The 70,882-nt window shown below is 45.1% G+C and overlaps 2 protein-coding genes, 1 non-coding gene and 1 pseudogene across 5 annotated transcripts; 3 read left to right on the top strand and 1 right to left on the bottom strand.

Moving 5' to 3' along the window:
- On the bottom strand, positions 4,032-4,736 carry Haus2-ps1 (HAUS augmin like complex subunit 2, pseudogene 1; annotated as a pseudogene).
- Rbm34 (RNA binding motif protein 34) lies at positions 22,929-44,778 on the top strand. Of its 3 annotated transcripts, NM_001014015.1 has the most exons (11): positions 23,021-23,087; positions 23,172-23,343; positions 23,957-24,090; positions 27,711-27,945; positions 29,413-29,472; positions 31,940-31,983; positions 37,628-37,711; positions 37,850-37,913; positions 39,593-39,632; positions 40,117-40,235; positions 41,359-43,213. In NM_001014015.1, exons 1-11 carry the CDS (start codon positions 23,038-23,040, stop codon positions 41,641-41,643), a joined length of 1,287 nt encoding a protein of 428 aa, NP_001014037.1. In that variant the 5' UTR covers positions 23,021-23,037; the 3' UTR covers positions 41,644-43,213. The 3 variants fall into 3 exon arrangements, 2 of the variants coding, with proteins under 2 accessions (XP_017456794.1, NP_001014037.1); XM_017601305.3 differs by lacking the exon at positions 40,117-40,235 and having other exon boundaries at positions 22,929-23,087; positions 41,359-44,778; XR_005496660.2 differs by lacking the exons at positions 31,940-31,983; positions 39,593-39,632; positions 40,117-40,235; positions 41,359-43,213 and having other exon boundaries at positions 22,930-23,087; positions 37,850-37,868.
- Positions 44,547-54,538, top strand: Tomm20 (translocase of outer mitochondrial membrane 20). Its single transcript, NM_152935.2, has 5 exons — positions 44,547-44,777; positions 48,580-48,626; positions 49,940-50,021; positions 52,664-52,806; positions 54,062-54,538. The coding sequence occupies exons 1-5, from the start codon at positions 44,657-44,659 to the stop codon at positions 54,104-54,106; spliced, it is 438 nt and encodes a 145-aa protein (NP_690918.2). The 5' UTR covers positions 44,547-44,656; the 3' UTR covers positions 54,107-54,538.
- LOC120098679 (small nucleolar RNA SNORA14) lies at positions 45,377-45,510 on the top strand. The gene has a single exon (XR_005497103.1). It is a non-coding gene; the product is annotated as a small nucleolar RNA SNORA14 (small nucleolar RNA).
- Positions 54,539-70,882: the final 16,344 nt, after the last annotated feature.

Raw genomic sequence — 70,882 nt, 5'->3', positions numbered from 1 at the left:
CACGGGAATAAATTCAGCATGAAATAAATGCAGATAAAGTAAAAAAAAATAAATAAACAAAAGATAATAACACCCGTTCGTTACTGAAGTAAAATGGAGCCATGGATCTGGGCGAGAGGGGAGGAGGCAAGGAGGGGACTGGAAGGAGTGGACCGAGGGGAGGCTGCAGTCGGAATGCACTGCAGGAGAGAAGAATAAATAAAAGGGGGGAAATAGGGCTGGAAAGATGGCTCAGCGGTTAAGAGCACTGACTGCTCTTCCAGAGGTCCTGAGTTCAATTCCCAGCAACCGCATGGTGGCTCACAACCAACTGTAATGAGATCTGACGCCCTCTTCTGGCGTACTTATATAGACAGTGTACTTATATAGAATAAATCAATAAACCTTTTTTTTAAAATGGAAAAAATAGAAAAATAATAATGACAACACTCATTTGGGTGGCATGACTCATCAGAGACAGTCACGACACTTAGAATGCCGTTGTCCTTTGGTTTCTCATCTATAGCTTTCATGTATAGAGAAACATTTCCTCATGTATAGAGAAACGTTTCCTCTCGTCCTGTTCCCTCTAGGACTTCCATCACAAAGGCATGTTGGATTTCATTAAAGACTTTTTATTTCTTCATCCATTAATTTCAGCTTTCATTTCTATTCCTTCTTGCTGTCAAGTGGGTTTGTGTTTGGTTTGTCCTTGTTTTTCAAAATCTTTTTTTAAAAGATTTATTTATTTATTATATATAAGTACACTGTGACTGTCTTCAGACACACCAGAAGAGGGCATCAGATCCCATTACAGATGGTTGTGAGCCACCATGTGGTTGCTGGGATCTGAACTCAGGACCTCTGGGAGAGGAGCCAGTGCTCTTAACCACTGAGCCATCTATCCAGACCTATTTTCCAAATCTTTGAGCTCTGTTGCTCAGTCATTTCTTAGTACTCTTTCTGAAATGTCTTAATGTATTTGGGACTGAGTGGCTCCCAGAGGCTGTATTGTGCTGTGTCTTCATTTTCATTTGGTTCCAGGAAATTTTTAAATTTTTTTTCTTGGTTTCTTTTTTGACATATTTATCATTCAGTAATGAATGGTTTAATCTCCAGACCCAGGAGACCTGATGTCCTCCTCTGTCCTCTGAGGGTACTAGGTACAAACGTGGGGCACGGATCCAAATGCAGGTAGAACACCCATGCACATAAAAAAATAAAAATAAAAAGGAGTGAGCCTCTAGACCTCATGATCATTCTAAATGTATTATTATTATCGATAGCTAATAACTATTAATCTTCCCTGCCTGGGCCTGTTCTTCCTGAGTTGGATTTCTTTAGGCTGAAAGGTCTTTCCTTCTCCTGTGACTGGGGTCTGGAGTCTCCACTCTTATTGCAGTGAGTAGAATGTTGGATGTGCTAACAGTTAACTCCTCTCAGGCCCATGTCTCTACTACATGTTCCCAAGGTAAAGAAGGGAACATAGCAAAAAAAAAAAATTATGAATTGGGATCACACTTTTTTTTAATTTTTCTCTTTTTTTGAATATTTATTATGTATACATCATACAGACATCTGTCTGCATGCACACCTGCAGACCAGAAGAGAGCATCGGACCGCATTACAGAGGGTTGTGAGCCACCATGCGGTTTCTGGGAATTGAACTCAGGACCTCTGGAAGAGCAGACAGTGCTCTTAACCTCTGAGCCGTCTTTCCAGCCCGGATCACACTTTTTAACACCATGAGAAGTAGCTAGCTGCAAGGGAGGAAATTTAAAGTCCTTTTAAGGTATATTTGTCTATTCCTGCAAAATGTACTGGGTCTTCAATAATAGGGTGTCACCATTTAGCTCATGGTGGCTAAAGAACCATGACAGTAACCTGTGGGGCTTTGCTTGTTTGTTTGTGTTTTAGAGCTTGTTTTGTTACGGGAAAATCTCCTGAAAGGAAGCTGTGTCTGCAGAGAGTGGTTGGCTGACTGGAACCGCAGTACTGTCAGAGCTGGAATGTTGCAGGTCCAGAGCCCAGTGACCTTTTCTTGGGATAGTTCTTGTCCACCTCTGTGTCTGAACTATTAGCCTGAACATAGGCACCAGACTCCAGTCTGGTGACTAAAAGATTAAAGCCTCCTGGTGAAAGACCCCCGGAGAGGACCTTTCCCTCAGGAGGAGTCCCAAGCGCCCAATGACCGAGCCGAGTCCACTCAGATGCAATCAGCAAGAGGGTTTATTGGAAAACACAGGTACCTGCGGGCACACAGTCTCTTCGGAGGACTTGCGCGCCCAGCAGCTCCAGCATGGGGCTTTTATAGGGATTGGGGAAGCAGAAGCGGGCGTACAGAAGCAGATGCATAGTTACGGGGATTGGTGGATTCAAACGAGGCACATAGACATGTTCACATATGATTGGCTATTTCACATGATGAGGTAATAAGGTATAGCTACACACATTGGCAGGTTTGGGGCATCCTGGATGTCGGGGGCTGGGGGCTTATCTCTTCCTGCCAGGTGGCCTGTGAGTCAGGTCCGGTACTCCTGGTCTATTCTGCATTCCTTTCCTTTTATGGTCTGTTAGTTCTAGCGGCAGGACTGGGGGGCCTGGACTTGCTTTTCACAGTGTTTAGTCCTGAGTCTGTGAACCCTGAAACATACTCTTCCAACTCCATATTTTTAAACCCCAAATCTGTATAATTTTCCCTTCATTCCCCTCTTCTTCTATTAAGTAATTCTTTTTTTTTTAACTGTTACAATCTCTATTTATTATACTAGTCTCCATCTTAAGAAAATCCTAAGTGAGTAAAATATCAGTGTTTTCCTTACAGACCTCTAACCTTTAGCCACATGTCTGTGATTCCAGCACTCGGGAGGCTAAGGCAAGGAAAATCATGTGTTTGAGACCAGCCTGGGCTACATAGTGAGTCCAAGTTCTGCCTTGGCTACATATAGCACCAAAAAATTCTAAATTTTTACAAGACTCTGTTTCTTCTTTGTTGATCCTAAGTCCACCAGCACACATCCTCCACCAGCGTTTATTTCCAAGCAGTCCTAAGAATACAACCAGGTTCAGTGAGTGAACCGCCTAGAGGAGTTACAAGACTTAGTGTCATCACATTCACAGCTGTGACTTAGTACAACTCAACTGCTACACTTAAATGCTCTCTATCACCAAAACGGTTAGGGATGAGGTGCTCTGCAATTCTGCCAGGGACCAGAAGCAAAGGTACTTTCTACTCGGTGTGTACCAACATCCTAGACTCTCAGAAGAAAAGAAAGCATCCCCCACAAACTACACTGTACAGCCTGATCACACTGAGCCCTGCTCCTCCTCCTATTACCTATGGTTCTAGGTGGGCCAGCCAAGGAACCACTACGTCATGAAGTCTTCAAAGGGAACAGGCCTGGTGAGTAGCTATTCAGTTACAGATTCTGGAATATTCCAATCCAGAAATTTTTTTTTTTTTTGGTTCTTTTTTTCGGAGTTGGGGACCGAACCCAGGGCCTTGTGCTTCCTAGGTAAGCGCTCTACCACTGAGCTAAATCCCCAGCCCCCAGAAATGTTTTTAAAAGATCCAATGCAGAATCATAATACAAAACCTTCTGCCTGAAGAATGTTCAATTCACTTATAATCATATGTATAGTTGATCACTTTTAAGCTTCACTGAAGAGAGTGAAAACATAGATAAAGGTCAGTTTGATCCTAGTGAACCTAAAATTCTGGTGCTCCAATGTGCTCACTCGCTCTCTATTACTTTCATTTGTCTATTTTTGTGTGTATAGCACATACATAGGATGACACATGTGTGGACATCATAGGCTTGAGAATCTGTGGGAATCAGTGATCCCCTTCTGATATGTGGATCCCAGGGATTGAATCAGGCTGTGAGGCTTGAAGCAGGAGCTTTTCCCCACTGAGATATCTTTCTGGCTCTGCTATTCCAATACTAAGAAGGCTTCAGTGCTGCTAGCAACAAAGCCTATCAATATGCCTGTCATAACAATCTAGACAGGGACTTCTGATTACATGTAATTGACTGAACGTAAAGATGGCATCACTTGGCATCAGAGGTCTCAGTGTGAGCCTTAGAAAGAAAAGGTAAAGGAGGCACTATGTCAAGTTCATGAAGATGATTTTTTTCAGTCAGCATTCTGGGGATGTACAAGGAAATTTCCTTTTGTAGATCTCGCCACTTGAGTATATTCTCTGCCAGTTCTTCTGTCTTGTTCACCAAAATATCCATCTTGGCTAAAGCTTTGCTCATTTTCTTTAGGTTTGCATCTAAATGAGGGATATTTCTAATTATTTCAAGATTCGTTTCCATTTTCTCAATGAAAGTCACAGCCAATTCCAGCATATGTACCATATATCTGTGATAAACAGCTTCCATTGGCAAGTTCTCCTGGCACATGGGTCTCAGCACTCTTTGCCTGATGGTGTGCTTCTCTTTTAGCACTGCTTCCAGATGATTATTCATGCTTTGCAGAACATCATATTTCTCAACCAAATAGGTAGGATGAATAAGATCTGCTGTATCCTTTTCTAGCTTCAGAAGTTCAATTTCCAGATTGTTCTGGTAGATTTCAGCTTGAAGATCTGAGATCTGCTGTAATCTGGAAAAGTTCACAAAGCAAGGAGCCGTGTTCCTAGATATATCTAACATCTCCTCAGTGACTATCCCTGAAGCCACCAAGTGGTTCAGCAGTAACCCAGCTGCACTCGGCGCGGACGCTGGGTCCCATGGGTTGGTGGCAGCCATGGCTCCAACGCACCTCTGGAACTGGCTCGAGGAGTGTATTAAGTAATTCTAATCTTAGAATTTTGATATCAAGTCTCGTATTTGGTCTCACCAGTTGTCCTAACTGACTGGTACTGTTGTCTCAGAACCATCAACTGCACAGCACTCACTCGATTTTTAACAAAAGCAATTAACCTGTTTGTCACGCAGGGTCCAAAAACTAAAACCAAGAAAATTATTAGTAATGGCCCAGCCATATAGCAGAGAGTAGGGTAGTCATCCAGGGAGACCGAGTGAACCAAGACTCAAACCAACCTTGTTGAGCGTCTCTATCTTTTTGTAGGAGTCAAACCTATTAACTAGTTTCTCTAACACACGTGGACCTATAATCAGAAGCAGAAGCAAAACTAAGAAGGGTCCCATAAGGATAGATACCAGAGTAGTCATCCAAGGAGATCTACTAAACCAGCTCTCGAACCATCCCTGATGCGCTTCTCTGTCTGCCTTTTGTCTAACCTTTCTCTAAGTTCATTCATGGAGTCTTTAATTACTCCTGAATGGTCTGCATAGAAGCAACATTCTTCTTTCAGTGTAGCACACAGACTCCTTCTTTAAGGAATATCAGGTCTAATATTTTCCTATTTTGAAGGACTACCTCTGAGAGGGAGGTTAGGTATTCTTGGAGGTCAGCTAAAAAGTCTTTCACTCTTTTTATATCTGAGTCAATGGCAGTTCTGATATCTCTATAAGCCTTGCATTGCAACAGCAGATGTCCTTGTGCTGCCCTTGCAGCACCTAGATAGCCTTAGCCCTAAGTAATTCTCAACTCCTTTTTTGTGTCTTACTAAGTCTTCAGCATCAGGATTCCAATCTGGACACTATCTGAACCTATACACCAAGGTCATGACTGTTTTTTAGAACTTCTAAACTTATACAGGTTGTGATCCCTGAGGCACAGTCCCAAGAAGTGTTAGGAGTACTAACATATGCAATGTTACATCATTTGCAATAGAAATCAAGCCTATTCCCACACCTATCTCGATGGAACCCAGAGCAAACATGAAATTCTTGTTTCTAAAGCACACTTCTCAAGTGAGCATTATAGCAACCTCCCAGTCAGTCTCTGATGTATCCACTTATCTGATGTGCAAGTCTAGGGAGCTTTTTGAAGATCTGAGTGTCCCTCTAGGTCCCAGCTCTCAGCCCCAACAGCTAGTACGCGGCTGGTGAGGACTGAGACTTGATGGCTGTCAGGGTGGTCAGCAGCACCAGGTACGGTCCTTTCCAGCGAGGCCCGAGTGTCTGGGCTCCATGTCATTGTATGTATCTGCAGTCTCTGACCTGGAACTGATGAGATGTCTCGGAGGTCCCTGGGGCATAGGCTGCTGCCAGCTGTGAGCAGATTTCTTTCTGTATCACCTGTAGGTCTTTTAGCCTGGCATACAAATCATTATTACTATGACATGTTGGTTCAGTAACATCATCTAATACAGTCAGGGGAGCTGAGGCCCCATATAAGATCTCAAAGGGGGTAAGGCTGAATCTGGAAGGGGTATTTCTTGCTCTGAAGAGAGCAAGAGGGAAGGAGTGTCACCCAGTCTGCGCCAGTCTCCATGGTCAATTTAATTTGGTCAGGGTCTCTTTTAGAGTTTTATTTATTTACTCTACCTGTCCTGAACTTTGAGGTCTGTAGATACAATGTAATTTCCAATCAACCTCTAAATACTTGGCCACATCCTGGCTTACCTTGGCAACGAAAGTAGGGCTGTTGTCTAACCAGATTACCTTGGGCACTCCAGACTGGGGGAAGATTTCTTCCAGTATCTTCTTGATGACTATCGAGGCCGTCTCTTGCAGTTGTTGGCTTCACCAGGGCATCCAAGAGATGGTAAAGGCATCTGAAGTGCTGATGTTCTGGGGGGGTAGAAGTTCAGCCATCCCAGATGACATTGTGTTGTCCACCATGGCAGCACCCACTTATCTCTGACCTTCATTCATGAAGAGAACTGTTCCCGTCTGTGGACAAGGTCCTCAGCTTTCAGCAGGGGTCAATCAGCCAGTCGCAGAGGTCTTTCCTCCACCCATGGGCTTCTGCCAGTACTTGACACTCGTGCTGTGGTGACTCCAGGTCCAGATCGGGCAGCAAGGTGACCAGATTGTCCCCAACCGGTGGAGAATCTAGTCCATGGCAGCTGACCAGTGGTCCCATCTTTTGGGACACTCTATTCAAAGGCAAGACATCAGCCACTCTATCACAGTTTAAGTCCTGGATTGGGTGATAATTGTCAGTGCCTGGCTGGCAGGAGTGATGTGTTCCAGGCAGAAAAACACTAAGCCACACATCTCCCAGCATCAGGTACTGGTGCACTGAGACAGGTCTTAAGCTCCACATTCACAGTCTGCAGATATGCATACACATGGCCTCACCCAGCCATTTCAGCCCACGCAAGCCATTTTGCAGAGCAATTTTCTCATGAGCAAGGGATAGGGGCAGTCAGGGATGACTATAAACTAGTGGGTTACCCGGCCCACGCCAAGGTCCACTGTTCTTCGGGCAGTCCGTAAGTATTGTTCGTTGCCAGTAGCCCCTTGCACTCAAGGTCTTTGGATATTGGCCCACTGAGGGGGGGCATAGGAGCACAGAGCATTGGGTCCCTGTATCCACACTTCCCTTCTATCTCTGTACATAGCCAGCACTCTAGGACCAAGAGGCTCTCCAGTGGCCCCTCTTGTTCTCTCTTGGGCAGTCCCTGACCCAGTGTCCTTTTTCTTTGCATTAGGCACACTGATCTTTAGCCAGGAATTCTCTTCTGTTGCCAGGTACTATCTTCCTAGGTTCCCTAACTACTGTGGCCAGTATATGTTCCTCTCTCGTCTTTTATCTCTCTTTAGCTCTCTAACTTCTTCTTTCCTAGCTTCCTGCTCTTTTTACCTCTTTTCTCTTTTAACCTTACTTTCTCTGTAACTTATACTAACTCTCAGCAACTTAGCTTAACCCTTTAAATTTCTGTAACTTTTCTCTTCATATCCTTTCCTTATCTTAGCCAGATTGGTGGGGCATTTTCCAGCCCCTCAGAGACCCACCCCTGGAGCCTGGTGGCAGACCTGGCACTCCCTACCTTTAGGCATATTGAAGTCAACAGGCAGAAGTGAGGGCCTTCCATCCATGTCTGGAACATTCTTTCTGGCCTCCAGTAGGATTCCATCTTTTCTCAGTGGTAAAGAAGACCTGTAACAGTTACTAACAAGCATCTCAAATGGGATGGTGAGAAAACAAGAGAATCTTGAAAATAGAGGTCTACTGAAGAGGGCAAACAGCATTTAGTCACACAGCTAAACCAGGAGGCTCTCTTGGGACAAAAAAGGCCATTGTACAAATAAGCACAAGCTTTGTCTATGAAACAGAAAGGTGAGCAGAGAGGCAGCAGATCTGTTATCGACTATCTCTCTAGACTTAGATTTTCCCTCAAGGAGTATCTCTCTTCAGTGTCAGCTCCATGGCTTTGCCTCTCAAGAGAACCAGCCTCCAAATGACACTAGGCTTCTAGTAACAACTAATAACAAAAGGATGGAGAGATGGTTAGAACCTGGGTGCTAGATGCCAGGTGGCTGACAAAAGAATCATAACCAGTTCACTTGGGGCTCTCAGGACCTCAGTAGTAGCCCTTTACCAAACTGTCTCACTGGGTTTAAAGGCCCATGGAAAAGAAAACATTAATCCTGACCTTGGCCACCGCCAAAGCCTGAATTCTAAATCTTGACTGGCAAAACAAAGTTTTTCAGTTTGTTGTAGATTCTTTGAAACTATTTTAGGGGCTCTTTTTGTCCCCCAACCTGGGGCATTTTGACCATAGGGGCAGGAACTGGCTGCTGTGGGAACAGGATCAAAGGCACTCTCCATGTTAATGATGACCAACAAGAAAAGTAATTTAATGCTGGAGACTGATTCCTCCCTTGGAATAAAGCCAGCAGATAAGGCAGGCTTCCTTAAAGAACTTCTCTTAATGAGCACTCTCCTTCTGTGAGCAAATGTCAGAAATTCCTTTCTTGTTCTTGTTTTCCTTAGAGTCCTCTCCTACCTCGCTCTCAGCCTTTTCAGATAGTTCCTCCTGTAGCATTTCTTCTTCTTTTTTTTTTAAACATTTATTTATTTATTATGTATACATCATACAGCTTTCTGCCTGCATGTATGCACCTGCAGGCCAGAAGAGGGCACCAGACCTGATTATAGATGGATGTGAGCCACCATGTGGTTGCTGGGAATTGAACTCAGGACCTCTGGAAGAGCAGTCAGTGCTCTTAACCGCTGAGCCATCTCTCCAGCCCCCCTTCTTCTTTTTTTTTAAAAGATTTATTTATTTATTATATATAAGTACACTGAAGCTGTCTTTAGACACACCAGAAGAGGGCATCGGATCTCATTTACAGATGGTTGTGAGCCACCATGTGGTTGTTGGGATTTGAACTCAGGACCTCTGGGAGAGCAGTCAGTGCTCTTAACCACTGAGCCATCTCTTCAGCCCCCAAGGAAAATTCAAATCTTTCCCAGCTCATCACAGCTGGCTTCGAGCACAAGCACAGATAAAACACTATGTTTTAAAAATTAACTTTGGCTATCAACCAACACACCGCCACTAGAGCGGGGTCCACAAAATTAAGTTTCTTACTCACTAAGCGTTAAGGGGACTCTTCGACGAACAAAGCAAACAGTTTCATGATTTCAAACACAGTCGTCAGTCCAAATTCAAACATGAAACAAAAGTCAAAAAGACACTCGACAATATCACAGAAAACAAACCAGAGAAACAAGACCAAAATAAAGCATCCTATATCCAATTTCCACAGATGCCTGGTATTTTCAGTACCTGGCCCAAACTGCAGCTTAACCTTAGCTGCTTCTGGGATACCAAACACAGAAACAGAACACAAACAACAGACACCAACACGTCCAGAAAACCACAGTCAGGTCACAAAGAAGACAAACAATTCCAACAGTCAAACAAGTAACAGACAGACGCACCACGCGGCTTCGGTACCAAACTGAAACCAAAAATTCAGATGGTGTCAGCGAGGGTCTTGGATCCTCTACTCCAATAAAATTCAGACGGAGTCATCAAGGGTGCGGATCCCTCCGAAAACGGACGGAGGTGCCATGGATCCGGATCTCCCTCTCCTCCAACCACCCTTGGAACATCTTCTAGGGCTGCGGGGGAGAAGTCCGAGCTCGTCAGCTCCTTCTCTGGCCCGCCCAGATAGTCCCCAGATCTGAGCCTATTGATCGATCGTTCACAGGACAAGACACAACAGACAAGACAAACGCCGGCCGGCTTACCTCCCGGTGGGTGGTCGGTGATCTCTAGGCAGAGGGTCTCCAAATCCCGGACGAGCCCCCATAATGAAAGACCCCCGGAGAGGACCTTTCCCTCAGGAGGAGTCCCAAGCGCCCAATGACCGAGCCGAGTCCACTCAGATGCAATCAGCAAGAGGGTTTATTGGAAAACACAGGTACCTGCAAGCACACAGTCTCTTCGGAGGACTTGCGCGCCCAGCAGCTCCAGCATGGGGCTTTTATAGGGTTTGGGGAAGCAGAAGTGGGCGTACAGAAGCAGATGCATAGTTACGGGGATTGGTGGATTCAAACGAGGCACATAGACATGTTCACATATGATTGGCTATTTCACATGATGAGGTAATAAGGTATAGCTACACACATTGGCAGGTTTGGGGCATCCTGGATGTCGGGGGCTGGGGGCTTATCTCTTCCTGCCAGGTGGCCTGTGAGTCAGGTCCGGTACTCCTGGTCTGTTCTGCATTCCTTTCCTTTTATGGTCTGTTAGTTCTAGCGGCAGGACGGGGCTGCCTGGACTTGCTTTTCACAGTGTTTAGTCCTGAGTCTGTGAACCCTGAAACACACTCTTCCAACTCCATATTTTTGGTTCTTTTTTTTTTTTTTTTCGGAGCTGGGGACCGAACCCAGGGCCTTGCGCTTCCTAGGTAAGCGCTCTACCACTGAGCTAAATCCCCAGCCCCCCAACTCCATATTTTTAAACCCCAAATTTGTATAATTTTCCCTTCAGGCTGTTGGTGATTTTGATTAGTTTGCTTGTTTTTGCTGTGTGTGCATGAGTCCCTGCTTGTGTACCTGTCTGTCTAAGGCTTTCTTGACCTATGAACCCTAGGGAGGCATCCCTGAGGTTTTGTTTAATACCTCATGCCCTGGAACTCCTTGAATTGTATTATGATTCTTTTTAATCCACAGTGGCTCATCAACTACATTAATACAAATATACAGATTACTGAGTTGTGTGACAGGTAATTCTAGTGTCTCAGACTTGGGTGAGAAAAAAATGGGAAGTGAAATCCAGAGGCAGATTCAGAAGGGTCCTAAATTCAAGGTCATTGTCTATTCAAGGTCATTGTCTATCCACAGTACCTTGACCTTGTGTCAGAGACAGGAGAAGCAATGGTGGGTGGGACCATACCTCCACAGGGTTCTTAGATATGCAAATCTCTCGTGGCTTATATAAACACCTTTTTATTAAGGGGTGGGGGTGCTCCATGATTACTTCCAAACTCATTTTTGGCTTTTTGAGGAATACATGCTCACGTGTATTTGGTTTTACTTCACCTTTCAATTTGGTTTAACTTTTCAGGTATCCAGCAAGACCTTGCAATTGTTTCCTTTACCCTCCCAGCTTGAGTTACAGTGTATCACTGCTTGGCTCAGGACTTCTTCCAGAGCTTTGCAAAGGAGGTAGTAAGACACTCAAAATTATTTTTAATGTGTTATTTATTACTGATAGTCAAATATTCTTATCTCTTTCACCTGTATTAAGATAGGAAGTGGGGTGGGGGTTGGGGATTTAGCTCAGCGGTAGAGCGCTTGCCTAGGGAGCACAAGGCCCTGGGTTCGGCCCCCAGCTCCAAAAAAAAAAAAAAAAAAAAAATAGGAAGTGGGACATGGGGGTGGGGGGGAGGTGAGAGGCCTGACAGATTCTCGGTGACTCCGTTTGAAGCCACGTAGAATAAATCTTTGTTCTGCTTTTTACCATCCGTACAGCCCCTTCCCTACTTTTTTAAAACCCTGGATACAACGTTCATTTCAGTTTTTTACTTATTTATTTATTATGCACTTGTTTATTGGAGACTTGTCTATGTAGCCTTGCCAGGGTTTGAGCCAGTAATCTAGAACCTAACTTGCTATTGATGCATACAATGAGCACTCCCGTTCATCTTTTTAAAATTAATTTATTCATTTTGTGTATGAGTACACTGTAGCTGTCTTCAGACACACCAGAAGATTCCATTACAGATGGGTGAGCCACCATGTGGGAAGCGAACTCAGGACCTCTGGAAGAGCAGTCAGTGCTCTTAACTGCCGAGCCATCTCTCCTGTTGATTTTAATATGGGAAGGAGGATTTAATCAAATGTCTTTCAAGAATATAATTAGCTGGGTAGTGGCAGCAGCCACACCTTTGATCCCAGCACTGGAAAGGTAGAGGCAGGTGGATCCCTGAGTTCAAGGACAGCCTGGTTTACAGAGCGTCAGGATAACCATGGTTTCACAGAGAAACCCCATCTCAAAAATCTAACCAACCAAGCAAACAAACAAACCATAAATACAATTACTATGCAGTTTCAATATCTTCACGTTAAGAACATTACAGTTGCCTTGGCTTCTGGGTCTCATATTCTTGTCTGTTGCACTACTGGGATCTGAGTTGGTGTCGATGAGGAAACTCCTAGCTTGAGGAGCCTGGAAGGATCCCAGGAAGTGGTGGGTTGGCCAGTGTTGTATAATAAGTCATGATTTAAAGACTGGATGAGTTCCGTTAATTCAATTTAGTTTTTACTTTTGAGACAGGGTCTCACTGTGCAGAGCAGGCTGGCCTTGAACTCATAAGATATACCCACCTCTGCTTCCTAAGTGCTGGGACTAGAGATGTACACTTAATTGTAAATGAAAGAGAATCCTTTACTCAAAAAATTAAAACAGGCACACGAAATCAGCCTTACACACACACACACACACACACACACACACACACACACACTTATGGGGAATAAAGTTTACTTTGGTAGGTAGTGTTAAACAAAACTAAGTTTCATACACCATACACACCAAAGTCACACAAACATGTGCATACACAACAAACAAGATCAAGGAAAATCCTTTATTGTCGTTTCTCTGAAACAGTTCCAAGAAAAAACTTTGGAACTATTTTGTTAAACTGTTTTAAAAGCAAGCGCTTGGGCCCTGGGATTGGCTTAGTAGGTAAGAGCAATGTTGGGCATCTATATGGTGGACGAGACAGCACTGACTCCCATACATCGTCCTCTGGTCTACACACACACATACACACACATACACACACACATATACATACACACACATACACACACATAAACACACACACATACACACACACATACACACACATAAACACACATACACACACACACTAAATGAATGTTTTGAAAAATAAAAACAGCAAATAACAGCAAGCACTCTTTTTTTTTTTTTTTAGGATTTATTTATCTTGGGGCTGGAGAGATGGCTCAATGGTTAAGAGCACTGACCTCTCTTCCAGAGGTCATGAGTTCAATTTCCAACAACCACATGGTGGCTCACAACCATGAGATCTGGTGCCCTCTTCTGACCTGCAGTCACATATGCAGGCAGAATGTTGTACATAAAATAAATAAAAATAAAATCTTAAAAAAATGTATTTATCTTATGTATGTGAGTGCACCGTAGCTGTCTTCAGACACACCAGAAGAGGGCACGAGCTCTCATTACTGATGGTTGTGAGCCACCAGGTGGTTGCTGGGATTTGAAGTCAGGACTTGTGGAAGAGCAGTCAGTGCTCTTAACCACTGAGCCAGTCTTCAGTCCACAAACACTCTTTTTAAGTGTGTCTTTTAATAAGATAACTAGGAGAGTAAGGGTATCCAAATGAGAGGCAGTGACACTTCAAACACTCCCTAGATTTTTTCTTAATTACTTCATAGTTGATTCTTTCCTGGTCTTCCTACTTGGGCTTTTTCCTTATTCCTCTCACTATATCCCAGGCAGATTCTTGAAGCTGGGTGTGGACCTCTTACACATCCATGTCCTCACAACTCCAGAATTCTAAGAGTGGTTGGTAAATGGCAGGAAGTGAGTAGCTTTCAAAGAAGGGAAGGTCAGTAGGACCTAATGCCCTGCTTGAGAAAGTGGGGAATGGAAATAGATGGTCATCGAGTCATTTTAGGAGCCGGAGTTTATTATTTCCAGAACACAAGTTTCTTTCACGAAAAACACGTTTTTCTATTCAGGTTCAAACTCTTTGTGTGTTACCTAGATAGATCACTGGATTTTCTTTTGGAAGACCCTGAACTAAAAATCACCCCAAAGATGAAGCCAGATGATCTCTGAACACATACAAATTAAAAATGCTATGTAATTACATATTTCTTGTATAAAGTTTAGAGAGTGGGAGAGAAGCAAAAGCGAAAATAAATTAATTTTACCACGCTCCGTCATCTGAAGATAGCTATCGCTCCATTTTGTTCCAGTACTGGAGCTTTCCCTGGGCCCACGAAGAGATTCTGACTCATGCCCAACTTGGACTTAAGAAGTTGAACTTGGGGGGAGGGGGGATAGCAGGTTTCTGGAGGGGAAACCAGGAAAGGGGATAACATTAAAATGTAGATTTAAAATATCCAATAAAAGTTTTAAAGTAAAAAAAAAAAGAAGTTGAACTTGGATTGCAGAAGCAAGCACTTGTCCTTCCGTTGCACATGAACTTTATGACGATCAATGTTTGCCTTGCCATTTTTATTATTGCTGTCATTATTGTCTGATCATATCCGATAAAATCTCAAAGGCTCTAACATAAATATTGCAATTATTTTATGGCTTTTGGGAGGGCTTCAAGTTGTTTGGAGAGTCTAAAAATACTCAGATTGTATCTTTCCGTTCTTTGCAGAACATCTCAGAAAGCCAGAGCTGTGCCAGAAGTCTCCTAATGGGGAACAGAACGCCAGCAGCTGTGCTGGTCTCTGGGGTTTTCAGTCCCGCGTGGCAGGGGCGAACTGTACGGGCGAGTCTCCCCTGTTCAGGTTGCACTTGTAGTTCGGTTGTCGATGTCAGACTGTATTTCAATGAGTGTAGAATGGCTGAAACCAGCAGGTACACATGTCACTAAGAATGACTATCCTTGACATCACGGTGTGTTAGTCTTTGCTTTTGGGGTGACTCTTGGCAGCCAGGGATGTATAACAGATCACAGAGCCCTGAGGTCAGACAGGGGTTTGACGCTAAGCGATGTCGCTTACTCGATGATTCCTCGGGCTATTAGCTTTGTCTTTGAAACTTTTGCTTCTTGTCTCTAAAACTGCAGAACCTATTACTAACTGTTTAATAATTATGATTTTTTTAAATAATAACTTGTCGAAGAGGGGGAGAATGTTGTGAGAGGAGAGGGAGACACAGAAAACATCTGTTCAATCGGAGTCAAGTTCCTGTGGTTTCTGTGTGATAAAGTGACACCTTTTCTTATTAAACTTCTGAACTAACTGCTAAGCTGCGAGACCCGAGCTGTTGAAGAGATTATTATTTCCTAATTAGAATTAATTTACCAGGTTTTCGGGTAGGGTTGGATAGCCGAAGGGCAGGAAAGAAAGACGTCATTTTCCCTAAATTTACATTTACTTCCTTTGGACTTTACGCCATATGCATTTATCCATTCGAAACTATCCATTCGAATTTATTTTTATTCGAATTTATCCATTCGAAACTCTCTAGAAAATCCAAAAGCCTCACTGAACGCTCATATCGTGGTATTTCTATGATTGATGCAGTCAGGGAGACTGGGTGTTTTAGTTTTCCAGGGTTACACATTAAAAAGCCTTATTTCCCATTCTTTGTTTTAAGATTTATTTATTTATTTTATGTAGAGCATTCTGCCTGCATATGTGACTGCAGGCCAGAAGAGAGCATCAGATCCTATTACAGATGGTTGTGAGCCACCATGTGGTTGCTGGGAATTGAACTCAGGACCTCTGGAAGAGCAGTCAGTGCTCTTAACCACTGAGCCATCTCTCCAGCCCCTTTGTTTTAATCCTATCTTTAAAGGCTGCAGTTCCTATTCTATATTTAAAATAGAATCAAAATAGTTTTTTTTTAATTTCTTTTTTTTTTCCAGAGCTGGGGACCGAACCCAGGGCCTTGTGCTTGTTAGGCAAGCGCTCTACCACTGAGCTAAATCCCCAACCCCGAATCAAAATAGTTTTAAGAGGTTGAACCTGTAATATTTCATTCTTTTTTTTTAGGATTTATTTATTTATTTTATGCATATGAGTACAGTGTAGCTGTTTTCAGATACACCAGAAGAGGGCATCAGATCTTACTACAGATAGTTGTGAGCCACCATGTGGTTGCTGGGATTTGAACTCAGTACCTCTGGAAGAGCAGTCAGTGCTCTCAACCACTGAGCCATCTCTCCAGCCCTATTTCATTCTTTTTTAGTGTGTGTTCAGTTTATTTAGCAATTTTTTACGTGTGTGTGTGTGTGTGTGTGTGTGTGTGTGTGTGTGTCCCCAGATTTGTTCCTTAAATCTCCCCACCACTGTTTCCTCAGTGCTTGGCATCCTGTGTAATCATTTTAACTAAACTCTTCACCAGGTGGGTAAACACTCCTGATTATGCTTGCTGAACACCTGCTTCACGAAGACAATGGGGATGTTTTCTGGAAATCTTTAAAGAATTCCAAGAGTTTAAAGTGGGCGGAGTTTAGAAGAGTAGCAAACTCAGGACCCTGGGTTCTGAATCCAGCTCAGAAACAAAGACAAAAAAAAAAAAAAGAATGTATCAGAATTTTATAAGGTGTTCTTGTTTGTCTTGTACAGTCTAATGAGAGACTGTCAACCTAGGAGAAGTCTGAAGGAAAAGAACTAATGGGAGCTGATCCTCCTGAGTACTGAAATTACAGGCATGTGCCAGCACGTCTGGGGTAGCAATTTAGTGCTATTTTTAAAATTAGTGTGGATTGGGATTGGAAAGATGGCTCAGTGGTTAAAAGAACTGGCTGCTCTTCCAGAAGACTGGGGTACAATTCCCAGCACCCACGTGGCAGCTCACAACTATCTTGTAACTACAAGATCTGGCACCCTCAGATATATATACAGCCAAAACACCAATGCACATAAAAGTAGAAATAAAAAAAGTATAGGTGGATTGAGAAAATTGAGAAAGGGGAAAGCCTTTTCCCTGCTGTATAGCTTGCTTCTTCATGGATTACCACTAGGTGGCAGTCATGCCTTCCTAAATCAATACGAGGCTTACTAGACATTTGGGAAAACCATTAACTCCAAGAACTTGAGGTCAAAATGATTAAGATTACTGGTTGAGAATAATGAGTGTGAATTATCACGCCAGCTGAATGAAAAAGATAAATTAAAAGGAAGACATGACTGCTCCTAAGGGGAAATAAAGGATTAAACAGTCTAAGCGAGAGGCATCTGGAAGAGCCCTGAGTATATGAGGAGAGAGGGAACGAGGTGCAGCGGCCAAGAGGGCAAAAAAGCTACGTAACCAGAATGGCTGGGTTATATAGGGAAGACCAGCTGGGGGAAGGGCAACCCAGCTCCAAGGCTAGAGAAGTCTAGGCTAGGGGACAGGGTATGCCAGCCAGGAGAAACCGGAAACAGGAAGGGACCGAGGGATGGTGGGAGAACCTGCCAGCCAGCAACGGCTTTGATATGTCAGTAGGCATCTCAGCCTTTTGTCCTGGGTTTGAGACTTAAGGCCAGTTTAGAGAGAAGTGTACTGAACCTGTGGGTTCAGAATGATAAAAAAAAAAAAAAAAAAAAAAAAAAAAAAGTTGACGGGGTTGGGGATTTAGCTCAGCGGTAGAGCGCTTGCCTAGCGAGCGCAAGGCCCTGGGTTCGGTCCCCAGCTCCGAAAAAAAGAAAAAATAGCAGTTGACATGATTGTACATTTGGGCTTTTACACCTTTGTCTTAAGAGCATACTTAGTTAATAGCAGGGTCCCAATAATACAGTTTTAAACATGGAAACAGAGATTTGGCCGTATCTCTATAACTACAAGTTCTCTGGGAGACAAAATGGTTGGCACTCTGGCACGTCTTGGTGAGTATCACGTGCTTAGAACATGAGATTTTTGCATGGTTGTAAATTTAATACATTAACTAGCTGTGACCAGTTCCTTTCCCAAGTGGAAAAATTGTTCTCAACTGTCAGTCGATGTTTAAAGTTGTTTGGATAGCAACACATTATTATTATTATTATTATTATTATTATTATATTATTTTAAGATTTATTTATTTATTTTATGTATATGAGTACACTGTAGCTGTCTTCAAACACACCAGAAGAGGGCATCAAATTTCATAGATGGTTGTGAGCCACCATGTGGTTGCTGGGAACTGAACTCATGACCTCTGGAAGAGCAGTCAGTGCTCTTAACTGCTGAGCCAACCTCTCCAGTCCGCAAGGCAATATTAAACAATGAAAGACAAGCGAAGTGTTAATACCAGGTAATAATAGAGGATATGTTTTCCCAGATGAACACGACTCCAAAACTTTGGAGTTGAACCTTTAATTGTGACCTTAGTTGCTGTTTCTGAGTTCATCCCATTCCTACCCATTGTCCTCTTCTTCACTTGGAGCAAAAGAAATGCAAATTCAATCTATGTAAGCTCCTTCACATAGCTATCCATTTGTTTGGTTCATGGTCTGTACCTAAAGGGTTTAGGGAACTAGGAGTGTTGCTCAGTGTTAGAGAGTTTACCTGGTGGGCACAAGGATGGGAATTCAATCTCCGTCTGCACAAAAGAAATCTGGAGATGTAAAGATGGCTCAGTGGTTAAGGACACTGCCTGCTCTTTCAGAGATCATGGGTTCAATTCCCAGCACCCACCATTGTCTGTAACTCCAGCTCCAAAAGTTCTGACACTTGCCTTTACACAGATACACATGCAGGCAAAATACCAATGCACATAAAATAAGCTCTCTCTCTTTCTCTCTCTCTCTCTCTCTCTCTCTCTCTCTCTCTCTCTCACATACATACATACACACACACACACACACACACACACACACACACACACACAAAATGTGTTTTAAAAAAGAGAGTGACAAGTGGCTTTATGCTGAACCATCTTGCCAGTGCTGTGCAGTCATTCTTTAATGGGACTCAGTCATTAGGCCAGCGTGAGCTGAATAGTTCAGGTTACTTAACTTTCACCTATTTGTTTCGTCTAATAGATTTGTCTCCTTTGATTGGGCTGTAAAGGTCATTAAATGCTCACAAATATTCTTGGAAGGAAAGAATATTATAGTCTATTTAATGTTAGCATCTCCTTGAACACATTCACCAGAATACTATTTTTGTGAAAAAGTCTTTTTTTTTTTTTTGGTTCTTTTTTTCGGAGCTGGGGACCGAACCCAGGGCCTTGCGCTTCCTAGGCAAGCGCTCTACCACTGAGCTAAATCCCCAACCCCGTGAAAAAGTCTTTATGAAAAATATAGATAATGTAATGTTGAGAAATATTTCCTTCAAGAGGCAGACATGAGAGGCAGAGAGAGATATCTGAGTTCAATGATAGCCTGATCTATATTTCTGAGTTCCAAACCAGCTATGGATACACAGTTCCACCCTTTCCCACAAACGAACAAATAAGAACAAAACCAACAAAAAACAAAACAAACAAGAATGAATGAAAGACAGAAACTGTCATGCCCACATTGTAGGGACCTCCAAAGACCCCTGAGGAGCCAATTCTAAGGAAAATACACAAGGGTCTTTACTATGAGCTCAAGAGCAAGGGCTCTCACCGTCACATTTGCAGCAGGTCAGAGGTGAGAGCCTTGAGTCTAGGGGTGCAGCCTATGTATTGTGGCTGCAGCAAGCTTGGGGGAATTTCCATACAGGTCAGTAAGTTAATACTTTTAAAACTGCATTTCTGGTGTACTCTATAGTAACTGAACATGGGGGCAAAAACACCTGACAAACAGAATGGCTAGGTTATCTGTTTTCTGCAGGATGTCTTAGGTTACCTATTTGTACTTCGACCTTGCTGTTGTAGTCTGACTGGGGATTGGGGGGAGGGTTTGCCATAGGATGTTTGCTTAAGTGGACTTTGTGATTTTCCTTCTGGAATTGGAGTTTAGCCCCTGGTCAGGAGCTTCTCAAAAATGGAGCTGGTTGGGCTTTACAACACCGCCCCCCCCCAACATGCACACACCACACAAGCAGATGCACACATGCACACATATGCTCACAAGAGGAAACAGTTCTTGTGCTGTTACTCATGGACATATCCTCTCCCTCCCTTTCTTTTCTTTTTCCTTCTTCTGTCCCCCCCTTTCTTTTTTCCTGCCTTAGTCAATCAAAACCCATCCACATTCCAGAAACAATGCTCCCCATCCCCACTCCACCTTCAGTTGTCATCACTAAAGGCCCATATGACGTGTGTCATTAAAGGTTCATGTGTCATGTGTCACCAAAGCCAATGTGTTCCACCATCATCACTATTGTCGTGTACTTTCACTACACATTCTCCATGCCTCACTATAAAGCCCACACTACTGTGGCCTGATCTCTCTCTTTTTACATCCCAGCTCAGAGGCACCGCACCCCCCCCCACACACACACCAAATCTCTTTTGTGAGGTCTGTTGTGTGTGTGGTTTTGTGGATTCCCTCAGATTGCCAGGATACCCTTTGCTGCAAAACCCATTACAAACCTTTCCTTCTTTCTTCTCTCCTTTTCCCCTTCCCTTCCCTTCCCTTCCCTTCCCTTCCCTTCCCTTCTCCTTTCCTCTTTAAAGATATTGTTGTGGTCCTTGTCAGCTTTACAGGAAACTCTATTTTCCCAAATTGTGGTAGACAAAAGCCAGAGTTCCTCGGGAACCTGTGAAGCATGGTCCCCTCTACCAAAGACAGTTTTCCTTAATACTGGCAACGATACAAATGGCTGTCTGTGGTACCTATTAGCATGCCCAAAGTACATGCTGGCCTCCAGGCTCCTTGAAGTATTACCTGTTACAGAGTCCATGTTGGCATCCTTGATCCCTCCCCCTCCCTCACTGCCAACTTTTCTCAGCTCGGGATCTCTCCTCCCCCAGCTTCCTGTCTTCCTGTCCCTTATACTGCTATCTGCTATGCTCTCTTTTGTTCTCTCTCTCTCTCTCTCTCTCTCTCTCTCTCTCTCTCTCTCTCCCTCTCTCTCTTTGGAAGAACCAGCCTGCCTCCATCTTAAGCCTAAAAGCTATCTTACAGTAAAGACAAACTATGATTAAACCCTTGTCTCTTGAGGATTGGGCTATGCCCCACCTGTAACCTTAACTACAAATGGTTCTGTACTGCCTATTCCAGGAGTGGCGATCATGTCTTTGCTTCAAAAGGTTTGCTTCAGGTAGGTTGACCACCTACGTGAAGTGGAAACTTCTGATTTCTTTGGAAAGTCAGTTATATCAAATAATGGTTTGCTGGGGCCCACAGGCGATATTTTGCTAAAGCAGACATGTGAAAGGACACATGATGTTTAGACAGAATATAAACACAACTCAGCAAATGGTAGACAATGCTGGGTGGTATGAATACACCTCACAGCTCTTAACTGGTCAACGTTTATTGTGACTTCATGGAGAGAAATGCAATGAAAAACTTCTGATGTTCTGGCCACTTCTTGCTGATTCTGAGGACAGGCTGATTGGCAGAGTGAATAAAAGTTTCTGTTTCGGCTGGAGAGATGGCTCAGTGGTTAAGAGCACTGACTGCTCTTCCTGAGGTCCTGAGTTCAAATCCCAGCAACCACATGGTGGCTCACAACCATCTGTAATGAGATCTGACTGGTGTGTCTGAAGACAGCTACTGTGTATTTATGTATAATAAATAAATCTTTTTTTAAAAAAGTTTCTGAATATGCCAACTGATTCAGACTCATGTAGTTTGGCTAAGACGGACTCACAAGGCTTTTTGCTGAGGCGAGAGCCATGGAAAGACACATAATCTTTAGAGGGGGTATAAGTAGGATTCGACATTTCAGGAGGGGCTGTGGGGGAGGAAGAGCTGCACAGCTAACTTTGCAATGCTTCTCTGGTCTCTAGTCTTAGCTAATCTTCACTTCATTGAAGTGTCTATTCCCACCTCTGCAACCACACTGCAACCCCTACTGTAGCAGGATACTTGCTGCCCCCAGAGAATGTTTGGAGGGCTTGTACCTTGGACACCATGAATTTATGGCCTGGTTGTAAATACTACTGAGGATTTTTATGTCTTTAACCAGCTAGCACCTCGAATCAGGTTAAAAGAGTGGCCTAGGTGATACTAGGTTCTCTCCTTGACCTGGGACTGGCTAAAGGTCCTAGTGTAGGGGCCTCAGAAACATCAGAAGGATTCTAGATGGCCCATTACTGAAAGAGAGGAATGAGAGGCCTAGGCTGATTCCATGACAGACTTCAAATTGGCAGTTAAGGGGACTAGGCCTAAACACTGGGCAAGCCCTGGCAAGTCAACTACTAACAGAAAAATCCCCAGGCTCTAGCCTTCATGCCCAGGTAATGGAAGGTCCCAGCCACTTGGCCTGAAGCAAGGAGAATGGGTCAGTTGCAGTTTCCAGACTTCCTCAGTAAAATCCCAGACCTTCACAGAAAGTTTCCAGCCCCGACATCTCGGTAATGGAATATCCGTAGAGATGGACCCAACAGATTAACATAGAAGTCACCTATCCCAGAATTCCCTAATGCGCTTTAATCAGGCCTGCAAGCTCACTTGGGTGTTGGTAAACGGGGAGACCCCTGCATGCTGGGCTTCTGTAGAATAAAACGCTCTTTGCGCTTACATACTATTTAAGTCCGGGGTATCATTCTTTGGCGAATCATGGAAACTTACAAGGGAAGCCAGGAGCTCGAGGCAATCCAGCTACTTCGAGCCCCAAATGGTGGGATTAAAGGTCTAAGCCACCATGCCAGGCTTTGGCTGACCCTCGTGCCTACGTTAGGCCTCAGCTACTCGTAAGACTTGGTGCACTCCCTAGCCTAGGTTTCCCTGACAAGTCGGCGGACTAGAGTGAACACCCTCGTAAACGCCCAGTTCCTCAGCTCCGCCTGTATTAGGCCGAGCACGACTCCTGCCCAGCCGTGGTCTGCACAGAGAGGAAGAGGCGTGGTCATGAGCGGAAGAGTCCGGCCCTAGAATAGAAGTAGTCGGAACCCGGAGGCAGCCGGAACCTGGAACCAGTGGGAACGCAGGACTAACCGGATCCCGGAAGTACGGACTCATTACTTCCGTTCCAGAAGATTAGTTTTAAGCATGGCTTTGAGAGGGGAGGGACGCAAGAGAAAGAAGGGCCAGGAGCGGAGGTAAGTGGCGGGCGGCGTTGCTGTGGAAGGGGTGTTGGTGAGTGGCGTGGCGTGGCGTGGCTGAGAGTGTGCCTGTGTTTGCAGACAGAGCTCTGAAGACGACGTGGGGAATGCAGCCACCGACTACCTGGTGGGACAGGTCGCCGACAGCTTGCGGGGCGGCGCGCGCCCCCCTGGAGGAGGGACAGGGCGGCTGGCAGCTCTCTTCAGCACCCCGGAGACATTGGCTCCCCCTGTCTTTGTGCCTGTGCCCCAGGTGAGTCTCCGGGCTGCTCCCTGAGTATCCCCTTTAGAGATAGATTTAGAGGGTAATTCGCCTGACACAGTAGCTGTCTGGCCCTAGAGCTGGGCTAACACTTGATCCTCAGCCGATTTGATTGAAAGGGTCTCCTGTAGACCATATATGCGCCATATTTCTGTTATGTACCCGAGGGTGATCTTAAACTTCTGATCCTCCTCTGACATTACAGAGTTCCTCCATCATATTCAACTTTACTTTTTTGTTTTAAGACATGGTCTCACTTGTTGCCCAGGCTTAGTACATGGAAGCCTGGATTGTATATTCCTACTAAAGCTTTCCACTGAGTAGCTGGTGCTATATACAGGCTTAGTGTGACCAAACCCATCCAATCTGCTCGCCTGACTAATATTCTGCTTCTCTCTGTAACCAGTGAAGAAGTATCCATGTAGAAAGGCATCGCAGTATTGCTCAGAGACTTGGAGATGGGGACTTTGCTATGTAGTTCTGGTTCCTCCTGCCTCCGTGTCCTGAATGCTGGAATTGCAGGCATATGCAACAACAGCATTTTAGGGTCAGATTTTTTTTTTTTAAGTTTGAGGTTTTAAATATGGTTTCGAACTTTTGAAAGGAAACATCTAAAAAAAGAAAACCTGATGATGAAGAAGAAACTGTGGCCCACATTAAAAAGCCAGCTTTGCAAGAGCCTGCAAGAAAAGTGAAAGTGAAGAAACTCTCCGATGCAGACAAGAGGCTGGCAAACAGGTTGGTGGAATTCTCCTTCTTGCTGTATTAAATACTTCACGGGGTTGGGGATTTAGCTCAGTGGTAGAGCGCTTGCCTAGCGAGCACAAGGCCCTGGGTTCGGTCCCCAGCTCTGGAGGAAAAAAAAAATACTTCAAGCATTTTTTATATTAAAAAAAATTAATGTTCGGGGGCTGGAGAGATGGCTCAGTAGTTAAGGGCACTGACTGCTCTTCTAGAGGTCCTGAGTTCAATTCCCAGCAACACATGGTGGCTCACAACCATCTGTAATGGGATCCGGTGCCCTCTTCTGGTGTGTCTGGAGACAGCTACAGTGTATTTATAAATGAATAAATCTTAAAAAAAAAAAAAAAAATGAAGAACACTGACTAGATAAGTACCTGTCTGGATACTAACTCATATAACCTGTAAAAGAAATTTTAAGTTATGAAGGAAATTTGACACTACAAAAACCAAATTCGTATTTGACAGACAGGCTGAAACACTTGTCATAAACCACGAGGTGACTTTCAACTTGCAGGGAACAAGCCATCTCTCCAGCCCCAGTGTTCCTCATTTTTTTTTTCCCCCCGGGGCTGGGGACTGAATCCAGGGCCTTGCGCTTGCTATGCAAGCGCTCTACCACTGAGCCAAATCCCCAATCCCGTTCCTCATTTTTTTCCTGGGATTTCTTTCGTCCCAGTTGGGCCTTGAATTCACTGTGCAACCTAAGCTGAATTTCAGCTTCCACAAACCCTTGGTTCTTAATTCCTTTTCACTCCTTCAAACCTATTTTCTTTCCCAGTTTTTTTACACTCTCCTCTTTCAGAAAACCTTTAACAGTCATCACGTTTGTGTCTGTATGTGTGTCAGTACGCTCCTGTCACGGTGGTCTGTGACATGGGGACCAACTCCCAGGAGTCCATTCTCTGTCTCTCCGATGTCTGGTCCCAGAGTCAGGCTGAGGTCATCCAGCTGCACAGCAGACGGCTTTACCTGCTGAGCCATTGCACTAATTCCCCACCTCCCTCACACATGTCCTGAGGACTGCGTGCGGCTCACACTCGGCGACTGCTTTCTCGAAGCTTCACGTTCCAAGGGATCTTTCTGTTCCCTTGTGTCTCTGTTTTGTTTCTGAATTAAGATGAACACCTTTCCTGAGCTTGCTCTTAGGAAACAGCTTCTTCTCAGAGTTCTTGTCAGTTGCCTCACAGCTGTTCTTTGTGGGCACTGCCATGTGTGTCCACCCTGATTGCTAGACCTGCTCAGTCTTCTTGACTGGCCGAATCTGCACCTGTGCATTGCTCGCCTTACGACAATGCTTCATGAGGCTCTGTACCTCACACTCGGTGGGGTGTTTTCCTGGCACACAGAAAGCCCTTGTCTAAACCACGTATGGTAACACATAACTGCAGTCCCAGCACTTGGAAGGTGACAGTAATGGGATCAGACATTCAGAGTTATCCTACGTTATGTAGTGAGTTTGAGGCCAGCCTAGGCTTCATGAGACCCTTCCTTAAAAAAAAAAACCAAAGAGCAAAATAAAAATGCTTCAAACTGAAACCTCCTGCCTTGGTGGCACTTCACTTCTGAGTCGTTGCCTAAGCCAGAGACTCAGGAGTTATCCCGTGCTCGCCCCTTCACACATGGCTACCCAGCTGCTAAGTCCTGAAGCTGTTGTCTGTCTGTCTGTCTGTCTGTCTGTCTTTCTTTCTTTCTTTCTTTCTTTCTTTCTTTCTTTCTTTCTTTCTTTCTTTCTTTCTTTCTTGAGAAGACAGTCTAATTGTATTTCTCTAAGCCAGTCTGTTATTCCTGAATTTAAGATCCCCTGCCTTAGCGTCTCAAGTCCAGCCACTATTCTTTAGTTCTCTTTAGTCTGCCTTCTTTCTATCTTCATCCTGTTCTAGCCTGCTTTTTCTTGTGTTGTCATGACAATATCTTTCCTGTTCGTGATTATACATCTTGTTCCTTTCTTGTTTTCTCAATTGCATGATTGACTTGGCTGTCTGCCTGTGTGCCTGCCCACCCTCCTTACCAGCTTCTTGCCTTCCCTCTTCTTTCCTCCCCCTCCCTTCCTCCTATCTTCCCTTCCTTTCTGTGTTGCTGGATATTGAGCAAACAAAAATACATGCTAGGCAAAGTGCCTTGCTGAGCTATGTCCCTGGATGCAAATTAGTTTTTGAAGTACAGTCTGACTGTGTGGCGCAGGTTTGCTTCCAGTGCCCAAGTGGTTTTTCGTAGGTAGTTTCTGTGGTTTCCTGTCTTCCAAAGGAAACAGTTAAATGCTTCTGCATAACTTGTCAATCTCAACTGGGCCCCAACATACCTCTTTTCCTTGCCAGCTCCATTAGGTATTGGAGTGAACAGATCATTGTACTTGGGCTCTTAGTGGAGGAGCAGTAGTAGTATTTATTAAAGACTGTGACATACACTGCTTTCTTCTTTGAGAAGCCTTTCTTGGTCTTCATGGTTCTGTACTGTTATCCTAGCCATTGCCATGTGATTACTGCCTGCCTCTGTAGTGCACTGCTGAAAGGCTTTAAGGAACCCAGTGGGAACCCAGTGAGTCATTGCATGGCTCCTGCTGCCCCTTCTTTTCTCTCATCTTGAGACCCCTGTCTAGTTCTCTTGTTAGTGTGACATCAGACCCGGGTGTCCCTGTGCACTGGTACTATCTGTTATAGTTTTCATTTCAGAGCTTACTGAATGGACAGTATCACAAGACACCTTAAGACCAAATTCCCAGCATAAAGGAGATTTATTTGCCCTAGAGGGATAAAAGGCAGGGAATAACAGACAAAGAGATGAAATAGAAGCTGAGGGAGAAGGGAAAGGGAACGGGGGGGGGGTGGCATTTGGCCCTTTTGGGGGTTAGGGGTAAGGGAAGGCAAATGACCACAAAGGAGTGCCTCTGGATACAAAGAGGAGACAAAAGCGGCCCATAGGCAAATGGCAGTTTATGAGGGTAAAAGGGGAAACCTGTGTTAGGGTTGGGTGTTTAATTTTAGTTAGGATTGTTAATTAGGGCAACCAATGGGGGCTTTTGATTGCTGGACCTTGGTAGTCAGCCTCAGGAGGAGGAAGTGGCCAAATAAGGGAATAGCCCTGGGTTAGTTTTAGGAATGTAATCGAATAGTTTTTAGCAAGGGGAAGGGGGAAGCCTGTCTAAGCCATATCCTGCTCAGTGGGCTAGAATCCTTCATTTCCTTTAGTCAGCAGCCCCTCAATGAGACAGAGCTCTCTGAGTAAGGACTCTTGTTTTCTCAATTGACAGGTACTGTTTTCAGACTGTTCGGTGGGCATAGAAACCTCTCTTGGTCTTAGAGAGTGTTTAGTGTCCAGGGACTACGGCAGAGAATGATAATAAACTGGGCACCAGCAGAACGTGAAATAGACCTTGAAGAGCTTATGTGGCTTTCCTTTAGAACTCCTGTGCTGTTGCTGCTGCCTGGTTTTTAATATGTCATCAAATATTCCTTAAACTCTCGAGTACAGAATGTGTTTTCTAAAGGTACCAGACTGCAGAAGCCAGCAGGAGGTGTTTGCAGTGAGGAGGTGGGACTGGTTTGTCAAATTCTGGGCTTTTTGTTTGTTGTCTTGTTTTTGACTCCTCCTTTCTTTGGTTGTTCCTTAAAAACTAGGGAAAGTGCGCTGGCGAATGCTGATTTAGAAGAGATTCGTCAAGACCAAGGGCAGGGAAGGAGAAGGTCTCAGTCTCGGGGTAAAGTGACTGATGGAGAAGCCCTGGATGTTGCCCTCAGTCTCAATGAGGATGGGCGCCAAAGAACAAAAGTCCCACTCAACCCCGAAGAGGAGCGGTTAAAAAATGAGAGGACCGTGTTTGTTGGTAATTTGCCTGTCACGTGTAATAAGAAGGTGAGTGGGAGGGAGTAGAATATAGCCAGGGAAGCTATTGACTAAGGTTATGTTTAGTGAGCTCATAGTCCATAACTAACTCATTGCTGTAGCTGTAGTCACAGGCTTAATCTGGGCTGTGTGAGGGTGTGTGTGTGTGTGTGTGTGTGTGTGTGAGAGAGAGAGAGAGAGAGAGAGAGAGAGAGAGAGAGAGAGAGAGAGAGATATCGATCGGGCATGCACATTCTCTCTCTCTCTCTCTCTCTCTCTCTCTCTTTCTTTCTTTCTTCTTTCCCTTTCCCCATGAAATTGCCAAAGTCATCATCTTCTGGCCCCCAGAACAGTAAGAGAGGGTTAAAGGCCAAAGGTCATCAGCCTTTGTCCTTTGTCCTACGCTGTGTCCTACCTCAGTACCTGACCCTGTCTCCTCCACCCCCATTCTGAGAACCAGACTCAGGTCCCATTCAAGAGTGAAAAGTGCTCTTAGCAGCTGAGCCTTTTTTCCGTTGTGCTGTTGAGTCTTCACTCTAGTATTTAACTCATGGAACTCCTTCTCCCTCCACCCCCTAAGTACTAGGATGAAGGACCTTGCCCAGGTGTTTTTGTCAGTTTGCTGTCATTTCCCTATGAGTCTCCTTATGTACCCCAGGCTATCCTGGACATCTCAGTCATCCTGCCTCAGCTGCCTGCCTGTGTACATTTTACTGTTGGTTATTGATTTCCTTTTAGGTCATAAGAGCTCAGAGGAGAGAAGTGTGATGTTATGTTGTTCTGTAAAAATAGTCTCACAGCAAATGGCTTTTTAATTAGAATTAGTTGTAGAAATCACTGTTTTACCTGTAAATACATGTATGTTCTACACATCTTGAGATAGTTCAATGACTAACTAGGATTCTCCACGAATTGGTAGTCTGAATCAGACAGTTAGAGAATTTCTCTGTGGAACAGCATCCTTAAAAGGTACTGTGGTGGGGGGCTGGGGATTTAGCTCAGTGGTAGAGCGCTTACCTAGGAAGCGCAAGGCCCTGGGTTCAGTCCCCAGCTCCGGAAAAAAAAAAAAAAAAAAAAAAGAACCAAAAGGCACTGTGGTTTAAGCCGGTGTGAAAAGATCAGGGAGTATGTGCAACATACAAGTCTAACTGACCTCTATTTAATTCTCATAGGTTATAAACACTGAAACATACAGCCACCCGCAGCTCATGCATGGACGCTAATGTGAATAGTATTTTTCTTCTTCCAAGTGTCTGTAAAGTCTTTCGTCTGTCCAGCGGAGCAGTCACATGTTACTTCTGACATGTTCTTTGGTTTTAGACGCTGGATGTAACACTTCATCTTATTTCCTGCTTCCTGTTTTTAGTGCTGGGATAACAGGTGCACACTACTTGTCCTTGGCTCTGGAATATTCTTAAAATAAGGTCACATCATTTCTTTTGTGACACAGATGTTCAGTGTGTTGGCTAACATGCAGGTGTATGTTGTTTCTTTTAGAAGCTGAAGTCGTTTTTTAAAGAGTATGGACAAGTAGAATCCGTACGATTTCGTTCTGTGGTAAGTGTCCTCTCCCACTGAAAACTGCATAATGTCACTGTGCTTTGTCAATCAGGCAGACCTACCGGCCCTTGGTGCAGTGTCCACTGCTGAGGCAGCACTGCATGAGTGCACACAGTACAGTGACATCTGTTACCAAGGGTGGCCCTGGGGTTTGGTGGGCAGGCGGGTGACTGTGCTGTCAGCGTAGGTAGAGGGCTGTGGGCAGGAGAGGACTGTGACTGCAGCAGCCGTGCTTAGGCACCGAAAGAGGGCTTGGGATCTGATTCCATTCTCAAGCAGCTATGCTAATGCTCAGAGGATGAAATACCAGGAAGATGTATGTTTCTGTTCTTGTTTCTTTTGAGACAGAATCTCACTATGTAAATAGACTGGGCTGGTCTAGAATTCACAGAAATCTATTGCTCCTGCTTCTGCTCCCTGGGAGCTAGAACTAAAGGTGTGTGACATCACACCCAGCAGCCTGTTTTTCAAAATTCTTTTGAGTGTAGTGTGCAGTATTTCAGGGTGCACAGGTAGGGCTTCCCTTGTTTAATTGCTCTCTCTTACATGATTCTCTAAGGGCTTCTCAGGGCTGAGCGCATAGATCAGCCGTGGAATGCTTGCCTAGGGTTTGTAGTTTCTCAATCTCCACACCCGTGAGGTGTAGGCTAGATGGCTCTGTTGTTGCCACCTGCCTTGTACATCCCTGGAATCACCAACTAACTCCTGCAGACTCTCCCTTAACGTTGCCAAGTGTCCTATGGGAAAAAGGATGACTTCTTTAAACGTAGACATTTTCTAAGATCTTGACAGTTCTCATTATTTGTGTCAACATGCCTGTTCCCCACCATTACCACCAGTTTAACTGTCCTGAGCTCCACTTCTCAGTGTGAAGCTCTTACCTGAACTGACCGGGCGTCTTGGCTCACACCCATGGTGCAGGATGCCTACAGGATGTGGCTTTCCAGTGTTAACTGCTTGGCTCCTGGACTGTTACTTGCTCTGCTTGCTTTTCACATTGAGGCTTTTCACAGTTGAGTCACTTCGTTCTTTTCTCCTTGGCCTATATTTACTCATGGCTTCTTTTTTTTTTTTTTTTTTTTTTCCTTTTTTTTTCGGAGCTGGGGACCGAACCCAGGGCCTGCGCTTGCTAGGCAAGCACTCTACCACCGAGCTAAATCCCCAACCCCTTCATGGCTTCTTTTAAAAAAAATTTGTTCTTATTGAGAACTCTTAAAGGTTTTAAGATTTTTATGTGTATCAGTGTGTATTTCGCCTGCAATTGTCATATGCATGCAGTGCTCCTGGAGGCCAGAAGAGGGCCTCAGATCCCCTGGAACTGATTGGAGTTAGACAGCTGGGGGAAGACCAGCCTGGTCTTGTAGGAAAGTAGCCCATTGTCTTCATTGCTGAGCCATCTCTCCATATCTTATTACTTCTTGTTAGGAGAGCTGACTCTACCGTGGTTCCTCCCTTTAATCTCCTCTCATTTGTACTGCACCCCATGGCTCCAGGGGTGTGTGTGTGTGTGTGTGTGTGTGTGTGTGTGTGTGTGTGTGTGTGTGTGGTGGCCCTGTGCGTTCTTGAGCCTCATCTTGCAGCACAGCACTTACTACCCTGAACTGAAGCCATGTGTTTTGTTGGCTGTGTGGCCCTTCCCACAGCTGCTGCTTTGTCACTTTGGCTTTTCTCTGTGCTGCTAGTACACCGTGCCCTTGGCTCTGCTGGAGTGTGTTCCATAGGTCCAAGATCAAGATCGTCCTGATCTTTATGCTGCATCCATGGCTAGCCTGGGCTACAAAAGTCCTGTCTAAAACAAAGACACCACTAATTTTAGGACCCACTGGGTATATAATCTCTTAGATGCAAACGAAATATTTCCTTATTACAAGTTTAGACATTTTAGGTTTGTAAATGATACTCCCATACATGTTTACTTTATAAAATTGTTTTTCTCGACTCTTCATTGTCTTGGAATCATCCTGTAGTCTGTGCCCCTTGTCTATACTTGTTCCTTGGTTGTTGAGAGAGGCTGTTGAGTGTGATGTTGTCTGTGGAGTTCCTTGTATCTTAATTCTCCTGCTCCCCTCCCCACTACTGTTTTGTAGTAGGGCTTCCTGTAGCCTTGGACTCAAACTCACCTATAACTGTGGGTGACTACATTCTCAACAATTGCTGTGATTATGGGATTATAGGTGTGTACCTCCACTCCTGGCTCTCAGAGTCCTTTTCACAAGCGTTGAGGTAGCTGTTTCTGATTTGATTGCCCTACAATGTTTTGAGTTACACAAGTTACATGTGGTTAGAATATTTTGGCTTCTAAAATGTGACTTATGTGGCTGGGAGTGTGGCAAAGATAGACCACGTTGGCATGTGCGGAGCCCGAAATCAGTCTCCAGCACTGAGAAAGGGGGAAGAATGAAAATGCTAACCAACTGGGAAATGAGTCATTCAAATGCTTAATGTTTCTTTTTCTCCTTAAAAGATGCCAGCAGAGGGGACACTATCCAAGAAGTTGGCTGCAATAAAGTAAGGTCATATAAGATTCTTTTCTCTTTGAGGCCATCGAGTGTTGTGTAGTGTACACGTGAGATGGCTCAGTGACAGGTTTCCTTGTGCTCATAAAGAGCGCTGGGAAGTACTGAGGCCACTCCACTCCCCACTCCGGTTCTGGCTGCTGTCTCACAGAGTTGTCCACCTGGTTATGTCACACATTTTATAGAGACAGCAGGTTTTATTTTATAAAAGTTATTTTTTGGACAAGGGCAGCCTGGCAGGTGGCGGTGGTCTTTGTGGCTAAAGTTGACTGGGTATCACCCGTGCAGCCGGCCTGTTTCTGCATGAGGGGTTGCTATCATTCGCTCTGCTCATTTTTGAGTTGGTTTTTTTTGCTTGGCAGGGATGAAGTTAGGAATCTGTGATGAAAGATGGAAGATAAAGACGTTTGTTTCCCTCCTCGTCTTTTTTTTTTTTTTTTTTTTTTTTGTATATGAGTAATCTTGCCATGGGAGACTTTGTTTAGGTGTTTTGTTGTCTTTAAAAGTGTAATTTACCTTGGGGTTGGGGATTTAGCTCAGTGGTAGAGCTGGTTCGGTCCCCAGCTCCGAAAAAAAGGAAAAAAAAAGTGTAATTATCTTAAGTAAAATTTTGCACAATTGAGATGTACAACTTTAGTAGTCTCTTCTCTTTTGCTATTTTGGGGATTGAACTCAGGACTTTAGTATATACTAGGTGACTGTTCTCTTGGTGAACTATACCCCCACCCCTAACCCCCTTATTTTTATTTTATTTAATTTATTTATTTATTTACTTATTTTTGAGACATGGTCTTATGTAGCCCTGGCGGGCTGACCTAGAACACACAGAGATCTGCCTGCCTGTGCCTTCCAAGTGCACAGATTAAAGGTGTACACTACCACGCCCAGCCAACCCTTAGAGTTCTGAGACAATTTTGCTATGTATTAAGGTCTGTGGGACTCCTAATTATTCTATTTGTTTCCTGACTGCTGGGCATGTACAGGACACCACTACCTCTGGCCACCTTCAGGATGGCCACAGTCTGCATCCTGAGTGAGTGCGTCCCTCCTCCTCTGTCCTTAGGGAGCCACTCAGCTACCTCATGCCTCTGAGTGACATGTGCTGCTATGCTACATGAGCAGAGTCCCACCCTTCTCCAGTGTCTTGCATTCTTGATTCTGGGATGGGATGTGGGGCCTGTTTTATGCTGAGCACACACTGCCTCTGATTTCCTCAGCATGGTTCTGAGCCCTGTGCTGTGTGCACTGGTGTCCGTTCTCTGTCCACACCGTTGAGCTGTGTGGAGTTAGCAGAGCTTGGTTGCTCACTAGCCCTCAGTTCAGGTGGTTTCAGTTTTTATCTTTCATGCATGACGGACCACAAACATTTGTGCCTAGTTTATATCTGAGAAAGTCCCTGAGGTAGGATGGTTGCACCTTATAGTAGGTGTGTTTTAGCTTCCTAAAAAATAGGCACCCACCACCCCTTCCATTTGCATGGTTTTACATTCCCTCAGCAGTAGGTGAGAATACCACATGTTCATTTCCTCACCAGCACTGGGTGCTGCCAGTCACTCAGTGTTAGCCTTTCTAAAGTAGCAAGCACTGATTATGTACCCACAGATATTATGGGTATCTGCATGTTTGGTGTTGGTAAAAGCTTCACCTACTTTGTACTGTCCTTTTCTTCTTGTTTCTAAGAGAGAGTGAGAGAGAGAAACAGAGACATAGACAGAGAGACCAGGTTGGGAAGAACTACATATTCTGCATACAAAAGCTTTGGGTGCTGGGCTTTTGTTTTTGTTTTGGATTTATTTATTTTTATTTTATGTTTGTTAGTGTTGCCCACATGCGTGTCTGTGTGAGGGTGCCAGATATTTTGGAACTGGAGTCACAGACAGTTGTGAGCTACCATGGGGAATAGAATGCAAGTCCTCTAAGGGAACAGTCAGTGTTTAACCACTGACCCATGTGGCTCGTCCCTGCTTTGGTGTTAAAAACATGAAATTTCACAATTTTAGGGATCCAGTATGTAGTGCTCCATCTGCTGGTGAGCTTGTGGTATAGTGGGAACACAAGCACAAGGCTCTTCCATGTCCTGGCCTAGTCTCAGCCAGGTAGGCTCAGGATCCGTCAAGATCTGTGGTCAACCAGGCTTCCCACCCCAACCCTGCTTTAATGTGTGTGTGTATGTGTGGGGACAGTGTGCTTGTAGGAGTTGGTTCTCCACCACCTTGTGGGTACTAGAGGATCAAACTCAAGCTGTCAGTCATGGTGGTGGACATTTTTGCTCATTGGGCCATCTTGTAGACTAGGCTCAGCCTTTTGTCTTTGATGGGTCTTTTTGGTCTTTTTTTCGGAGCTGGGGACCGAACCCAGGGCCTTGCGCTTCCTAGGTAAGCGCTCTACCACTGAGCCAAATCCCCAGCCCCAATCTTTGATGGGGTTCCATACTGTCTTGCTGACAAGACATTCCCTTTCCTTTTCTTCTAGCCCTGGAGTCTTGTTTCTGCCTAAGTGACAGACTGCCTGTCCTCCATAGCATCTTCACTTTCCCCTTGGTGTGGAGGAGGATCCAGGTGGGGCTTGGGTATCTTCTCCTGCTGTTACCCTAGTTGTGCTCTGGGGCTCCTGCCTACTCTTCATCTTCCCGTGGATGGTGGTTCAGATCAGAGTATACCCAGTGCACGGTCCCCGCTCCAGCCTCAGTCACCACTAGGGTTCTGACTGACATTCAACCATGCTGTCACTATCTCTCTAGAGTGTGGAGCCTGTCCCAGGCTTTTTCCTCCAAGACTCCTGTTCTCTGATGGCTTCTGCCAAAGTTTTGATGCTATAGATTAGCTGAGAGACAGGGGAGATGCTCTTTCTGGCTTCTGTATCTCCAATCTCGGTTTCTTCATTTATAAAGCAGAACCCATGTTAGGTGTGAGGTTAGATGACACGTGTGAAATGTCTGTTCAGTGCTTGACAGCATCCACATCTAATAAATCACAGCTCTCTTCTCAGTAGAAAACGGCCAGACTGTGCACAGGAAATCACAGAGACTTTGGCAGCAGCATAGGCCCAAGCTGTAAGGGCTCTCATTGCTGAGAGGGGAAGTAGACATGAGCCCCCATCCCTACCCCAGAAGCTGCCTGCAACTGTCAACTGCTCACACAGAAAAACTTTGTTTTCTCCGATGAAGTCTCACTGGGTATAAAAGGCCTTGTGCCCTGGAGTAGATGGCTAACACGCTCGCTCCGTGTGTTTTTTGAAGTTTTTTTTTTTTTTTTTTTTTTTTTTTTTCCCCCGGAGCTGGGGACCGAACCCAGGGCCTTGCGCTTCCTAGGTAAGCACTCTACCACTGAGCTAAATCCCCAGCCCCTTTTTGGTTTTTTTTTGTCTCACATTGTTTTGTTTGGGCATTTTTTTTACCATGTTGGTTTTTCGCTTATATATTATAGTTTCTGATTTTGTGTTTTTATGAGTATGTGTGTGTGTATGTGCACGCACACAAATTTCTCAAGCTTATTTTTCTTGTGGTTGTTTATTTGCCTGTTTTCTAAAGAGAGAGGAGGATGTGGAAGAAGATGAGGGAGGGGAAACTAATCAGAATATATTGTATGAAAAAAAATTTCACCCTTTGGAGATAGGGTTTCTCTGTGTCACAGCCCTGGCTGTCCTGAAACTCACTTTGTACCCAGGCTGGCCTCCAACTCACAGAGATCCACCTGCCTCTGTTTCCCAGTGCTGGGATTAAAGGTGTGCACACCAACCCTGGCTTGAAAAGTAGTCTTGTTTTGTGTTTTAGGAAAGATGGTGAGTGGTATAGTGTGCTGCAGTGTGCCTTGTGCCTGTGCTGTGCGCAGTGCCTGGCACTCTTACTGGTTCTCCTCCCAGTGGTGTCATTTGTGTGTTGGCCTCTTTGTTACTTCAGCAGAGGCTAACATCTTTAGCCAAGGACCACTGTGTTTCCTTCATGATTTATTTATTTTTATTTTTTATGCATACGATTGTTTTGCTCGAATGTATATGTCCACCATGTGCTTGGTGTTTGAGGAGAAAAGGATCTCACATCCCTGGAACTGGAATTAACAGGTGGTTGTGAACTGCCCTGAGGGTGCTGGGAACTGACCCAGTTCAGGAAGAACAAGTGCTCTTAACCACTGAGCCATCTCTCCAGCCCCAAGTCTGTTTACCATTAATATTACTATTTTCTGCTGACTCACATTCATTACCCTTGAGCAGCACCATTGGCCATAATCATTAGAGGTGAAAAGCTAGCCTGTGGAGATGGCTCAGGCAGTTGAGTGTTTATCTTGCAAGCATGAGGACCTAAACTTGATTTCCTGGAAGGCTTGTTTTTAATAAAAGCGGGGCATAATGCTTGGCATACTCGTAGTACCAGTGCTGGAGAGGTGAGACGGGTAGAGCCCTGGCACCCAGTGGCCAGCCAGTCTAGCCTGTATGGTGAGACCTAGGCCAATGAGAAACCCCATCTTAAAAACTTAGTAGTGCCTGCAGGATGGCCTAGCAAGGAGCATTGTCTGCTGCTAAGCTCCATTACCTTGGTTCAATCCCTGGAACTCCAGTGGTGGGAGGAAAGGATTACTTCCCATGAGTTGTCCTCTGCTTACACATGAGTGTGCACGTCACCCTTACCTACAACTACACCAGTGTCTGTACACAAAAATGGCAGACAGCAAAGCCTAGGCCTGGGATGTAATGTAGGTCAGGTGACTCGACAGAGGAGGGAATGGACAGATGAGTATGATGTGTGAGAGTAGGGAGGGCTGTATTGTAAGGGGAAAGCTGTACACAAGGGAGTAGGGGTGGTGATGGCCATCAGAAGGAAGGGTGGGCCCCTGGGTGGTAACCTGCCAGAGCTTAGGCTCCTGTGTGCTGAGCTATTTGTGGATGTGCACTTGTTATGCATGTCTCTTGCTGTGAGAAGAATTTTGCTAGGTGCAGAGTTGGAGCCCGGATGGCATTTCTAATCCTTCTATTGTTCTGTTCTGGGCTGACACTCGTGGGAGTCCTGCTCTTACCACTCCCTCACAGTGATGATGCCAGAGTGTGGGCTTTCTGTTCTTTTTGCTGCCTTTTTATGTCTCTGTTCCTTTTCAAATTACTCGATCTTTACTTAAATGTGGAACATTCGCTCTGCAAGTCCTGCCTTATATTGATTGTAGAAAATAAAACTAGAGTTTTTTTCTCTTGAGTTTGAGGTTAGCAACTTTTTAAAAAAATTTTTCTTGTTTTAAAGTTTATTTTTTATGTACATTGATGTTTTTCTTTTTAAAGATTTATTTATTGATTTTATATATATGAGTGCTCTATCTGCATGCATACCTGCATGTCAGAAGCAGGCATCAGATCCCATTATAGATGGTTGTGAGCCACCATGGGTTGCTGGGACTTGAACCCAGAACCTGTGGAAAAATAGCCTATGCTCTTAACAGCTGAGCCATCTCTCCAGCCCGTACATTGGTGTTTTGACTACATGTATGCCTAACTGTGTGAGGACGTTGGATATCCTGGAACAAGAGTAATAGACAGACGTGTGCTACTATGTGGGTATTGGGAATTGAACCCAGTACTCTGGAAAAGTAGTCAGTGCTCTTAACCACTGAGCACTTTTACATGATCCTTTTTTTCTTATGTTTTCTCTGTAGACGTAAATTTCATCCTGACCAGAAAAGCATCAATGCGTACGTAGTGTTTAAGGAAGAGAGAGCTGCTGCAAAGGCGCTGCAGAGGTAATGGTGTCTGGGCTGGGGTGCATTACTGTCCTCTGCCCTGTAGAGATGGGTTCATTATTTGGCTCAATGACAGCAAATGTTGCCCTAACTAAGTGCCCATTTTCAGTAGTCATCTCCCCTTGTCTTTATAACTAGAAATGGGGCCCAGATTGCAGAAGGATTTCGTATTCGAGTTGATCTGGCATCTGAAACCGCCTCTGTGAGTAGAATGTGAATTGTTGAAAGATCTTAATGTGACAGCTACTTAGGGTAGCTCGTGCCTGTAATCCACGAACCAGGAGGGTGAGACAGAAGGAGCAACAGGAACTACAGGCCCACCTGAATGACTTGTGAGACCATTTTCCAAAGAAAACAAGCCAGCAACAAAAGGATCTTAAGAGCCTGTGGAAAGGTGGAACTAAGGGTGTGAGCAGGAGAAAGAGCCTTTGTTCTTTAGGGCCACAGTGTTGGTGCCATCACATACAGGTCACTTTCTATTTGATGATGACCTTGGGATGTTAGAGAAAGTACGAGATCATCAGGTCTAGCACCTTCCTTTAATAGACTGAAGTCAGCAGTTGTTACTTGGATTATGCAGGTAGCTCATACCTGTGTCAGTGCTGGGGAAACAGAGGCAGGAGAATCACACATTTCAGGACACTGCGTAATACAGTGAGAACCTGTTTAGGAACCAAAAGATGTTATTTGTTAGAGGTAAGGAGCTCAGTCTGAAGACTCTGTACTCGGCAGGGAGCATGCAAAGGTACAGTTGTGGCTCTGTTTTATGGTAAATGCTGTCATAAGCACGGGATGCTTCATCCATTTAGGAATGGGGCACTGGGGACAGGTCAACAAGAAAGAACAAGGAGGGTTTCCTGGAGAAGAGATTTCCTATGAGAGGTTTACCTGGGCAGGAAGACATTTTCATAGGTAATATCTGTGAGGTGTATACACTGAGGGCAGAAACCTGACTTCCTCGGGGAATGGCAAGAGCTTGGTATTGCTAACGGTGTGGGGGCACAGCATGCTGTTGGGTGGATAGGTTAGCAAGCAAACCATGAAGCCTGCTTTGCCTCACTTTATGTGGTCTGCACTTTGTCCAGGAGCAGATTCAGTACAGCAGCAATGTGACCAGATTGCACAGCACATGACAGCTGTGTCTTCAGACAACAAAGGATTGCGGACTCAGTCTGCAGACGTGTGCTTCTCTGAGTGTCAGGGCTACTCAGCAGTCAGAGCAGAACCTACCACAGAGGGTCAGCAGGCTGTGCTGCTCGGGCCATGCCCACCTGCCACCTGTGTCTGTCAATGAAGTTAGCTGCACACAACCACACATTTGTTTTTGTTTGTTAAGCAGTTCTTACAGCAGGATGAGAAGTTGCAATGGAGACCAATTGGCCCTTAGACCAAGCCTCAGTAGCTCCCGACCTTCCTACTGCTGTGATCCTTTAATACAGTTCATCATGTTGTGGTGCCCTCCAACCATAAAGTTGTTTTCCTTGCTACTTCCTAACTGTAATCTTTCTGCTGTTAGGAATGGTAATGTAAATATCTGTTTTCCAATGGTCGGCAGCAACCCCTGTGAAATGGTCATTTGACACACCCCACTACCCACAGGCTGAGAACCCCTGCCTTAGAGTTCAAGTGTTTGCTGATTAGCTCTTCATAGGCAAAACTTCCCAGTAGCGGGCCTTCCCTAAGACCCACCCTGAGTGCCGCCATGAATGAAGTCTCTCCTCTGCTCCTACCACTGCAGAGGGAAGATAAGAAACAGACATGGGCAGGTGTATGATCACGTGTGCAGGTGGATGGCTACAGGCAAGGGGGTGCAGAGGGCAGCGTTGGCAGTGTAGGATATTTCTGTTTCTAATGCACTTACTGTTTTTATTCTCGTTTCAGAGGGACAAGAGATCAGTATTTGTGGGAAATCTTCCTTACAGTAAGTTTATTTAAACAAACCAAGTATAACTGTTGCTACAGGGTTGGCTGCCTCAGGGAATTAGAAAGGGCTGGGCTTGTTGCTTGGTAGCAGAGCTCTTCTCTGGTGTCTGTGACATCAGCGCCCTCAGTGCCCTCAGCGCCAGAACCCACACAAACAAACGAGTAGTCTAACACTAGCTTATGACTAGTTTTAAGAAGCATGTTGTAAGCTGGAGGGTGGTGGCGCACATCTTCAATGCCATACTTTGGGAAGCAGAGGCGGGCAAATCTCCGAGTTCAAGGCCAGCCTGGTCTACAGAGTGCGTTCTGGTATAGCCAGGGCTACACAGAAACCCTGACTTGGGGGAAAAAAGCAGCAGCACGTGGTCCTGGTGTGTGATGGATGCTGTGTACATGGGGCTTTGCTCAGCTCAGCGCTGTGAAACCTCTGCAGCTTAAGGTGAGTCTGCTGCTTACCTACGGGTGCCGGGATTTGTTTGTAGGAGTGGATGAGTCTGCTTTGGAGGAGCACTTTCTGGACTGTGGGAGCATTGTGGCAGTGAGGATCGTGAGAAACCCACTCACAGGAGTCGGCAGAGGGTTTGGCTATGTGCTCTTTGAGGTATGGGAGACTAATGTGGGGATGCTCTTTGAAATGCTGGGGTGAGGTTGTCACTGCTGTGCCATCTTTGTGGTATTGCTGTCACTTAAATTCCTGGTTTCTGACTTAGGGAAGCTAAATCCATCGCCACACATGGCTGTGGCTACAGCTCCTTGTTTGTACATGCTGACAGTACTACGTTATAGTCTAGGTGTTGGGTGTCAGAGGAACTAAAACTGGGATTTTACCTTCTGTAAGAAGGAGCAGATCCTCACTGTTCACTCTGACTGTTAATCAGGGCTCCCTAACTCTCTTAAGCAGAAAAGAACATAACCTACTACTTAGTGACACTTAGATTTATTTTTATTGTTTTAACATGGCTGTGTGTGGTCTGTGTGTGGATATGACATGAGAATGTACATGCCCCTACCAGAGATGTGGGTCCCCTGTGAGCTGGAGTTACACGTGGTATGAGCCACCGAGCTTGGGTGCCCAGAACTCTACTTCTCTCTGTAAGAACAGAATGTACTCTTAACTCCTGAGCGAGACATCTGTGTGGCATTCGGGGTCTCCGCCTCTTGATAAGCATTGCCAGGGAAGTCTTAAGACTCTTAGGTGAGTGAGGTTTATGTTGCTGTAGTACACTAATCCTGTTACTGTGTCTAGACGTTACTCACCTCTTTTGAGAAGCTTGTAGGGTTCTTTCAATAATCTCCTTAACATTTAAAATAGTATTAATGGTTCTGTGTTGGACTAGAATGGGATTTTGGACTCAAGTAGAACCCTCTAGTCTCTAGCCCCACATCTCAAGGACTGTAGAAGAGTTTCCTGCCTTCCACTTAGAACAGGAATTTAAAGAAAGTTGGATTTTGAGCTGTTTACTATTTTAAAGAAACAACATAGGATGAAAAGTGAGCCTTTGGTTGTGATGGTGAGCATTTGGTGAAGCAGCTTGAGTGCCACCTGTAACCATGAGTGGAGCATGAGCAGTAAGGGGCTCAAGCAAAGGCTGCCCAGACTCTCAGGATCTGAGCTCAAGGGCAGGAGGACTAGGAGGACTTCTGTGTGAGAGCTTGAAGACTGACCTTATCGGTCTCGTTACATAGGAGTTTCTGGTGGAAATCAATGTTTCTTCTTATTACAGAACACAGATGCTGTTCATCTTGCTTTGAAGTTAAATAATTCTGAGCTAATGGGAAGAAAACTGAGAGTCATGCGTTCTGTTAATAAAGAAAAACTGAAACAACAGAATTCAAATCCAAGCGTGAAGAAAGATGGCAGTAAATCTAAGCAGAGACTTAATTTTACTTCTAAAGAAGGAAAATCCCATTCTAAGAATGCATTTATTGGAGAAAAGGCAGTTCTCATGAAAAAGAAGAAAGGACAAAAGAAAAAAGGACAAACGAAGAAACCAAGGAAACAGAAGTAATAACAGACTTTGTCCCCTTCCTTTCTGTGGTGAAACCTTGCAATGAGTGTCTGGGTTTTTTTATGGATTGTGAGGAAAATGTGGAGACTTCCACAATGTCTATCTATTTTTTTTACTAAATTCATGCTATATGTAAGGCCTCTCTGAAGCATTGTTCTTAGAAATGTATTTAAAGAAAAATAATAAACATTAATACTCTGTGTTTAGGCCAGGATACTGACTCTGGGTGTAGTCATGGCCCCTAAGAAAGACTTGTGAGCTGTTTATAACACACATTCTTCACCTCTCATTTTTCTTTCTCTTGAAATTACAGTGGAGATGTACATTTCTATCTTATTCCATACAGCTAATAATTGCTAACCAGTAAGACTGCTAATAGAAGTGGGACTGGCTTCTAATACATAGTCAGTGACTACAGGGGTCATTGATTTGCTTGGCTATAAAGGGAAATGTGATGCTTAAGTTAGTATCACTCAGAATGAAACAGCTGTCCCTGAAAGTTTAAAGACAGCATCTAATGAATTATGTTAATTAAATTGCAAACTTTCAAGCTGAATGACAGCACAACATGCTGCTGCATTCCCTAAGTTCCAGACACTGATCTTACCAAGAGGGGGGACAGGGGAATCCAAAGCTGATTCAGGCAGGCAGAGTCCAGTAAGTACACACAGTCCTCGAGAGGTTTATTTTCTGGTGCATCGGGTTGACCCTTAATCAGCCCCTTGTGGCGAGTGACTGGAAGGAGACCCCAAATGGCTGTAACAAGCAGTTTTTATACTTTCAGAGGTACAGGTAACCAGCAAGTTTATAGTTCAAACTTATATGACATGCATTCGAGCTCTATCTGGGAACAGAGGATCAGGTGACTATCAGTCAGTACTTTCTATGGATTTTCAAGAATGTCCCTGTTCCTGAGAACTGTGGGTGGAGAGTGGAACTTGGCCCAGCCTTGACCTGAGGCCGTGGGGGTGAAACTGGTGAAAGCCCTTAGGGTCCTCATAACCTATCTACTTTCTTCCAGGCCAAGCTTCCTAATAGCTCTTATGCTTCAGTAAGAACTAGGGTCCTTCATGTAGAAAACCTAATGAGGTGTTTAAAACAGCCCTAGGGACTGGAGAGATGGCTTCTTGGTTAAGAGCATGCACTGCTCTTCAGAGAGTACTTAAGTTCAATTCCTAGCATCCATGTCAAGCAGTTCACAACTGTTTGTAACTTGAGCTCCTGGGTCCAACTCCTCTGGCCTCTTGCACTCACCAATATAACCTACACACACATATGTACATATACTGAGAAATGACTCCTGTGAGTGAGTGGATTAAAGCATAGGTTATATACATGCATACATGTAATTTTATTATTAAATACGTGTATGATGTGAATGCGGGTACATGTGGAATTCAGAAAACAAGTTCTCTCATTCCACAGCGTGTACTTTTACTCACTGAGCCTTCTCACTGGCCCCAGATATTTCGGAATTTGTTACTGTGTAATTGTTGAAATTTCTACTTTGGAATGTATGTGCTGCTATGATTGTGTAAATCATTAAAAAACTGTATTTTGTAGAAAAATTTCCAAAGATGCTTTGTGTAATTTTTTGCTACCTGAAAAAGTAACTTGTTATATCTGATAAATACTTAATAGTCACAAGCTATGTATAAGTGGCTGACAGTGGATAGGGTTTGTTAGGATAAAAGTACTGGCTAGGTGCTGGTTAATCATGAATATTAAGTATTTTTTTCTTGTGAATTTTTTTTTTCTTTAACATAGCCTCAAAAAATCCTTACAGGGGCTCTGCAGTTAAGAGCACTGGCTGCCCTTCCCGAGGTCCTGGGTTCAATTCCCAGCAACCACATGGTGGCTCACAACCATCTGTAATGCGGTCTGATGCTCTCTTCTGGGACACTGGCGTATATGCAGATAGAGCACTTGTATGCATAAATAAATCTGGGGGGAAAAAGCATTCTTGCACCGGCTACCTCTTATCTCATCACTGTACCCAATTCCCAGAGACTACAGCATAGCTTGTTACTGTCCCAGGCTTTCATGTTTCCTCAGTGAAGGGAGCAGTGCTGTACCAGACTGTCTTTCCTTCAAATGCTGGCCACAAGTGCGTGGTGGGTAGGTCTCGCGATTAATGAGCTTGTGGGGAATCTTGCTCAGATGGGTAAGGGGAGGCCGAAGAGACTGCAGTTTAATGATGGAACAAATCAGAGCCACCCGGAGACTTTTTTGCCCCTCTAAAACCCTCACAGGTTAAAAATGTTTGAACGAATTACATTTTTCTTATCCGAAACTTATGACAGGGTTACAACATAATTAATTTGAAGTCAATCGCCGTGTCTAAGCTCAGCCACAACCCAATTTACAAAGCAAATACTGCCAGGTCAGGTGGTTCAGGCCTTCCTTTAATACCACTGCAAAGAGGCAGGAAGACTGCAGGTTTGAGGCCAGGGCAGACTACACACCAAGTTCCAGACCCTACTATGTTCCAGACACTATTATGCTACAAAGGGGAGAGCCCATCTCAAAAAATCTAAAAAGTAAACGCATGCACTTCAAGTCACAGGTTTCCTGAAGGACACAAGGAAATGAGATGCTGTTCTGAGAGGGCTCCCACCTTCGTCTTTCATAAGCAAGGACGGTGGATTAGAGGATCTGACTCAGCGTGCCACAAACACATGCAGCTCCCAACCACTAGGTCGTGAGGGAGGGCGGGAGGCGCGGGATGACGCACAAACCCCTCCGCAGTGCACGCCTCGCCCCCAGCATGGCGCCTCCGCCGCGCAGACAGGGTTATCTGCGCGTGCGCACCAGGCGCTTCCGCTCAGGCACTGCCGCGGACACCCCGCCGCGGACGCCCAGGGGTCCTCGCGCACCGGAAGTCCTCACACTCGGCCTTTTCCGTCTGGACTGCAGACAGGCGGCAGCGAGAGACCGGCGAGCTCCGATCGGTCGGAGCTAACCGCTGCCAGGCGGGCTGCCGCGGCCCCGCACACGCCCCAGTCGAGCGAAGATGGTGGGCCGGAACAGCGCCATCGCCGCGGGCGTGTGCGGTGCCCTCTTCATAGGGTACTGCATCTACTTTGACCGCAAAAGGCGGAGTGACCCCAACTTCAAGAACAGGCTTCGAGAACGTGAGTGGGCCCGTGCGTCTCCTGTTCCCCTCAGGCTTGCGCGTCCCCGAGTGCTCCCCGGCGTCGTGTGCTGCGGCCGGGGTCCCGCCTGTGCCCGCGGGCCTCCATCTTGGAGGCGACCTGGTTCCATCTTGCTGTTGGTGGAATGCATGCTGGTTTGGGGGGAGGGGTAGCACTTTTTGCCTTCCACCTCTGTAATTTTATTTTCCGAGACGGGTCTTTAGCTCATGCTAAAGTGGTAATCCTCCAGCCTCAGCGTTCCACCTCGCTCAGCTCCATCCTCCCCATTAATCTTGGGGCGTGCGTGCGTGCGTGTTGGAGAATAGGGTCCTCCTGTGTAGGTCAAGTTGGTCTAATAGGTTGTAGCTCATGCTAACCTCGACCTCGTGGTAGCCCTTGCCCCCGCCCCCCACATCTCCGCTTCAGCCTAGTGCTGTGATAACAGGCACGAGCCTTTCCTTCCCTACAACCAGTGTTGAAAATCATCCTTTATGTGTGTTTAGGACAAGGGCTTTCTGTAATTGGTAGGCCGACTTCGAACTCTTGTTGCCTACCCCGAAGGTGGTGCCCCAACCCGCTTACTAAGTGCGGTGTCATCCTTGCATTCTTAAACCCTCTTGGCGGCTTTGCTCTGGTGCTTCCAAGATATGAGTGAATGCTAGACAAAGTGCGGGGGAGTCCAAAGGGCTGTGCTCCTCACGTGGCTCAGTCTTATTTCATACCTGCGACATCTTTTAAGAGGTTAACCGGAGGGAAATCTTGGCATGCCTTTAACCAGTGTGTTCCGCCCGTGAATTTCAAGGGACTCTTAATCGTTTTCAGTAGTCTGAAAACATATTTGTTGTAATGTTAAGCTAGCTTTTTTTTTCTCCCCTTCGTTTTCGGGGGCGGGGGTGCCAGTAGTTCCATTCTCTAGTATTTCTAAATCATTTTTAACTTTTTCGTAGTTAATATGTGGTCGGAGACTGATAAAATAGACTTTATCATTTACTGTAGGAGTTCGATGTCTTTCTGAGCCTGTGGGCCCCGAGTAGCCACATCATTTTCATCATGGGAGATGCAGAGAATTTTTGTCCCTTGGCTAGGTAGAGTAGTGCAAAGAATGCTGCTGGAATTCATAGACTGCGTTTTGGGGACCAGATTGCTTAACACCAGCATTCATTAAAAATCTTCTTAGCTGCAAAGTAAGGTAGTACAAGCTGCCGCCTCTTGTTGGTTTGGTGGGATAAATGCTTGACATTCCGAAGACTTCATAAATGAGGGCTGTGACTCTTGGGTTCACCAGTCTACACAGTGGGTTGGGGCTGTGGATCTACACATTTGGAGAAAGCTAAGCAGGCTGATGCCTTCGGAAAGCCTTGTTGGAAATCTTGAGAAAGTCGGTTTGGGTTGGAGAAATCATAAGTTGTCGTTTCAGGAAGATTGTGGTTTTGTTTTAATTTTGAGACAAGGTCTCACTCTTTAGACCTGTCTGGCCTGGAACTCAGAGATAACCTGCCTCTGCCTTCCAAATGGTAGGATTAAAGGCGTGGCCATCACGCCCTGCTAGGGTTCTTCTCTAATCTTTCCAGCGGTCCACCCCCTCCTTTTTTTTTTTTTTTCCTTCCTGTGATTGAATCCATGGCCTTGTGCAGGCCAGGCCTTCCACCTCTGCTCCTACCTGTCACTTTCTGTGCTAGCCTGCTTGTTTTTCCCTCGTAGCTTTAGTTAGAACCAGTTGATGTCAGGGAATTACTAAAGGCAGCAGTGACAAGAAAGCAGAAGCAAAGCCACACGGTAGAAGTCCTTGGCCCTGATGCTGACAGCAGTAATTAATGAATGCTAGCAGTAATTAATGAATGCTAGCAGTAATTAATAAATGCTAGAAGTTTTGTTTGTTTTGGCAAATTTTTGCTACCAAGTAGCACTCAATTCAGTCTCTAGATTGTGTAGTTGGGTGATTGTTAAGAATTTGAGTCATTTACCTGATGTGCGGTACATCTTCAGTGGAAGGATACTTTCCGAAGTCATTTTGTTTTTTAATGGAAAGGGGTTTAAGTTTAGGATTTGAAATTAGGTTAAATATCTTAATTCAGACTTTCTGACTTGTGTCAATGGGTGATCATTACTCCTACCCCACCTCCATTGGTGTTAGGCATGACCTGGGGTATCTAAATAGTTAACTGCCCACTGCAGGTGCATTTCATTTGTACTGCACACTACCAAAGACACTTTATTTAGGAGTTCATTAAATAGATGATTTATCTTAAACAGTGGCTTGGGTTTGGAGTGGCTCTGACCTCAGGCTTTGCATGCTTTTGTTGTTTTGAGACAAAAATCTCTAATCCTGGCTCTTCTTGAACTCAGATTTCCCCTGCCTCTGTCTCTCATGTACTAGGATTAAAGGCATTCACTTGGCTTTCAGGTTTTTGTTTTTGTTTAGTGGATATAGTCGTTTAAACTTGGTAGATTTACAAGTCTCTGAAGCTAATACCAGCACATAATCAAACCTTGACTCTTGCAGCCTGTTAGCATTTGTGCCTTTATTGCAGAGGTAGTCTAGCCTTAGGAAACTGAAGGCTAAAAGTGAAGCACAGTAAGGATCTTCTCTCTCCTACGCCTGCGCACTGTGTTAATTACTTAGATGGTTATGGAGATTAGGTTCATTGCCCTTTATTATTTTCTCAAAATTCTGGTTTAGCACCTTATGTTTTTCATTGCTTGTTACACAGTTATGCTTCTTGAGGTGGTTTTCATCTGAATGATGTGTCTTTGGTCATACAGAGGAAGGAATGCAGGGGGCTTGAGTAGGTGTCCATCACTTATTTTAAGCATTAGCCGAAAGGTCCTTCAGTCACAAGTTGACTCAGATTCATACATAGACTAAGGTTTTTAGAGATAGATGTTTTGCTTGGTTGGTGACTTTTGCCTTTCTTGGCAACACTGATCTTGGAGAGTTAAATTTTCTTGCTTACAGTTGCCTATCTAGTGCATGGGGAGAATGAATGCCCTTCACTTGTCCACCTGGTTGTTGTCCGGGTCATAGGACTGAATAACTTACTTTCTAGGTTTGGGTATTTACTGTGGGAGGCCAGAATGGCGGAGTATGAGCCCAGGCACTCGCACCACATGTTTTACATCTGCCGACTCAGAAGTCTGCTACAACCCTCATGGTTATTAGATGAGTTTTATCAAGGACAGGTTCAGTCTAGTGTAAGCGTAAGGCATTGCGTACAAAACTGGCAGGTGGTCCCCATAAGCTAACTCTTTCTTAGGACGTACTGTTACAGAGCACTGAGGTGGTTTTTTTACCCCTCTTTCTCTTGCCGGTGTTTCTCTTGCCCCTGTCTTTTGGTGAAATGTGTAAATGCTGGACTAGTTGCCTGCTTGCCTGTAATACCTGCACTTGGGAGCTGGAACTGCAGGATACAGAGGTCAGGAGTCTCAGCGCTGTTGCAGTTGTAAGCCAGCCTGAGTCACAGAGCTTTCAAATATTTTATTTTTACAGAACCACTTGGCCTAAGAAGAGATGATTTTTAATAGTAAAGCTGAAATCCGTACATTTCAGTAATAATCGCTTAATTCTTTTATTTGGAAAGGGAGCATTGTTCTGCTGCACAGCTGTTGGGGCAGTCCATCTTGTGAATTGCTGGACCTAGGGAGGCAAAAGAAAAGAGAAAGCTCCTATTTGAAAGCATTAGTTCACTTAACCAGGGAGGCGGGGATTCTGGAATCAGGAATGCTTTGTAGAATTAATGATGGTTGTAGCATTAGATGTCTTGATCCTTATGATAGCCAAATTTTTATTTTATTTTTCTTGTAGGAAGAAAGAAACAGAAGCTTGCTAAGGAGAGAGCTGGGCTTTCCAAGGTAATAAAAATAGTCTTGTGTTTTTTGTGTGTAGACTGCATGCTCTCCAGGCCTCCTTTATTTTCTTTTGGTGGTAACCAAAATAGGTGGTAACCAAAATAGCAAATAGGTTAACTGGACAAGCAGCAAGGTGAGGGCTCCAGAGATGGACACCACGAGTTAACTCTCAGCTACTTGAAAATGGTTTTTAAAAAAGCAGCATTTAATTGGATTTTCCTTCCTTCTTCTCACAGTAACCTTTCAAAGATCCATGCCTTTAATACTAGTTTGGGAAACTCTGCTAGAGGCATCCTGGGCAGCATTGTTTACTGTCTTCAGTAGCAAAAAGAACGAAGTGTGTTTAGTCCCAAGTATCTTTAATGTTTAACCTATGGACCAGAATTATTATCAGGTTCAGACAAATTTAAAAACAAGTTGTAATTTGTGGGATATAAATTTTCATTTTTTCTTTTTATAGGACCCGAGTTTATAATTTTTAGTAACAGTAGGTTTTTTATCTACTTGATTTAAAAATAAATCGTTTAAATAATTAAGCAAATGCTACTCATTGTACATATCAACTTTCCCTCTTGCTGATACTCTTTCTGGATTTGTAGATGAACTAATGATCACTAATGGTTCTGTTAAAAGCACACTCAGGCAAGCAAAAATGATATTGATAAATGCTACACATTTTGCTATTTTGAGCCAGTTGAGTGATTAACATAGCTGGTGGGAAATGGTTCTAGTGACGTGAAGCTGGGAACTACTGTTTTTCTAGTGTGTGCAGACTTCCTTTCCAAGATGTGAGCTGTAAGGGCATAACATAGGATCTATATTCATGTGAGTCTTACAGGAGGTGTATTATTTAGGATTTTAGAGGCAGAAATGGACTTTGTGTGCTAGGTAAGCTCTGTACCTCTCGGGCCAGCCTACAAGATCCTGTCAAAAAGAGGCCTGGTGATCTAGCTTAGTGATGGGATGCTTTCCTAGTATAGCATGCAAAGGGCCCTAGGTTCAATCCCAAATCCACCAATAAAACAAGTTGTACATGTGTGTGAATATGTACATATGCGTGCACTCATGTAACAAATACAGAGAAATCCTATCCTCGGTGCACGTGACAATGTGTGTGAAATACTGTTAAAAGAATGAATGGGTAATAGTTTAATATTCTATAATGGCAAATAGAGGTATATAGGTAATAATACCAAGGCTTCTATAGACTATAGATAATTGTACGCTTTAGCTTTTTCCGTTTTCTTGATTCAAGGGTTTTGTTTTGTTTTTTGTAGATAAATCCTCAGCTTAATTTCTGTATGTTCCATTTCTAGTTACCTGATTTAAAAGATGCTGAAGCTGTTCAGAAATTCTTCCTTGAAGAGATACAGCTTGGTGAAGAGTTATTAGCACAAGGTAATAGTCATTTCAGGATTTAGAAACACATAGAATTAATTCTATTGATAAATATTTTTGACAGGATTTTCTTCTAAACACTTCAAGGTAGTTTTTTGGTTATGTTAGACTGAAACTGGCTTCAGAAGACAAACTAGGTTGCTGTTGTCAGGCCCTGTGATTGAAGTGAGCTTTAGAGTTTCTTGTTCTGTCATAGGATGTAGAAGTTAAGGTAACAGTTGAATGAAATCAGGAGAGAACTTCATTTTTGCAGTGGAGATGACTCTCAAGTTATTCGGGGTGTTTGGGTGTCGACATAGTGCAGAATAAATAGTAACAGTGAATAGGAGGTTATGACCGGAGTCTGCCAATACTCACCTAGTCCAGGTTTTTCCAGGGTTGTAGGAAGGAGTGGCTAATAAGCCTAAAATAAAGTTAGTTTACCTAATCAGAGTCCAGGGTGTACTAGGATCCTCTAAGAACAGAATTCGTAGTGTGAGCAGGTTTGTGTGAAGCATTTATTGCAGTGGCTTACGGGCTATGGTCTGACTGGTCCTACAGAAAGGCCAAGGACCTGGCAGCTTACAGCTCACAGGCTGGTGCTGGAGTCCCGAGAGGCCCCGGAGAGCTGCAGCACTTCAGTCAGCATTGAAGTCCTAAAGAAGCTTGTTGTGACACCATCCGACGGGTGACTTGGGATAGATGAGCTTGTCAGTAAGAGTGAGGACAAGCAGACGGAAAGGCACAACTCTTTTTGTTGTGGCGATCTCCAGAAGGTATGGCCTGGATTTTGGAGGCTCTCCGGCCTAAAAAAGTACAACCAAGAAACACCTCATAGATGCACTCCGCTGCTTGAGTTTTGGCTACTCTAAGATGTAATCAAATGTTAGCACCAGGCCAGGTATTGCCAGCTCGTCTCAGATCTGATCAGTTACGTGGTCCAGTTACTTTGGGCCTCATTTAGTCAAGTACTTGTAATGAAAAGTGATTTTGTTTTAGAATTGGGCAACACTTTGTTCCATACAGTAGGATGGTCCCATTGTTTATTAGCTTTTATCTAAAAGTAGTTTTGAAGTTGTCGCTGTCATTAATAAAATTGGAATTGTGTTTCTAGGCAGTGGTGGCCTAGGCCTTCAAACCCAACACTTGAGGCAGAGGCAGGTGGATCTCTGAGTTCAAGGTCAGCCTAGTCCACAGAGCAAGTTTCAGGATAGCCAGGGCTATAGAGAAACCATGGCTCAAGAAACAAAAAAAATTGGTATTGTGTTATTCTTGTTTTTTTTTTTTGTTTTGTTTTTTTGTTTGTTTCCTCATTAGATTCAGATGGAGTTGAAGTGAACTTCATGTATAATGTGTATTTATTTGTGTTCTATTTTATGAGGAAAATTTATGGTCAGTTTTACCCTTTTTAAAATTAGCTTTGTGGGCTTGAAAGATTGTTCAGTGGTTAAAGCACCGGCCGCTCTTGGAGAAGGACCCAGGGTCAATTCCCGGCACCCACATGGTGGCTCACAACTGTCTAACTTTAGTTATAAGGTATTCAACATCTTTTTTTTTTTTTTTTTAGATTTATTCCTTTATTATAGAAGTACACTGTAGCTGTCTTCAGATACACCAGAAGGGGGCATCGGATCTCATTACAGATGGTTGTGAGACACCATGTGGTTGCTGGGATTTGAACTCAGGACCTCTGGAAGAGCAATCAGTGCTCTTAACCACTGAGCCATCTCTCCAGCCCGGTATTCAACATCTTCATACAGACACGAATGCAAACAAAACACCAAAGCACATAAATTTTAAAAATTAAAAAAAAATGTATGTGAGATATTTACAAATTCCTAAGGGAGTGGAAGTTAGAGGAAATCTCACAAACATTTCTCTTCCACCTTTATGTGAATCTGGGGATTGAACTAAGGCATCCAAGTGAGCACCTTTACTTGCTGGGCCACCTCACTGGCCCCAGATTACTTACGTTTCTTTCCTAAGAGAAAATTTCTCTTGACTTTGTTCAATTGGTTTCACTAAGAGTCAGAGGTAGTTCTTGTATTCAAGTAACTAGCAAACTTCTTAGTGTCCAAGCTTTTCCTAGATTAAGAACAATTGAGTAGGAAAACTAGTCAGGAAGTGTTAAGTGCAGGAGATAGATACTATTCAGGAAGCTTTTCCAAGACGCCCTACGGAGGGCCAGGCATTGTGTGTTCTCAGAGTCAGCTGGTGTTCAGCCTGCTGGTTCCTCGGACAGTTTGAGCAGCAGCAGCAGCACTGTCGGCTCAGCAGGAAGAGACCTGGTGTCTTGTGCATCAGTGCCTGTCCCTCAGCAGGTTCTTCCATGGGCGTCATATCTTAGTACCCCAGGAAAGGGATTGGGCACCTATGTCACCGTGAGGTGGCAGGCAGTGTCTGATTTGTATAAATGGCACAAACGTAATTCCTGCAGGGACAGCAGAGATTTGGCTATTTCTGATGATGCATAACAGCCCATGAAAGCCGTGGGTGCTGGCGCCTCAGTTTTTCCACAGCTGCCAGTTGGTAAAATGTGCTCTTTTCCATGGGTGCAAGGAAATTCTCTACCAATTTTTACTTGCCAGTGATTTGGGCTAGGAACAATTAGTTGGTGACAAAATCTTGATGGCGTCAGATAACATGCAGTGTATGTCTGGCAGGTGACTATGAGAAGGGTGTGGACCACCTGACAAATGCAATCGCTGTGTGTGGACAGCCTCAGCAGTTGCTGCAAGTGTTACAACAGACTCTTCCACCACCAGTGTTCCAGATGCTTCTGACCAAGCTTCCAACCATTAGTCAGGTAAGGAGGTGAAGTGTTTCAGAGTAACACATGATTTGATCTAAGAACTCTATGCTTAAGGACAAGTTTGCCAAGTATGTAATACTGGATACATTGTCCGGTGAGCTAGCAAAGGTCCATACTTGGGTCAGATGTGAATCAGAAGTGTGAGTACTCGTGTCAACTATAAGAATGAGGAGTGCAAAGTCAGTCTCAGAATACCTACTGCATGTGCCAGTTTTCACTTTGAAGTGCTCATTAAACTGCCTTACTTGTGTGAGTCACATTCCTCCCTTGATGCTGGTTTGTACCTCAGCTAGATTGGAAGAGGCCTGGGGAAAAATTAAATTTCCCCCCAAAGATTTGAAGAAGACTTAGAAAACCAAGAACTTGAACCAAATCTTTTAACATTAGACTAAAATAATTATGTTCCGTTCATGCCTCGACTGTGATGCTATAATCAAAATTCTGGCTGCTGTGGCTATAATGTGACTAAGAGTCACCTGGCTGTGTGACAGAATTGGAAAGAGAACCAGCCATGTGCATAATGGGCAGTGAAGAGCTGGGAGTAAGCCGTTAATTGCTTGGTTCAGGAGGGTTTTTCTGCTGTGAACAGACCCCATGACCAGATATTTAACTGGGGCTGGCTTACGGGTTCAGATGTTATCAAGGCCGGAGCATGGAGAGAACCAGGCAGACCTGGGCTGGCTTCCATGCAGCTAGAATGAGGGTCTTAAAGCCCACACCCAAAGTGATAAACCCACTTCAACAAGACCACACCTCCTAGGAGTGCCACTCTGTGAGCCAGTCATACACAAACCGTCACAGGTACCTTCCCATAGGTCTTCAAAGACCTCAGATTCTCAACACTGCCACCCTAGTGCCTGAGCCTCCAGCACAGGGAGGCTCTGCTGAGAACAAAGCTTGTAAGTCGTGCACAGATTGTGGTGAATGTTATTTTGGCGTGCGGTGTTCTCTCCGTGGTGGTTGTAGGCTGGCATGGGAGATGACGGACGCACAGCTGACAGATGTGTGAGCACACCCCTCCCTCACCACCACCACCTGTCCGATCCCCTCTCCCTAAGCTCAGCGTCTCTAATGCTGAGGGTCCAGGACTGTGTCACCACGCCCAGCTGACCTTTTATCTTCTGTATGAGACAGGAGTGTGAAATATGGGAGAATTTTAGCAAGAACTGGTTCTTTGAATATGAAAAGCAATTTAAGTTGAAACTAAAATTGAGACACTTCTCAAAATTAATTTTTCTTTTTCTTTCAGAGAATTGTCAGTGCTCAGAGCTTGGCTGAGGATGATGTGGAATGAGCCAGACACCAACATGATAAAATCTCAGTAAAATGATAACAGTTAGCTGCAGGCTGCTCTGCTCGGGGGGATAAGGGCAAACTGTGCTTGTCATGAACTGTCTCACACTGACATCTCCAAAGTGAACCTGAACTTTGGTAGAGCCATTGTCTGTTCTATTTATTTTTCCAGTGAGAAGTATTTTGATAGCTTTTCATTTTATAAATACACTGCGTTAACCAAAAGATCATGGATTTCGTTTGTTCTTGACATGCAGTTCAATGTAAATACAGTAGTATTAGGTAGAGACTCCTGGTGATTTTAAAGGATTGGAAAAGACTGAGGAATAGTTGAATAATGCACATTTTAAAGACTAGAACATTTTATTGTACGTTGTAAAATTGAGTAGAAACTTGTGTTTGTGAAAACTGAGCATTAAAACCTTACAGAGACTGTCTCTTGTTTACTTTTAAACATGTGTGGAGTGTTGTCTGTTAGCAATTCCATTCCCTCCCTGTGTTTCCATAAAAGCTTCTGTCTACATCAGTGGCCTCGTGCTCTGGGCGCTTGCTCCTAATCTTCAAGCACCTGGATGTAGACCTGCGTGCGCCTCCTCACCTGGCTCTTTAGTCTGCCTGTCTCTGGGGCGTCCCATCTCGGCATTAGGTCATTTGGTTCTGCTGAGTTGTCTTCAGGTCCATCTCCAGCTGATGACTATTTCAGAATAACCAGGCCTCGCACTTGCTTATATCCTGAATTGCATGTTTGCCTGACTTAGTGTTCCTCAAAACCTATAAGTGGAATAATTTCTTTGTCAGTTGCTACTGATGTAAAGTGATTCTGTTACTGCTGTGTAAATTAGTCAGAAACTCCTTTTTTTTTTTTTTTTTTTTTTTTTTGGTTCTTTTTTTCGGAGCTGGGGACCGAACCCAGGGCCTTGCGCTTCCTAGGTAAGCGCTCTACCACTGAGCTAAATCCCCAGCCCCCAGAAACTCCCTTTTTGAGGAAGGTCTGGTAGTCTACTTGTGCAAGTGTTGATTACCCTCTTTCTTTTAGCAGAATTTTGCTTCAGTCTTACTGTGGATTAATTTATCTTGTGCAGTGACAGTGGAGTGCCATCTTAACTGGAGACTTGGCTGCAGCAAGTGGGAGACAGACCTTCTTAGATGGTGGCCGCACTGGCCATTGAACCTGTTTCTGAATCAAGTATCAAGACCTTGTGGTCTGCTAGTATCTGTCCACCGAGCAGCATTCTCCTGGGACAGCTCCCTTACATCTGTGCTATAGACTTGTTTTGGCTCTCCTCACCTTTTCTGGGGTAGTGTAGTGGGGAGAATCTGGAAGGGGGCTTTAGTTCCCTTCTGCCTCTGGTTGGTGTTTGGATAACAGCTTTGGACAACTCCTCTCACTCAAGAGCCTTTCTCTAGTGTTTTCTGATGAAATGTCAGACTGAGCACACATTTGAGACCTCATCCATGGTCCTTCAAGGCCTTTTGATCGTGAGTCCTTAAACATTGCTTTCTTGGTAGGTATGCACATTTTGGGGAATGGTGCTACAGACAAGTCGTTTGCAGTTTGCTGGTAGGATCTCTAGTCCCAAGCATCGTAATGGTGACTCAGTGGTGGACAGCACTGTAGAGTCCTGCATCAGCCTAGGTGTGGAGAAGGCCAGAGGGCACTGCCTGCAGAGGTGTTCTGCAGTGTGTGCCGGATGCCCTGGCCTCAGGTTGGAGAGGTGGAGTGCTGGCTGGCTTTGAGGCTGATTAAGCCAAGACTTGACACAAGACAGATGTGAGGCTTTGGCACTGTCACTTGTGAACACTAGCTGATTACTTTCCTTCACAAAAACCAAACACTGCACACCGTTTCTCCTGAAGTTGTAAATGGAAGCAGAAAGCCTTGCCTTGGTCAGCGATGCCAGAAGGCAAGATTAACACCCAAGTAAGACAAAAGCAGTTTAAGTCTGGAGAGGGACTACATGTTACGGCACGTTGGCATGCTGCCTTAGGCAAAGGTGTGTTTTTGCTTGCCCCTGTCTTAGCTGAAAACATTTTAACCAGCTGCCCGAAAAGGTGTAAACACCCCTAGTAGTGTAATTTGCACAACAAGGTGAAGTCCAGATGTGTTAGCTCTGGCAGGTAGGTATATGTGCTGTGCACCTGCGTCTGTGACCTTGAATCAACCTGTGAACCAGAGTGCTACTATGAGGAGGAAGTGGTGTGGTCTGGTGCATGATGGGACAGCTCAACAAATTCTAACGTGAAAAAAAAATGAAGTGTTTTTTGCCTGTGCCTCAGCTGTATTAAAGGGTTTGGAGAACATCTGGCTTGGTGTGTATTTGCAGAACTGAATGCTGTTGGTTTTGGTGACTACCTAGAAAGCACACCACATTTAGGTTAACACAAGGCCCTCTCCCACCTCACCCCTTTAGTAAACAAAAACCTGTTTGCTACCTGACTTCTAGTATGGAAATTATTTCAGATCCGAAGTCCTTAATCCCAGTAGGTAAGAGACTCTAGCAGTGTCTGGTAGGGTAGGTGTCTAGGATCTTTCTCAATGCGACTGCTTAGTGGGTGAAATGGGGACCACTAGTAGGAAAGCGAGAAATCTGGTGACTCAGCACTTTTGAGATAATCAAGATTTTAAACTTGTATGATCCAACTAGATGGGTCTATCCACAATTACACTAAGCAATTTTGGGAGTAAGGTAACTTTACCCTTACCCAGTTGATACAAGGCAGGTTGCCCCTCCCCTGTGTGTGTAAGAGACAAAAAGGTACAGTTGAAGGCTTTGTGGAATTAACCATTTAAAGTGCTCACTACCTTAGGGTCCTGCCCACAGGGTGAAGGTTCATGCAGAAACTATCAGAGTCAAATAGTTTTGCTAAATAGCAAGGGAACTGGAAGGTGAAAAGTTGATCCTAGCTAAAGAATGCCTTTGTCTGGGCAGGTGGCCCTGACCCATGTGCAGGTATGATGTAAACATTGTGGAGACGGCCCTCCACTGAGGTGTGAGAAGCTCTGGTAACTTGACCTCTAGCAATCCTAGGTTTCTGCGTTTAACACAGTGACACAGATAGTCTCACCAAGGCTTACCAGGAACAGCACCATCCTGTGCTGGTGAAGCTGTCCACATCTCATTCCTAAAGGCCCTGATTCCTTGTTAATAAGGGCTCCAACTGACAGCTGGAGCTCCAACTTTCCCTCAACCCCTTTCAGTCTCTGTCTCTGTTTATTTCTTTTGAGACAGGGTTTTGTTTTTTTTTGTTTGTTTGTTTGTTTGTTTTTGTTGTTGTTTTTTTTTTTTTTTTTTTTTTTTTTTTTTTTTTTTTTTTTTTTTTTTTTGCTAATTCTGGTTCTGCTGAAATTGTTTGGTAGACCAGGCTGGCTTGAAACTCGCCTCCTGCCTCTGCCCCCAGGCGCTGGGTTTAAAGGTGTACACCACTACTGACTGGCTGGCAAGGCTCATCGCTTGCTTCAGTCTCCTACAAGCTGGGGTTTTTGGAATGTATCAGCATACCCATTTTAAGAGCCAGCTTTTGAATTAAGGAATGTTGAATTAAGTAATTCGTGAATGGTTGTAACAGAACAGTTCCCTTCTGACTACTTATCACTCACTGATAAGAGGCTAAGGTAGGATGGTGAGTTAGAGGACAGTCTTGGGCACACAGTTCTAAGCCAGCTTTGGGCCCCGTGGAGTCTGGAAAATTGGGAGTTTGAATCGGGAAGGCTAAAATGACAAGATTAAGATCATAGGGAAGGAGCTGGACATTTTTTTTTTTTTTGTTTTATACTTTTCATGTGTCTTAGGCTGGCCTTGAACTCTCGTTCTTCGTGTCTTAATCTATGGAGTACTGTATTTACAGGTCTCCTGTGCCTACCTACTTACTTAGGATGCTGTCTTACTATGTATGTAGCCTTAGCTGACCTAGAACTCAGATCCAGGTGCCCCTGTCCTCCAGCCCCCACAGTTCCAAACAGGAACTCAGTAGTCCCCACCTTCATTCCTCAGTGGCATCAGTATCTTTCAGTCCTGACAGAGTGATGGATCTTAGGCTTGATTCTTTCCTTTCTGAATCAGCCTTGAGCTTTAAGTAGGTTGAAGATGCTGTAACTCCATAGTGCTGGGATCACAGGCATTTGCCTCCAGGTTTGCTTTTCAAGAGTTTTTGTTTGCATTTCTGGCTTGGATTTCGTAAACTGTCGGAAAGTTTTAGCTTGGTGGTGTTTTAGCTTGGTGTTACAGCAGAGTTTCCAGCACTTTGCAAAATGACCTTAAACACTGCTTCCATGTTATATTGTGTTTATGTAAAGCAGTGTTCTCTGAATCGACTCTGAAATTAAAATATCAGCCAGCTCTGAATAATGCTGAAGGCGCTCTGCAGCTTACAGGATCAAATGCTCACCCAAAATTGTTATGTAAGAAGCACATCCATTTCTTCCATCTAAAAATAAACACCCTTGTGATTAATTAACTGGTAATTTGTCTTTCTATTTCATAGACTCAGTACCTGGGGTCATGTGAAAATCTCTTGGGTGAAGGGGTTGGCCAGTGGGAAAAGTTGAAGTCTCGATTTAAACGGCCATGTAAAAGCAACTCCCACTGGCAGATTTGCTCAGCTATTTCCTGCCTGTCACTTGTGTTGCTGCAGTCCCAGTCCACTGCCTGGCTGGAATGCAACCCTTGACACCCACTTCCTCACCTCCAGTCACAGGCCTTGAGCTGTTTTTAAAACATCAAAAGTCTGCAGAGTACAAAATTTTCACAGGCTGGGATAGAACCCGTGGTCCTTCTGCTTAGTGGGTATGGCGGTTTGCAGTTGTTATCCCTGGCTGAGGCCAGCCTGGGCTATACAGTGAGACTTTGTCCCAGCAACATAAGAAAGGTTCACTTTACATCACTGGGGTCTGCACTGGAGAAGAGATCAGCCACCAGCCTGCTGGGGGGAATTAGGAAAAATGCTGCAACTAAGGCTTTGCATTCCTGACCTCATTCTCCTGGAAGGAGGGAAAGACCGAAGACATGGGTCTCCGTGCTAGGCCATGACTTCTCGGCTCTGGTGTGGGTATGAAGTTTAGTTGGGTCACCTCCCAGTGTGTCCTTGCATGAGACTCTCACTGGGTTGGCCAATGCAGAGTGAAGCCGATTGCTCCATACTGTGTGTGGTTGACATCTCACCCAGTGAAGGCCTGTAGAGAGGAAAAAGGTTGGGCTCCCCGAGCAAGGCTGTGCTGTCTAGAAGGGCTTGCCTTTCCTCTTGTTGGGCACTGCAGATGTGCAGTGCATGGATTCATACTCCACAGGGTCTGTCTCTGGAAAACCTGGTGATTACAGTGTGTCCCGATGACAGCTGTTCAGCCAAAAGACCTCGTTGATGAATTAGGGCAAACTTAGCCTCTACCTTCTTGTCTGCAGCCAGTTCTTTGTGTGCCGTCTAGTGTCAACTCTAGATATTGCAGGGCGTTGGCCTTCCCATTTATCTCTAGGGACTTCTCTAGTGGTTGCACAGCAGAGTTCCAGGAGGACTTTTCTATGCACAGGCCATTTCGGCAGACACCCAGACTATTGGTCTGTCCCTTGCAAACAGGTGGAGACAGAATAAAAGCTAATTCTGGTTGAGCAAAAACAGGGCCAGGGCTGAAGGAGCTAAGGAGTTGACCCAGGATGGGGGACTGAAGGGTGGGCTACTGTTGCATGGTCTGCTGTGTTCCAGGCTACGCATGAACTCTGGAAGGCTGATAGCTCCTAACGTCTAGTAGCCTTTAGTACTCCTCCATCTTGGGACTTGCTGGAGGGCAGGCAGGGTGGTGTGGGTGGTAATGAGGACTGCCCCTTCACCCCTCTCTGAGAATGGCCAGGAGGAAGAGGGGAGCTTTGGGTTTGATGAATGAGAGGGCTGGGGTGGGTAAGGAGGGCAAGCCTCAAGGTTTCTTTCCCGTGTTCTCCGCCCCGCAGTTACCCAGGCAGGCTGTAGAGTGAAGGCTGCGTGGGACTGGCCTAGGAGGGATTCAGTGATGTTTGGGGTAACAGCCTCATCCCCCATACAGTAAGCTGTCCAGCAGCTCTGTGTCCTCAGAAGGGCTGAGCTGGGATAGAAGTGCGGGAACAGGGAGGGTGGGGGTAGCACACGACACATGGCTACCTCCAGGATCCACATCACACACACACATCAGGCACTGGGCAGATCCACTCCTTTTCCTGGTACTACTTTGAGGTGCAAGGAGTTAGAGACAGTGCTGTCAGACATCAGAAGTCAGAGAAGAGCAGCTGAGGCAGGGGGTGCAAGGGACAGGCTTGAGGTCCTCTGTGCTAAGGTTACGCTTTAACCCATCCCCCATCATGTTGGCCTCCCCCAAAGTAAGCTAAAGTCATTGAAAGAGCTTGGTACCTGCCTCTTGGACTCAGTTTCCTCATCCACAAAATGGAACTTCCTATATTTCCTTACTCGTTTGTTTATTTATTTATTTATTATTTATTTATTTATTTGGTTCTTTTTTTCGGAGCTGGGGACCAAACCCAGGGCCTTGCGCTTCCTAGGCAAGCGCTCTACCACGGAGCTAAATCCCCAACCCCACTCGTTTATTTTTGACATAGGGTCTTCTGTAGCTCAGTCTGGTCTTGAACTTGATGGCCCTCTTTTGTCTCCCCTTGCCTTTCCTTCCTGTCTGCTGGGGTTTTGGGTGTGCACAACCACTCTTGGGTCACACACCAAGCCTGGTGTAACCTAGGTAAATACCGTGCTACTGAGCTACATCTCCAGCCTGAGTGCTGTTTTCTTGCCACCCAAGGTGCATGGTCCCTGGTCCATTGCAAATGAAACATCAGAGTTTGGGGCCAAGGCATCCTTTCTGAATCCAACACAAAATGTATGTTAAAAGGGAATATATAGCACTTCAGAGGGAGGAGGGGCTTCAGGGGACGGGGTTCATCTTCAGGGACCCCTCTCTATAAGACAGGAGCTTATGGGTCTTCTGATGCTGTTTTAACCAGCTAAGCCGGGCTGAGCAGGTGACATCCTCCAGTGGCTGATAGGGAGCTCCTGGATAAAACCAACAGTTCACACCCAGCTTTCCCTGGTGGGACCTCATGCATCTGCACATTCTTAACCACACCTCAGCTTCTGACAGCTTTTAATGTTTGTCTGCTTGGGAGTAACCATTTATTAGAGGACAATGGAGCCTTAAATGGCTGCCCTCAGCCCATTTCTGCCTCTTAGTTTCCCCTCATCCTTCCACGTCATTCCCTGGGACATTTAAAATTTCCCAATGTGCTCTGAATTGCCACAAACAATGTGATTGTGTGGAGGGCTCTGGAATGCCGAGAGTCCCAGGATACTGGGAATGTGGGTCATGGCCTTTGTGGGTAGTTGGTAGCTGACCAGGGCCAACTGGCTGGCAAGACCAAAAGCTGCTGGCTTTGTATAGCTGTATGCGTGCATGTGTGTGCATGCGTGTACAGTTTTACACTTTAGCCCAGGCTGGTTGAACTCACTGAATCCAGCCCAGCTTCAAAACACAAGGCAAGTCTCAAACAAGTCCACCACGACACCTGTCCTCCTTAAATTATCCTTGCACCAGGCCCTCCCTTCCTTTCTCCCAGAATCACCTTACACCATTTATTTAGAAACATCTTGTGGCCACACTGTAATGTCTTCACCTTCTATTTGGCTCTTGCCTGTAACAGGTGGGAGTCCTCTCTCAGGCAATGTCAGAGAAGACAAAGCTTGGTGTATTTGATCTGCAGCCACAAGGTGTTTTCTCCCTGTTAATATGCTGAAAATGCTAGGTCCACATCTCTGAGACCTCAAGTCCAACTTGTTCATTGTGTAAGTTTTCCAGGCACATGGTGGGTCCACAGAGATCTACTGGTTGAAAGTTCTGAGAGCAGCTGGGTGGGTGCACAAATACAGGCAGTTTAGAACTCCAAATTGCCCTGCTGCCTTCTCCAAACTTCCTTTAAAAAATATTTAGTGCATCTGTGTGCTTATGTGCACCATGTGCACTTAGAAGCCAGAAGAGGGCAACAGATTCCCTGCAATGGGAGTTACAGGCAATTTTGAGTTTCCTGATGTGGGCGCTCATACCCTCTGTGGGAACAGTAGGTACACCTAACTACTGAGCTACCCTCTAGCCCCCCCCCTCTTTTCCTCCCCATATTTGGGATAGTATCTTAAGTAGTTTATGTCGCCCTCAAGCTTGCTATATAGCTTAGGATAACTTTGAACTCTTGATTCTACTGCTCCCTCTATCCAAATGCTGGGAACACAAATGTATGTTGCTATAGTTTCCCTTCCTCCCTTCTTCCTTTCCTCTTTTCCTCCCTCCATCCTCCCCACCCCCTTTTTCCCCATCCTGGATCTTACATATTTGCTCAGCATAACCTTAAAATGCATACTCTTCTAACTCGGCCTCCCGAGTACTGGGATTAAAGCCTGGATACCATGCTTGGCTGCCTGCATCTTAAATCTAAGTTTGGGACATTATGCTTCCCCTCTGGTCTAGAAGACACTAGATTTGACAAGATGCTGCTGGCTTTGCTTGTGCTGGCTGTGTGTGTGAAAGAAGGAAAGGAACAGGTGAGGTACAGTTACCAAATTTTATTTAGCCTCACGAAGACATGAAAGGAAACATGGAATCACCATCACTCTTACTACTTAGCCAAATTATACCACGTGTGCACGAGCACGTGCACACACACATGTGTACACACATGCATACACATGTGAACACAGGCACACACAAGTACACGTGCACACACACGTGCACACACACGTGCACACACATAAACATGTGCATACACAGGCACACAAGTGCATACACATGCATACACAAGCACACATGCATACACATCTGAACACACACGCAAGTACACGTGCACACACATGGGCACACACAAGTACACGTGCACACACATGGGCACACACAAGTATACATGCGTATACCCATGCATGTATACATGTACACATATATATGTACACACACCACCCCATGGTACTGGGGATTGAATCCAGAGACCCATATATCCTAGGAACATACTCTAGCCCTGAACTATATCCACAAGATTAAAGTCATTTGCCACCATGCCTAGCTACTTTTATTAACTTACTAGCTTGAGACAGGATCTTGGTATGTAGATGAGGCTAGTCTTGAGCTTATGCTGTAGCCCACAAAATCCTCACTTTCAAGCCTCCCAATTCTGCTTCCAGTTGAGCTAAGATTGCAGGCATGTGCCATAAAGTCTGACAAGAAACTTTAATGGCAAAAAAAAAAAAAATGGTAGGAAGAGAAACTAGCAAAAGATAATTCTGGCAAGGAAAAACCTACCAAAGCTTCACTGTGGATGCCTGGGGGTGCTGCTCAGCCCAGTACCATGAGTGATGTAACCGGATGGTCCAGGCCGTGGCACCTCAGGCATGTGTGTGGCAGTCATCTAGGGCTCTTGCTCACGGCAGATTCTCTTATTTTATGTCCGGAAAGAACCTTTCAACAGACCGGGTGAGCCAAGTGCTGCTGCTGGCTGTCACAGAAGCCCCACTGCACACCATGCCAGAGACATTCCTAAGGCCGAGGAGACGGATTGGTTGGAGGAGTGCTCACCAGCCAGCCAGCCTACTTCACAAGTCCCAGGTCACTGAGAAGGTCTCAAGGGGAAAAAAGGTAGACAGCACCTGAGGAGTGAGGTGGCTCTCCAGCTTCCTTGTGCATCTGCATATATGTGCACGTGCAAACATACCACATGTATGCACAGAAGTTAGGTAAATAAGATGGTTATTTTGAGTCTGATAAAGAAAACAAAAGCACTTTTCAAATAAACTCTCTGCTGTTGCATAGATATGTCTATTGCTAATGGAGATCACTACTGCTGTGTCAGAGACCACCTGAGAAGATACCTGGTAATCCCCTGTGACCTGTGAAGTAGTAGGAGCAGTGACCTCTCACTAGTTCCCTTCCCCTGGCTCCTCGGAAGCACCAGCAGGAGCGGCAGGGCCATCCATTTTTTTGTTAAATCTTGAGCATCTGAGGAGGAGAGAAAACGAAGCCAGGCTTAATCACTCATGTCTACAGTCTTGGGCCGGCTTTGGATATATAGCAAATTTGAGTCCAGCCTGGGCAACATGAGATCTTGTTTCTAAACAAACAAACAAACAAACAAACAAATAAATATATAAGAAAAAAAAAAGAGCCAGAGACTGGATCAGTGAATAAAGGTGCTTGCTGCTAAACTGAACAATCCAGTTCAAACCCCAGAACCTACCCTGGTGCAAGGGAGAAACAACCCCGAGAGATGTCCTCTGACCCCCAACACACACTCACACTCACACACACACACATACACACATACCACATACACATACATTCACACACACATATATTTACACACACATACACATTCACATACACATACACTCAAACACATACTACATACATGTACACTCACATGCATACACTTACACACATACACATTCACACACACACCACATATACACACACTACACACACACCACATACACATACACACCACATACACACTCCCCACACACACCCCACATACACACACACCCACACATACCACATACATGTACACTCACACACACCACATACACATACACACCACATACACACTCCCACACACACCCCACATACACACACACCCACACATACCACATACATGTACACTCACATACACCACATACACATACACACACATACACACATACCACATACACATACATTCACACACACATATACTTACACACACATATACATTCACATACACATACACTCAAACACACATACTACATACTCGTACACTCACACACATGCATACACTTACACACATACACATTCATACACACACCACATACATACACACTCCACATACACACCCCACATACACACACACACATACCACATACATGTACACTCACACACTCCACATACACATACACACACAGACACATTCACACACACACACCCCACATACACACACGCACAAGTGTGGAGGCAAAGGACAGCTTTCTGGAGTCAGTTCTCTCCTACTCTGGGTTCCAGGCATGAAGTGTAGGCCACCAGTTTTAGCAGATGCTGCCTTTACCCACTGAGCCATTTCACAACTCCCCATTTACGGACCTCTAAGTCCCTGGGTGAAAAGTTTAGACAGATGCATGTTTAATGTTTTTATTATCATATATTAATTGTACATAATGACAGGTTATGTTATGACATTTTGCTATGCATACACGGTACATCAAATCTCTCCCCCATCACCCTTTCTTGTCCCCTTCCGACTCCTGGTCCCATCCCTCTCCCCAGCTAGCCCCTCCCACTATCATGTCTTCTGTATGTCCCAGTATGTCATCTGGAGCCACTTACAGGAGCATGAAAACCTCACTAGTGGCTACGCCACCACCCCAGCAACTGCTAGCATCCTAGAGTCCCCACTTCCACAATAGGCTTTTGGCTACCCTTGTTCACCTTGTGTGGACAGATTAAGTTGGTGAAAACCACTGGTGTAGTCAGCAGTGGGGGCACAGGTAGATACAAACTGTAAAATGCTTTTCAGATAGAATCTGACATCCCAGAGAACAATGACCGATTTGTAAAGAACGTTTGGAAAGGTGGAGCCAACAATGCCAATATTTGCTGAGTCTTTCCCTGCTGCTGTGTGTTGAGCATTGTAATTCATAAGCTTACAGTCTCTTCAGGAAGTGCCCTATATTTTCAGAAATAGGCTGTGGGCTTGGGAAATGAGGTGTTCTGCACTGGGCCAGATAGGTTTTATGCCGTAGAACTGGGAACATCCTTAGGGCATTCTACCCAGTGTATTGTTTGTTAGTTTGAGGCAAGGTCCCATTCTGTACCTCTGACTGGTCCGGAGCTCACCTTGTAGACCAGGCTGACCTTGAACACGTGGAGATATGCCAGACTCTCCCTGTCAAACTTAGATTAAAGTCATACCACTCCACCTGGCTTGCCTAGAGTTTTGAAGTTTTTAACAGAGGTACTCATTCTTGGAAGCTGGGTTCAGGCCAGTATCTCAGCCACTTTAGAGGCTGAGACAGAAGGAATTTCAAGTTCAAGAGCCGACCTGGGAAACCTAGTGAGACCCCACCTCAAGGGCTGAGACTGGCTGTGGAGATAGCTCAGATACGAAAATGTTTGTCTTTCAAGCATGAGGATCTGAGTTCAACCCCTTCACCCTCCCCAAAGCCGGAAAGGTGAGTCTCTGGGGCTGGCTGGCCACACTATGAGGTACCCTGTAACTCCAGGTCAGTGGGAGACTTGGTTAAATGAACAAAGTGTTTGCGGGACAAACTGAGATGGTGTTCTGGCCTGTACATGCAAGCACACGAGCATACATATGCACCTGTGCACATGAACGCACATATAAACAAACACACCACACATGCACACACACATGCACACACTCATGCACACACATGCATACCACACACACATGTACACCACGCATACATGCAGACACACACGCACACCATACACACATGCAGACACACATGCACACTACATACACACCACACATGCACATGCACATACACACACACACACACACACACACACAAGCTAGAGATGTGGCTCAGGGGTGGAACACTTGCTCAACATGCATACAACATGCATAAGACTCTGACTGATCTCCATAGTGAAAAAATCAGACTGTAACAAGAGAAGAGGTGCTTGTGAACACGTCACAGGGAAGAGGTGCCAGGAGTGAGTGCTTGGGAGGCAGAGAATGGATGTGCACAGCAGCTGCTGGCTACCTCTCTGCTGCCTCGTCCTTGGCTAATGTGTACAGCTTTAGACCCTAGCAGGGACTGGCTGTCACCGAATATGACAGTTTTGCAGGAGGGAGGTTTGAATGGCCTTCTTTCTACAGGACATGTAAGCATTCCCTGTCCAGCCAACAGTGACCAAGATCTTCATTACATGACTTGATGACCATGGCTCTGCAGGCATGGCAGGAGTGTGCCTAAAGCATGGGATAGTAGGAACCCACTCCAAATGCGGTTATGCTACCCATTGTTAAAAAAAAAAAAAAACCCGGGGTTGGGGATTTAGCTCAGTGGTAGAGTGCTTGCCTAGGAAGCGCAAGGCCCTGGGTTCAGTCCCCAGCTCCGAAAAAAAGAACCAAAAAAAAAAAAAAAAAACCAAAAAAAAAAAAAAAAACAAAAACAAAAAACAAAACCCCAAACATGTGAGGTGAACAGAGGTGTGTGGGGAAAGGAAGTATCCTGGTGCCATTTCTGTTGCAGTGAGGAGAACGGGTTTATTTAGTTTTCAGATCCCAAGAAACAGCCCATCATTGATAATAAATCAAGGCCAGAACTTCAAACAGATAGTCATATATCATCCACAGTCAAGAAAAGAGAGAAATAAGTGTATATATTCTTGCTTTCTTGTTTGTACTCTGCTGGGTTTCTCCATTAGTATACAGTTTGGGACCCTCTGCCTAGGAATGGTGCCGCCCACAGTGGGCTAAGTCTTTCTGCATCAAATTACTTAAGACATTCTCCCACAAACTGGCCAACCCAACACACACAATCCTCAGTGAGACTCTTTTCAGATGTTTCTAGGTTGTGTCAAGTTGACAATCAAAGCCGGCCACCGTAGGGAGTGAGGCTTGAAGTCCTACCCAAGTTGGTCACATATTTAGGTCTTAGAGTTGACTTTGGATCGCCTGGATCTTGACTTGTTTCCTTTTTCTTCAGGCAAGGCCACCTCCTCAGAGATGACAAGAGTGTCAGGGCTTGAACCTGTAGGCATCCCCTCCTTCCTCTTTTCTGTCCCAGTTGCCTAAACATAGAATTGCTGAGTTCTAAGTTTCCCTTTGTGTGGTGTGTGTGTGTGTGTGTGTGTGTGTATTGTGTGCATGCAGGTGTACTTGTGCATGCATGTGTGTACTTGTGTATACGAAGGCCAGAGATCCACGTTGGGTGTCTTCTGTCCTTCATCTTATTTTTCTAGAATGTCACCAAACCTGGAGCTCACTGTTCAGCTACCCCGGGAGCCCCTCTTGTCCTCTGCCTTCTCAGCACTGGGATTGCAGTTCATATAACATCATGCCATGCTCCCTAGCCCCCACTCCCTTAAGATGGGTCCTGGGACCTGAACTCAAGTCCTCATGCTTGTGAAGCAAGGAATTCACCCACTGAGCTATCTTCCCATTCTGTCCCTTTCCCTATGAGATAGAGTTTGTTCCATGGCTCAGGCTGGCCTTGAACTTGTGACCGACATCTTCCTGCCTATGGGACCAGGGAGATGGCTCAGCACTTGGAAGGGCTGGCTGCTCTTCCAGAGGATCTGGATCCATTTCCAATATCTGTATGACAGCTCACAATTGTCTGTTAACTCCAGTTTCAGGGGATCTGATGCTGTCTCCCAGTCATCATAAACAACGGGCACGGTCATGGTGGACAGATTTACATGCAGACAGAATACTCAAAAGTACTCATAAAAATAAACAAAAAGGTCCCTCTTTGCACTTGGGTCATAGGGTGTGTCCCATGCTCAGCTGAGATAGACAGTGGCTCTTGTATGATTCTTCCAGAGATGTCTCTGTGTGTGGTGATGTGCCCAGCAGGTGATCAGTGAGTTTGCTTGCCCGAATTCATGGAATCGATTAGACACTGCACACATGCCTGGAGAGGCTTTCCACACATCTCTGATAATATTGCTAAGGATTGGCATTTACCGAACAGCTCAAAGCTCTAGGCTGGTCCTCAGTTCTGAGGGGTGCTTCTGAGTCCCTAGGTAAAGTAGATCCCCAATCCTTTTCTCTCTCTAGGTAGCTCAGGCTGCCACAGACATCCTGCACTGACCCATTGAGCCACTTGATGGCACTGTGAGAATTGAGAAAAGAGGCTCTTGTCTCGCAGATCCTAGCAGCTCTCTCCTAACCTCTTCTACCCCAGCCACCCAAGCTTCTCAGCTCAGTCTACTGCTGTGCTCTGCCCCTTAGTCAGATCCAAGCCTCCAGGCACTCACCCACCTCTCTCCCCTTTCCCGGCCCAAGCTCCCAGCAATCCCTCCTGGTTTTATCTCAGATTTTTGTGTTTTAATTTTCATCTAATTTTATTTTGAGACATGTTCTAACTCTGTAGACCAGGCTGACCTTGAACTCGCAGATATCTGCCTGCCTCTGCCTCCCAAGCACTGGGACGAAAGGTGTCGCCTTCTGCTATTTGTCTTGAAAGCCTTGTCCTCTGTGTGTTTCAGAGTCTCCAGGACGAGGAATAGAAAATGTTATAAGAGTTGGCGGCTTCAGAGCAAAAGCAGAAGTGCCTGGAATCCTTCTGGCTGGGAAGGTTGTTTTCTGGACGAAGGAAATAGCAGAGGGAGAGGGCAGAGGCAAGGGTGGGGGGATTGTGTGGGGGTCACTACAGGAGTGTGCAGGAGGGCAGGGGTGGGTCCTGCTGCTCCATTACTGGGGAATCTGACCCCAGGTTGCATCTTAAAGGCTGTCTTAAAGGTTCTTGTCTCCCAGCTGTGGTGTCAAAACCCTGCTGGAAGGATCAAGGGTAAGTGCAGGGCATCTTCACAAGGGCTCTTTCTTCCCTTCCATTCTCTGCTGTGACCTCTGGTTTTAAACTGGCTTACCAGTCAGCCTGCCTGCCTGCCTGCCTGCCTGCCTGCCTCCCTCCCTCCATCCATCCATCCCTCCCCCATCCTTCCCTCCCTCCCTCTCTCCTTCTTTCTTCCTTCCTTTCTTCTTTCTTTCCTTCCTTCCTTCTTCCCTTCCTTCCTTCCTTCCTTCCTCTTGTTTCTTTTCTGAGACAGGGTTTCATCTATCACTGAACTCCTGATCTCCCTTCCTCGACCTCCTGAATACTGGGATGTTAGACATCTACCATCACATGTGGCTAGTTTCTTTCTCCCATAGGCAGATGGGATAGCCAGGCATGACCGAAGGCTGAATTGTAGCTTGGGCTACACAGAGAGTTGACGGGCCAGCCTGGTTTTAATAGTGAGAACCTGTCTCAGCCATCACCTCTACCCTCGTAAGAGAGATGCTTGTGGGAAGGCCAAGGGAAGCCACAAGTCGCCCACATCTTTCTCCCAAGACTTAGGCTGATAGCACAGCTAAGGAGATTGGAAGGAGATGGGCTGTGGTTTGTGAGGAATTTGCTGTGGGAAAAACATTTCTCCAAACAATGACCAGGAAATACTGTCCTGACCAAGGTTTGCTGCGTGTGCTGTCTTGGAAGCATGAGCTGAGGACCTTGTGCCAGGTGATCCTCAACAGGGCCCAGTTCTCAGGCTCAGAACCGCCCACCCCACACAGGCCACCAAGACCTCACTGTCTCCCTTGGTTTGCACTGTCATGCCCTCCTATAGGACAGCCTTGACCTTGAGCTGGACCTAGGCTGGCTGGACCAGCCTGTATGGAGGTAGGAGGCCACTCTCTGCTGACTCAGACCCGGCCTAGGACAAGTTCATGCCTTCATCCAGTGAGTAACACCCGTGTTTCATCTTCAGAGAGCCTTCCCAGGATTAACCAATTAGTCACCCAGTTGTCTTCATTAGGCTGAAGCTGAGGGAAGGAGGGAAGAATCTCACTGCATGCAGAGCAGCGCAGCATCAGTGTGGCATAGGATGCCCCGCATCATGGGAGGAACAGGATGAGACAAGATTCCCCAGGCTGGAGCTGGAGCTGATCACTGAATGAGAGTGAGAAACCTAGTGGAAGTCTTGGAGCTGAGGAGCAGGAGTACTGGGGAGTCATGGTTCCACACACAGAACATCCTTCTTGGGACTGGGGAGATGGCTCAGCGGGCAAAGTGT

Source organism: Rattus norvegicus, chromosome 19, assembly GCF_036323735.1.
Source record: "Rattus norvegicus strain BN/NHsdMcwi chromosome 19, GRCr8, whole genome shotgun sequence".
In the NCBI taxonomy this organism is placed as follows: Eukaryota; Metazoa; Chordata; class Mammalia; order Rodentia; family Muridae; genus Rattus; species Rattus norvegicus.
Note: the sequence above shows the minus strand (reverse complement) of the source record. Positions and strands in the feature narration are given on the sequence as shown.

Bases quoted from the DNA above. Each gene is read 5' to 3' on its own strand.
- Rbm34 (NM_001014015.1), top strand. From the start codon at position 23,038: ATGGCTTTGAGAGGGGAGGGACGCAAGAGAAAGAAGGGCCAGGAGCGG. The intron at 37,914-39,592 runs GTGAGTAGAATG...TTCTCGTTTCAG, and splicing joins TGGCATCTGAAACCGCCTCT to AGGGACAAGAGATCAGTATT. The intron at 40,236-41,358 runs GTATGGGAGACT...TTCTTATTACAG, and splicing joins TTGGCTATGTGCTCTTTGAG to AACACAGATGCTGTTCATCT.
- Tomm20 (NM_152935.2), top strand. From the start codon at position 44,657: ATGGTGGGCCGGAACAGCGCCATCGCCGCGGGCGTGTGCGGTGCCCTC. The intron at 44,778-48,579 runs GTGAGTGGGCCC...TTTTTCTTGTAG, and splicing joins CAAGAACAGGCTTCGAGAAC to GAAGAAAGAAACAGAAGCTT. The intron at 52,807-54,061 runs GTAAGGAGGTGA...TTTTTCTTTCAG, and splicing joins AGCTTCCAACCATTAGTCAG to AGAATTGTCAGTGCTCAGAG.